The following is a 66,813-nucleotide window of genomic DNA, read 5'->3' on the forward strand; positions in this document are numbered from 1 at the left end:
TTACCGCTACATTGTCCCCTACATTGACCGTTGCATTTACGGCTACATTTTCCGCTACATTTTTCGCTGCATTTACCGCTACGTTTTTCACTGCATTTACCGCTAGATTTTCCGCTGCATTTACCGCTACATTTTCCGCTACGTTTTTCGCTGCATTTACCGCTACATTGTCCATTGCATTTGCAGCTTCGTCGTGTAACTAACTGCTTATTTCGTCACGCCTTTCAGCAGCGTTGTCATTGGCTTCGTCAGTTAAATCCACTGGTTCGGTACCTGGGCACAATCCGCGTGCCTCTGCTGATAACTGACTAAGCCTTGCTGCTAGTGACGCCTTTGCACCACTTACGTTTACGACAACGGCTGCGCACCACGCCTTTAATTGGAGGAGCGTATACTTTTCTGCACTCACGACGTGTCTCCCATTTTAAACCGCGCGAAAATTTTTATTACAGAAGAAAACTATGTACCTTGGAGTGGCTTCGACGACCACTTCTGATGAAAATGCTTAAACGAACTCTCTAATAAATTACACACGTCTAGTGTGGTTGGTAGTCAATCTGACTCTGATTCTTTTATTCAATGCCAAGATGGTGGTTACCCACGCTCTTAACAAAACAACCAAATCTTAAGGTCTAGACACATAACTTAAGGTGTAAACACAATTGCAAAATAGCTTAAGGGCTAGTTACACATCGTATTTGTTAGTCAACGTGTATACATGCTTATGCTTACACTTTTGTTTTCTCTGGTTTTCATACAATTTTCCGTAAATTTCTTTGCGAAATCAAATTTAAAGTAAATGACTTGGAGAAGGTTTTTCTTTCGATACAGCTTTATTGGTACGTAAATAACGTGTTTTTCGCAGTTTTTTTATTCATCTGCTTTATAATTCATGCAGTAGAGGGTTAATTTTTATTGGCTAAAGTCGAAAAATAAAAATCATTGTACACGTACGAATACAAATAAGTGAGTATAGTTAAAATTTTCGTACGACTCTTACAACATCTTGACTTTTGTGATTAAAATTTAAAAAATAACGATTATTTTTTGTCTCTGGTTAAAAAGGTCTTCAAACATGTTAAGCAAAAAATTTTACAAGAGATCTCAAATAAGAAAGAATCATACCTAAATTTGTATCAACTCTTTATAATGAGACTTCTTTATATGTATGTATGGACAGAAAAAAAACTCAATTTATTCCAAGCGATTTTGAACACTGACTAGGGGAGTATTTCAGGAAAGCAAAAACATTTTCTTCGCCACCCTGTAAAAACAGCCAGCGAAATCGGTTGTTTTCTATAAATATTTTATTTGACGTCCTATTACTATTGATTTCCAAAATCGAATAACGAACTATTTCTTTTATAAATCATTTCTTTCTGTGTGAGAGTGCAGGTATATGTGATTAGTGGAGAACCTAATCCTGGCAAGGAAACTCAGTTTTCTCCATAACCCAATTTTTTTCCACTAATTACTTGGCTATGTGGTGACGTTTTCGATCTCTCTTTCTAACTGGGCATATTCCTAGACGAAATAAAGTTGACTCTAAAGTTAGCTTTTTGGCATAACTTTCAATCGATTATCTGTCAAAAACTCGCAAACTTGAATATTTCGATGCAACATTCCCAATATATAACTTTTGATTTATATTTGCAACTGTATCCCTCTCTCATTAAGCTTCGAATGTGTGCTTTGTGCATATGTCGCTAAATAATTAATATTTATCTATTTTTCTTTGCCTGATTTAAGGCCAGTATGCAGCTCCCAAGAAAAGCAAAAACTCCATATAAAATGATTTACAAGAAATGGTTAAGAACTTTTTTTGTGTAAAATTTTCTTGAGGCAGTACGCAGTTCTTAAGAAATTTGCTATGCTTTCTACTACGCTTTTCTAAAGTTTTTTTGTGAAAAAAGAGCACAAGGAAATCCATGTTTGCAACAGAAATATATGCCCGTTCAATTATGTCTTAAGGAAATAGTGAGGCAACAGGCTAGTGAAGTATCAGATGTCAAAATTCCTTGGACACACACTCGAAATAATGGACATTTTTTTCTTGACCGTTTTCTTGAGAGCTGCATACTGGCCTTTAAATGTAAACTTCAATTAAAAAACAAGCTCTCGGTAATTATAAATAAAAGTCTCATATTCAACATTAACTTCCTTGACCCCACGTTTTTTCTTTTTGTTTTCTGTTGCGCTGCTCTACAATTATGCTCAACCAACAATTTCCGTACCAAGAGTGACAATAATTAAGGCAACACCGTTCGTACGAGTATTAATGCGAAAACACCTGTATAACCCCAACACGTCAATGTCAAAAAATTTGCCACTCACTGTGAATCAAATCTAATATGTATACGAGTAATCAGAATAACCGACATTATGACAACAGAACACCCACCCACCCTTGGCCCACCGTTCAACGACATTAAAGTGACATTAAATGTTTACAAAAACAATGGAAACACGTGCTTTGTAAACTAAACAAAAAAAATTGCAAATAGTAATAGGGAGCGACAAAATCACACAAGCACTTAAGAATACTAACCTGCCGTCAAACGTATGTACATATGTATGTATGTATATTTAAATAGGCGCATACATATTGTGGCCAGTGTTGCCGCGATTATTTTTAGTGGTAGCCAAATTTCTTTTAAAAAAGAGCTGAAAAGAGCTAAAAAAAGTCCTTGTGGCTAAAAATTTTAGCTAAATTTTTTTACTTACTTATACATATATACATAAGTATACAAGCAAACATTTTCAATAAGTAATGGTATAGAAAAACAATGTACTCTGGAGAAAGGCTAATATTTTATCTAACCAAAAACTTGTTTGTGTAAAAGGGGAAATATACGACACCAGCTTGCTGGCTCCATCAAATGATTGTACCATCAGGCTCGAAGCTTAAAACTGACCAGCATGCTGGTACAACATCTATTTCTTTACAAATAAGGTCCAGGAAAGATCGAAATGATTAGAGTCGAAATTTCATAATTTTTCTACCATTTTGTTAAACATTGTTTTTTATACCCGAGCGCACTTGTGCACAAGGGTATTATAACTTTGTTCACATAACGGTTGCTTGTAACAGGCAAAACGAATCGAGATAGATATAGGCAAATGTATACATAAATGATCAGAATGAAAAGAGAAATCGATTAAGCGGTGACTGTCTGTCCGTCCGACCGTCTGTCTGTGCACACGAGAACTCGAGTAAAAATTGAGATATCTTGACGAAACTTGGTACGGGCACTTCATTCGGGCGTAGGACGGATGGTATTGTAAATGGGCAAAATCGGACAATAATCACGCCTAACTCCCATATAACGGTAATTTTCAGAAATACGAAAACTGCGATATTTTAGTAAATACTGCAGATTATTCACTCAAAATTGATATTTACAATGATTTTTATACGAAAAATAAGAATATTAAAAATTTTTGGAAAATGGGCGTAGCCACGCCCTCTTATGGTTACATGTGTATAACTTGGTAACCGCTGCACCAATATCCTCTAAATTTGGCACAGTTCTTGGCCTTGGTACAGCATACTAAGTATTTTTAAAATCGAACAATAACCACGCCCACATCGCATATAACGGTAATTTAGAGAATTACGAAATCTTCTATAAATCAGTAAATATTAAAGTTAATTCATTCAAAATTGACGCTTGCTACAATTTTTTACCAAGAAATACGTTTCTGATAAAATTTTGGAAAATGGGCGTAGCACCGCCCCCTTATGATCACATATATGTATCTCGGTAACCGTTCTACCAATTTGTACCAAACTCGGTAAGATTATTGTGCTTGCCACATAAAAGCAAAACGTTGAAAATTATTGAAATTGGACTAAAATTACGGTCGCTTTTCATATAACGGTAAGTTTCAGAATTGCTTGAAACTTCAATACTTCGAAATTTAAGGACGCTAATCTATTCAAAATTGATACACCCCGGCTTACCATGTAGCGGTAGCTTTCGGAAAGGTGAAAGTATATTTAGAACTTGCGCCGGGTATTTAGTGTTCGGCTCCGCCCGAACTTAGATTTTCTTACCTATTTTTTATTCACAACTGTAATATCGTGAACTTTAGTCTTCCGCAAACATGGCTTTGACTCATATAGAGCAAGAAATCTCCGCCGAAATAATTTTTACTTAGAAAAATTAACTAAATTCACCATTCATAACACCAGCATGATGGTACAATTATAAAATTTTCAAATAGTTTTTGAAGTCGCACCAGCAGCTGGTACATTCACACCACAAGAACATACGCGGTCAATCGACTTGATGGGACATTTAACAAATTAAGGGCCGTAAACTTATCTATTTTAAACTATAATAGATAAGTTATCGGCTCTAACACTTTTTGGTATGTATGTATAAAAACGTAAGGAACATACAATACATATATGTATATATATCAGTATTTCTTAGTTTAAAAATTCTTCTCTTACATAAATGAAAAAAATTAGTTCAAATTAAGCATATACATACAACTTTTTCATGTCAAGTATGAATAAATTCTCCAAAGGCCTAAAAAAAAGGCTAGGGGCAATTTTAATTTTATGTGGCCAAAAAATGTATGTGGTATCTAAATCTAGCCACCAAAGGGCTAAAACGGCAACACTGATTATGGCATTGAAATCAAAGCGTTAACAGGCATACTCGGGCGTATGAGTAACCAGGCAAATGCAATGAATATTTAAATGGATATATGTTCTCGAATTGTAAACGAAGTGCCAAACTGCGTATTTCCGTTTCTATGAATTTATTAGGGAAATGTAAATACATATGTAAATCAGTGATGAAATTGATGGTACAATTGTACTTTTTTGGTACATTTTGAATTCCAAAAGTACATTGGTACTACGTCGACATTTTTGATACAATTTTGTCAAATACGGCGCTACGCCGAATTCTCCATACCATTGTGTATACAGTATATTTTGCCTTGCTGCCTTTGTGCTTAAGTGCACATTTAAGATACCTACCCCAAAATGCGCATTACCGTCATAATTTTTAATATTTATAAGGAAACTGCTCTGATAAATGCATTCAACATACCTGCACATTAGCGATACCTGCCTTAAAAATTTGCAACTAGTATCAACTATGAAGGAAATTATTACGTTTACCTGCACTGCCTCTACATTTACCCTAATTTTACAAGCTTTTATTTATTTTGCTCATCTCGCAGAACAACGAAAACGGCTATAATTTTATGTATAGAGATAATTAGATACCATCCGGAAAAAATTTCGCTTGCAGTAATTTCTACGTGGTAAGTGCTCCTCCATTATTTGGTTTCATAGGGATTCGGATACCTTCCTCATTGAGGTAGTAAAGAAAATTTTCTTAAGTGCTTTTTTCGGTTAAGCGCCCAAGTTTTTCGTGCAAAGAAAGATGGGCAGCTAAGCAAAATATACTGTACTCGGAAATTGGAATTTCTGTGAATGAAAATATTATCATCTTTTTCTACCTCATAGAAGTGAATACGTGGTGTTTCTTAAAAACGAAAGACTTGCTAAAATCAACAAACAGTTGCAAAATGTTTTTTGTGAAACTTCGTTTGCGTTAAACGTAACTGTTTTTTATACCCGAGCGCACTTGTGCACAAGGGTATTATAACTTTGTTCACATAACGGTTGTTTGTAACAGGCAAAACGAATCGAGATAGATATAGACAAATGTATACATAAATGATCAGAATGAAAAGAAAAATCGATTAAGCGGTGACTGTCTGTCCGTCCGTCCGTCCGTCCGTCCGTCCGTCCGTCCGTCTGTGCACACGATAACTAGAGTAAAAATTGAGATATCTTAACGAAACTTGGTACGTGAACTTCTTTTGGGCGTGGGACAGATGGTATTGAAAATGGGCGAAATCGGATAATAACCACGCCTACCTCCCATATAACGGTAATTTTAAGAAATACGAAAACTGCGATATTTTAGTAACTACTGAAGCTAATTCACTCAAAATTGATACTTAGAATGAGTTTCAGACGGAAAACATGAATATTATAAATTTTTGGAAAATGGGCGTAGCCACGCCTACTTATGGTTACATGTGTATATCTTGGTAACCGCTGCACCAATTTCTTCCAAACTTAGCACAGTTGTTGGCCTTAGTACAGCTTACTAAATGGCTGAAAATTTTAAAAATCGGACAATAACCACGCCTACCTCCCATATAACGGTAATTTTCAGAAAAACGAAAACTGCGATATTTGGCCGAAAATTTCTAAAATCGGACAATAACCACGCCCACATCCCATGTAACGGTAATTTCGAGAAATACAAAATCTTCGATAAATCTGTAAATATTGAAGCTAATTTATTCAAAATTGATGATTGCAACAATTCTTTACCAAGAAATACGTTTATGACAAAATTTTGGAAAATGGGCGTAGCACCGCCCACTTGTGATCACATATATGTATCTCGCTAACCGTTCTAGCAATTTGTACCAAGCTCGGTATGGTTATTGTGCTTGCCACATAAAAGCAAACCGTTGAAAATTGTTGAAATCGGACTAAAATTGAGGCCGCTTTTCATATAACGGTAAATTTCAGATATGCTTGAAACTGCAATATTTCGAAATTTAAGGACGCTAATTTACTTAAAATGTATACACCCCGGCTTATCATGTAGCGGTAGCTTTCGGAAAGGTGGAAAACATATATTTAATACTTGCGCCGGGTATTTAATGTTCGGCTCCGCCCGAACTTACTTGTTTTGTAAAGTTTTTGTGTTACATGCACTTAATAAACATGCTTGTACGCTTTTTTTTGATTACCTTGATATATTTATTTGTATTGGTAACTTAGAGTACGACTCCACAAAACATACGTATGCTCTTATATGGGAAGAGGAGGGGGGAGGACATGGGAAAGTTGGAAAGGGTGAGAGGGAAGGAACAGGACGATGACATATATGGCGTCTTGTAGGAAAAACGATCCGTGCTCACCACGAAGCTCCTTAAGCGAATGATATCTATTCTCATCGGGAGTGTGGAAGAAATGCGACCCGAGGTGCATGAACCTTAGCTTCGCAAAGGCAGGACTCCAAAGCATCAGGTATTGGGATAATTCCATACCACTATTCACCATGCAGCTGGTGCAGTAAGGGTCATCGATGATATTAAGCCTCCGATGCGGTCGATAAGGAAGTACAACCAGTCCTCACCGTTTTCTAACGAACCAACAAGGATCCAAGAGCTGCTTGGCTGTCGAAATAGATATTCGCCTACATAAAATTGGTTATACTAGAGAGCAAACAATCCGAAGCCTCCTGTATTGCGGCAACCTCTGCTTGGAAAACGCCGAAGTGATCCGGTTGTCTGAATTTAAGATTGATGGAGAGTTTTTTTCTGTTTACATTTTTGAATCTAAACGAAAAGTCAAGCAGCTGTTCGGATAGCTTGAAAATTGCTGCATACTATACTGGATATTTTCCTCTTGTGAGATAACAGATGATATTTCATGGAAATTTTGTTGCTGGACATGTGTTACTGGAGATGTTAAACGCACGTAACAATAGAGATATTTACCTAATTTAAAAACATATGTGTTCATATGTATCTATGGTCTTTTAAATGTTGGTACTTTTTCGGCTGATTTAGTACTTTTTTTTTGCCATTTGGTACAAAATTCAAAAACCTATTTATCATCCCTGATGTAAATGTGTACATTTTTAGGCCTGTTTATTGTTACACAAGTGTACATATATATGTATGTAACGCTTATATAAATACCTACAATACTTGTTTTAATTGAGTTATTGTCCTTCAATTAAAGCTTTCAAAGCAAGTTCAATTGCATATGTTGTGATTTCATTGTTCTAATCGCCAACAAGCGATGAACTAGTAATTGTTTTATTTTATATGTTTGTAAAAAATTTAATTTTTTAGTTAATTTAATACATATAAATATGTTTGGATGTACATATCTCTAATATTGTATGTACATTGCATATGTACATATGCCAGAAGCGGATCAGGAATTGAATTTTATAAACCGAATAAATAGACGTTTTTTCCAACGTTGTGGTTTTGCGACGGCTAGGGATAGGATTTGGTTTGCCTATGTACCAATAGAAATTGTCTTCAAAATAATCAAAAAATCTCTTTAATAACGGAATGGAACAGCCTTTTTAAGGCATCACCGAAATATTGCTTCAGCTTTAGTGCAGATTCGTGGAGATCATAACCTCCTACCTACTAGACCTACCGATGGTCTAAAGTTTCCACGTTTTTTTTTTTTGTAAACCTTTCCGATTTTAAAACTTTTAGTATTTTTAACAAGCAGCATTAAAAAAATTTATCAAAATCGAATCTGTTCGAACGGGTTTCGAAATAAAAATTATCGGCTCCTCCACCGATAACTGAAATGTCGAGAGCATGCAAATATATTTTTTATCTACATTTATGTACATGTACATACACATATGAATTAACTGAGAATTTCAGGGGATTGAAAATTTTTCAATTTGCCTTGATGTACATTAAAAAATTAATTATCTTTCGCTAGTTGACTGAATTTTCGTAAAAAATATGTGTGTGGATCCCACGCGCGACTAAAACGAAACGTTTTCTTCTTATTATTCGTATTAATCTTGATCTTAATCTTAATCCCAATCTTAATCCTAATCTTAATCGCAATCTTAATCTTAATCTTAGTCTTAATGTTAATCTTACTCCTAAGCTTAATCTTTATCTTTATCTCAACCTCAATCTCAATCTTAATCTTAATTTAAAGATTGCTGACAAAAAAATTCGGAATACATTTGTTTTTAATGGGTCGGTGCAATATGTTTAAGATCAGGGACCGGAAATAACTGCTAAATATCCAGAGTTTTATTTTGATATCACTGCGAAATTGTAATTGTTTATTTTTCCGATCAAGAATAATCGCTAAAGCTTAGAATCTAGCTCTCAAGAAAAATCACAAAAAATATTTTTCATTATTTCTGTTGTTTGAAAACGTACTTTGCTGTTGCTGTAAATTTTCTTGAAGAAATAAATATACAAACATTTTTTACTTGAGAGCTGCAAACTGATTTAAGAAATTTTGACAGAAGAAAATTTCGTTTCCGTTTCCTGTGTGTCATCTTATATGAATTTTTAGGATTTCTTGAGAGCTGAAAACAATCCTTATATTTGAATTTTTATGTGTTCGGTAAAAAAAATTAATTTTTTGCGATCATTTTTAACCATAGTAGACTGCGTTTTTATTATTTAAATCTTTTATGGTCTAAAAATTTAATCTGAATATTACGGTTTTATAATAGAAAAAAATCTTGAAATAACTTTTAAATTTGATAAGAGGAATATAAATCCACTTTTGACGGTTAAATGATCCTTGTTATTATAAATATAATAACCGTTACGGTCCCTGCCCTTCAGGAAAATAAAAAAATTGGGAACATCAGCGTTTTTATAAAGAACCGACCAGCGCGACCTCTAAAAAAACTTTTTTTCAAACAAAAGAAAACACGTTTAGTAAAGATGCGTAACAGCACCCATATACGTAATATTTATGTAAATTAAAAAAAAAATAGTAGCCGATAAAGCCGATTATAAAATATTTTTTAGAATATTCGCGACACAAATCTGTGTGTAATTGTACTATTTGCCACACAAATATTAATATGTAGACGATATTGTTTCAAATTTTTTTTGGAAATTCATAAACGCTACCTCAAATTATTGTTATTTGTGAAAAAAAAGAGAAACGTGTTTTTTTATTTTGAAGAAAAGTTTTTTGAGGTCGCGCTGGTCGGTTTTTTATAAAAACGCTGATGTTCCCAATTTTTTTATTTTCTTGACATGTTAAAATGCAGCCAAAAGTCCGGTGTTTACTGTAATTACTCTGGTATTATTGGGGAACATTCCCTTAATTACATACCTGTCCTGGACAGTTAGAATGGGCCCAGTTCCCGAAAATATGCTTTCGAAAAGATTCGATTTACGCATTGTCATGGGTTGAAAATTGTTACCAGGGGATTTCTGGGTCATTTTTTCAAAATTTAAAATGGCGGATCCAAAATGGCGATAAATTTAAAAAATTATTGGACTTGTCCGAAACCCGGCAATCGGGAGTTTTTGGGATCGCTGATTACGAATCTGAAGTTTTTTTTTTTTAATTCAAAATGGCGAATACAATATGGCGATCAAATTATACTTGATTATTGATACTGAACGTTTTAAGCTTTGGCAAGGGTTTAAATTTGTTTCCAGTGGGTTTCTCGGGTTGATGATTACGAAACTGATGTCAGATTTTCAAAATTCGAAATTGCGGTTAAGAGTTTCAAGCAAATCCAATCATTTTTTTTTTAAGTTGGTTGGTTGGTTGGTTGTAGATATTACTTTTGTTGTTACATTATAAATTTATTTAAGAACAAGTTGAGGTGAGACGAGAAGTTTCGTGCTGTGTTTTAATGCCTAGAATATTTAGAAGCTGTACACAATACAGCAATATATACTCAAGTATGTAAGTATGTATGTTTGAGTATACTTAGTTGTAACACATTGTTTTAAGCCATGCTTCTCATTGCACATTGAGGTTTTTGTGGCGCTTTATGGCATTGAGCTTAGGAAATTATGAACGAACAAGGACAGTATAAATTTAAGTACATTTAATTCTTTCGTATAAAACTAAGTTCTAATATTACTTCAGTATATACATAAGTAAATGTGTATACATAAGTCGTGGTTACATTTGATTTTATTGGTAGTTTAATCACAAACTTTTCACATTGAATTTTTGACAATGAATATTAATATTAGTTGAGAATTTGTAGTTTTTTTGTGGAGTTGTAGTTTTAAATAGAAAAATATCTTATATTCCCACCAGAACTTGAAGGGAGATCCCCTTTTTTCTGATTTCGGAGCTGTAAATGATATTTGTCGGTTTAGCTTCCTTTATAACTAGCTTAGTAGTCGAGCTAAATAAAAAATGAATAATAAGTTTATGCTTCTATATTACTGGCTTAGGAGCAAAGAGCTATGACTCCCATATAAAATATTACTCCATTAGACATGATTTTCGAGCAAAACGGAAGATCTCCATAAACGAAGAATTCAGGAGTATTTCTTTTTCAGCCCTGAAATTTACAAAAATTTTAAATTTTAGGAATTATTTATCAGAAAAGAAAAAGAAACAATTATTATCAATAATTATTGAAAAGGGATACATACATATTTCTCAAAATGTAGACGGGAGGGCAATAATTTAAAATGGACAGCGAATGTAAATTTGAAGAAGGATCTGTAGGTACATATGTAACTTCTGTAATATTTTTTTAAACTTATTGAAAATTATTTTTTAATCCAAAAATGTTTTTCAGATTGCATTCAACTTTTTTTAGAAGTGTAGACCGTCCTACCTTTCTCCGCCCAGAGCATGGACTTGATATCAAGGGTTCCAGGCTTTAAAGCTCAACGCATCAACTATTTGGGCAATTTTTCCACATTCATACATATATATGATATTACATACATACCCAAATAGCATTTCTGTAAGTATTTTTAAAAGTAACTTAAAGTAAACTTTGGTATTAAGTTTATTTTAAGTTTTCGCAAATGAACCTGAAATGTTGAGAGCGAATATTTATAAATCAATTAAATTTAAAAATTAAATGCAAATTTTTAGTACAAAACCAGGAAGAATAATTTTCCTTTTAATATTTTTTATTATAAATGTAAGTGTTGGGAAGTATCGAGTACTTATGAGGATCGAGTTCTTTAGTATCGATACTTTTAAGGATCGGGTATTTTTCAGAGTACTGAGTACTTCTTTTAAATATACACATGTTGGTAACATTTCAATACTTAGTGTAGAAATCTCACAAGCTGGCAGTACTTTATTCAAATTAATATATGAATCCTAAAGTACGTGAAATGAATGGCTAACTTTATTGGGTACAAGTATTGTACTTGAAAATTATTGAAACTACAAATTGAATACAATGATTTCTGAATACCGTTAAATGTAAATAAAGCTCAATTCCTTTTAAGTCTATTCGACACTTAATACTGAGTACTTTGAATCGATCCTGAGTACATGTATCAAAGCGATTATTGGAACAGAGTATTTTTGAGTACTGAGTACCTTCGAGTACTTTTGTGAGTACTGAGTTCTTTGGAGTATTCAGTATCGATACTTTCAAAAATCGGGTGCTGTCGCTCCTTTCGAGAATCGAGTTCTGAGTACTTTTGGTATCGATATTGCCCAACACTAATAAATGTATATTTATTCATGCGTTTATAAACAAGGTGCCGCACAGTGCTTCCCTTCCATATGAAATGTGGAAAAAAATAGAATTATAAACGGATTTAAATGAAAATTCGCTTCTTAGTAAAATTGAGGAACTTTCTCTGTAAATTCAGTTTGAAGTTGAAAATTTAGGTTCTTGTGGCATTTACATACGACTTGTTGGTTCATGGCAAGAGAGACCTGAGGATGTTCACCAATGATACTGAGATTGATCTATGCGACGATTGTGTGACCCATGATAGCTTATGAACCCATCATTTTGACCGATAGAACTACACAACTTGGAACAATGAAAGTTATCTCCATGATACAGAGGCTGGCCCGCGTATGTATAACGGAACCATGAGAACTAGTCCAACCGCATCCGTGGAAGTTTTTTTAGATCTTAACCTTTTCTTTTTCAGATAGAGATTTAGGCACAAAAGGCTCTTCTAAGTATGAGTGGTACCAATATCATTGCTTAGTCGTAGGAACTTGAATATTCTGACGAAGAAGTGCACTAAAATTGCAAGAACGAGGGATACCATGCATCCGAGTTTTACAAATATTTTAAAAACTGATCTGAGTTATAAGAAGATCGGGGCAGACATATCCGAGACATATCGGATAAACCAAAAAATGAATCCCCGGTACATTGATGGCTCATTGACTGAAGAGGGTACCAGGGTAGGTGTAGTTGAACCGAGGTTAAGATACTCGTAACCCATGCGAAAACATATGTATCTCCGTTTTCCAGGCTGAAACATACGCCATAAAATGAAGCGCGGACTTTAATATCAAGCGAAACTGCCACAATCAGAAGGTAACATTTTAAAACTTACATATCTGTGTTCATATGGAATAGTAGCTTATGTCGAAAGGCTGGCTTTAGTACAATGCGGCATTTGCAGCATACGATTGCGAATGGCTCACTGGCGCCGAGACGTTGAAGAAAGCAGACATATTCGCATAAAACCAAACACTTTTCAATAAACACTTAGCTAATAATTATTAATTTAAACCTTCACCTGTGTCTTTTCTTGCGTTCTTTCATTTAAACATTGATACCCTGCTAGAGCTGCGGGCCATATAAGCATCAACGTTTCCATGGTTCTTATGTCGCTTTATCCCCAACAATAATAATAATACCCAGCGCACCCAGCGTTTTTCACCTTTCCATAAACTAAAGCAAAGGTGTTTTTCCCAATTTCAAACAGTTTCGATAACATGCTGTATCAGACGTATTGGAATATTTAAGCCAAGTGTGGTGGAAATCGACAAAGCGGTTACCGATATACACTTAGGGACGTTACGATACCATCAAAGTATCGATACGTTTTATATGCAACAAAGCGAAAGTAATTTTCATGCGTTGTTATATGTGACATGCCTTTTGCGTCACCCTATCTCAGAAAACTTTTCAAGAACACCCTATTTCAAAATTCGATTCAAAAGGGCCCTATATCACGTATTTTCAATATATTTTCGATTGAGGTGGGACGTTTTTGAACCATATTCGGAAATATGGCGTTCTAGAAAATTTTTCTGAGTAGGGCGTTTTCTAACTGCCAACCGAGATACCTCGATTATCACAAAAACGACGATGTGCAAAATTTTAGAGTCCGACCGATTCCAATTTTTTTTCAGGTACCGATGCCGATGCCAATTTATCGGCTTATGGGGAAAGAATCGGCCGTTGCCGATGCCGATTCCACAAAAAATTACAAATAAATGTATTAATTCATAAAATCAGTTAATATAACGGAGTTAACAAAACAAATAATTGAATTAATTGGCTTGTTATGCCACATTATATACACATGTATGCAAGCCCGAAATGTCGGAACCATAACTTGTTATTATTTTTTTTTACAGTGTAAATGCTCCCTCGTTATAAGCTTTCATTGTAAATATTTTAAATATATTCCGATTCGTGCATATTGCTTCTGACTCTATAAATCAGGGAATTTTGTCGGTTCGGTTCAGCGGTTCGAACCGTTTTTGCACTTTTGGATTGGTTCGTCAAAGCGGTTTTTTTGGTCTTTGAACCGGGCTTTCGGTTCAGTTTAACGGTTCGAAAAAGAAACAAGTAATAAAGTCTAAGTTCGGGCGGAGCCGTATGGTATACCGGTAGTGTATCAATTTTGAGTAATTTAGCGTCCTTAAATTTCGAAATATTGAAGTTTCAAGCATTTCTGAAATTTACCGTTATATGAATTTAGTCTGATTTCAATAATTTTCAACGTTTTGCTTTAATTTGGTAAGCACAATAGCCATACCGAGTTTGGTATAAATTGGTAGACCGGTTACCGAGATACATATGTATATGTGATCATAAGTGGGCGGTGCCACGCCCGTTTTCCAAAATTGTATCATAAGCGTATTTCTTTCTAAAGGATTGTCGCGAGCATCAATTTTGAATAAATTAGCTTTAATATTTACTGATTTATCGCATTTTTCGTATTTCTCCAAATTACCGTTATATGGGAGATAAGCGGTGGTTATTGTCCGATTGCGCCCATTTTCAATACCATTCGTCCTACGCCAGAAAGAAGTGCACGTACAAAGTTTCGTTAAGATATCTCAATTTTTACTCGAGTTCTCGTGTACACAGACGGACGGACGGACGGACAGACAGTCACCGCTTAATCGATTTCTCTTTTCATTCTGATCACTTATGTATACATTTGTCTATATCTATCTCGATTCGTTTTACCTGTTACGAACAACCAGTGTTGCCAAGTTTTGAATTAAAAAAAAAACCCAAAAACCAAAGAAAAATCGCGTTTTTTCTCGAAAAAAGCACCAAATTTTTATATAAATATACATATACTTTGTATGCATGAAAAATTGTATTGTTGGGATGCCGATTTAAATTAATAAAAATCAATATTTTTGCTCGACGGCCGAATTTATTTTGTTTACTATAAATTCAAATATTTTCGTTCAAACGACGTTAGGATTGTTGTTCTTATTTTCTAATTTGCAGCTGTGTCCAGCGTTGCCGGTTCGCTTAGATGTAAGCAAAATTGATTAATTTTTCTTGGATGTTTAAATGTTAAATTTTGCTTAGTTTTGCTTAATTTTTTCTACAATTCTTACCAAACGAAAGCGAAAACCAGAAATGAAGTTTCATGAACTATGTGGTAGTTTAATTCTACACTAAAGAACTTTTCTTTACGACCGTTTAACACCTGAAACACAGCGAAATTTGATTTTCCTTTTTAATGTGTCTTACTTGAGCGTATTATCCATTGGCGCATAGTCGGAAAAATATTGTTGTGTCAAAAAAGCTGTCTACTCTTCAAACCCCACCCGATTTTGATTATTCTCTTTTTTCAATAGGTTCGTTAGATATTAGGGCTATTCGCGATTCGGTGCATAAGAGCTGACAAATTTAAGCAATTTCAGAAATATGCCATGGATTGTGAGCGACCTTTAATAAACTGTCATGGTAAAACTTTTTTAATCAACTGATAGAAATGTCAACCAGAGTTGCAATGCATATCATTTTTATGCTATGGATTTTCGGTATTGCAAATTTGTCAAGCCGTGTATTTTGTTTGTGTATTGCAAATAATTTGCAATACAAATTTGCAATGCAATGATGCTAGGCCATTTGCACCGGATTGCGAATAGCCCTATTAATTTTACTGTTAGGAGATGCTGCTGCTTTTTTGAATAGTCGTAGAAAAGTATAACAAATTGAGCCCAAAGGTCTAAAGAGCGATTCCTGGTCCCAGCAATGGGGAATTACCGAATGTTATTTTGACATGATTGAAAGAGCTGACACATATTTATATTGTTGATAAAAATATACTCTCTCGCTTATGATTGTCATTGTGACATGAGTTTGTTCTGATTTTTCAAAATTTCTTACAAAACTTACCGTTGCTATAAATTTTGCCAACTTTTTGTTAAGATTTATAGATTTGGTGTCTTCAAACTAAAAACAAAAGCACCAAAAAATGCACCAAGCACTAAACTCTAAAATGTCTTACAAATGATACAATTACATTTGTATTGTCACATGGTAAACAAACATGGTAGGTATTACCATGTTTAACAAAAAAAAAAGTGGGTACATTTATCTATTAAAACTTAGTTGAAACGAACCTTTAAACCTTTATGGAAAGTGGTTCGGTTTTCGGTTCGGATCAAACATTTGTGGAAATTTCGGTTCGGTTAATGGTTCAGTTAATTAATACCGGTTCCATACCGGTTCGGTTCACGTCCCTGCTATAAATTAATTAAAATGATCATAAGGCCCAAAACGCGTACTGTTACAATACATTTTGGCTCACAGTGCTTTTCAAATACCGCTGAAACTTACTAGAATACAGCTTTCGGATAGTTTTTCTTCTTGCATCTGAAAGCATAAGTATGTGGCAATATTTAATATATACCCAAAATATATTGTACCTGCTGTTGTTGAGGAGTTACAAATGTTTCAACAGCGGACTGTTACATAAACATTTTTGGAAGTACTTTTTAAAGCTTTATCGAAAAAGTCTGCTCTCTTATATAACTCAAGAACTACGTATTTATTGAACTGATAAAATTAATTTTGAGACCAATATTTGCAAAAAATAGTCGGACGTTACCTGTGCGATATACATACATACGTGTAGATTAGAATTGGGTTTTTAAATGGCTTGTAGCAAGGCATATCAAACAGGTAGTAGCATTAGAGCAAAAACCACATGTGCGTGTATTTTGTTGTTGTTTATGGTATTGAAGTGTCAAACTGTTCTTCTAAATCAAAGCGTGCCATGTAAGATATAAAAAATAAAAAATTGAAATTGGAAAAAATAAAAATTCTTGCAACTTTCTTTGTTAATAAATTTGTTTGCTTCTCGAAGCATTGATCCATCCTTTGAAAGGCCCAATAATCAGCGGTTGTGCTGCTGAGTTGGGCAAACGTTTCAAAGGTTTCACATGCAACTAGATTTTAACAATTTAGAATTTTTGTTAGAATAAATTAAAAATATTTGACATTTTCGAGACCAAATAATTAAAAAAACCAAATCAGCTGCTCTACTGATACTAACTGTTCGATGTGCCTTGGCTATGCAATAAGTAGCATGAATTCAGTAGACTTGCGATTTGACATGTAATGCTGTGCAGCTGTAGGTCGTTTCAGAAGTAATTTTCTGCTTAGAACTCGAGCTCGAGCTTACGATTGCTCCAAGATATTGAGGTTTTTCGCGGTTAAGTACACTAAAAACGGCTTTAATGGCCACTTTTGTTTGCTCTATGCCATTTAATACTATTCTTGCGCTTCGAAATGCTCATTCGAGTGGAACTTTACGATTTTTCCTTTAGAAATTATGGCCATTGGAAGATGACATAATGAGCTAGAAAGCATAAGCTTGGTTTGGCAGTGTAAGAATCGAGGACACGGCAGTTTAAGTGGCCGTAACTCTTTAGGGAAAAATCGTATAGCACCATTCAAGAGTGCATTTTAAAGAATATAATAGTACTAGAAAAATATAGGAAAAATTTGTAATAGATTTTTACTATTTAATCAGAAAATCTTCTTCTTCTTTTAGCTTCTTATTTTGCTTCTTTTGGCCTCGTTCCTTTTTGAAATAATATAACTCGCGTGTTTTTTTTTTTGTTTTTTCTACGTAATTTTTATTTTCTGAGCCTATTTGACTTAGAAAGAATATACATTTTAACTATGGGTTAATAGCGCGTTGAATAGCTAGCTAATGTTGCTTTCAAATGAGTCCTATCTCTAACTAAATAAAAACTAATTTTACCTGTGTATTCAATTACTAAAAAAAACGTACTTTAAAAATAGTTTTGCACCTAAAACACATGGATAATAAGAGTATAGGAAACTGGTTTATTGTGAAGATGGTCGAAAATGCTCTAAGAAAGCGAGATTTTTCCCAATTTTCGGCCTGGTGGATTCCGCGCCAAAAAACTTTTTGATATTTTGGACATTACCTTAATAAATGATCATTAAGAAATTTATTTACTGATTATTTTGTCAAATACTTCTTTATTAACTGCAAAGTAATACAAGGCAATCGAAGAGAAGCAAGTACAGTGCAAAAAATGGTGGCCTTACCTTAATTTCATGGTGTGCTTTGTTAATTTTCATTAATTTAAAGGTGGCCAAGGAATAAGTGAATTTTCACGTTTGAGGGATGGAGATTCGTGTTAATATTTATGTTGTCTGATACCTCAGTATATGTATGACCAAGATATAATAAAAAAATCTGCGAAACCTGAGAAAAAACAATTTTCCCCTCGGTCTCGTTTTCGGCGATTTGGGCCATATGCTTTTAATTGTATACACTTTATATATAGGGCCCGGATTTTCTAGTCCCGGGCGCGAGTTTTCTCTCGACGGCCCTGCATCTATGTACATATGTATGTGTAAAAATATATGTAAACATATCACATTTATGTATATTACATAAAACACTTTTTTATATGGTGCTAAGCAAGAAATATTTAGGAGCATAAAATTTCATCTCGTTTTGTATTAAAATGCATAAGAACTTATATGCACGGAATGCATAAGAATTTATATGCTAGGCTGGCAGTGTCCTCCATATAAAAGAAAATTGTCGAACATACTTTTGTATGGAAAAAAAAACGTGAAAAACCTTCAACCAAAAAAACAAATCATTTTTGTGAGCTGTCTGCAAATTCCAAATATGCGGCGAAAAAAGGCCGATGCCGATGCTCAGTTTTGTGCCAATACTAGCCGATGCCGATGCCGATGCCGATTAATCGCTGGGACTCTAATTAGGTTTGCTCCACACGAGCCCGCGGGTACCCGCGGGTGCTCAAAACAGCCCATAAAGCGTTCCTCACGCTAGAAAAATGGGTAATAGAGAGCAAATACCCTCCACTTTTGGATCGTAAATATCTTCTTATTCGTGCCCGAAACAGGCCGGACTTTTTTTCCCGGCACAAGTGTGCATGAAGTCAATTTGAAATAACAACTTGCTTGTCAAGAATACCACTATGGCCGTGCTGCAGCGCCCTCCAGCAGCCTGACTCTTTGAGACGCAGTAGTTTCGCGGATATGGAGTTCTATGAGTAGTTGATGCAGGATTACATTAAGCGCATCAGATGGACACGACTTAATTGCCCCTGTAGCACCTGCACAAGCTGCTCTTTGTATACTGCCTAATTTCCTGACGTTGTGTTGTGTATCTAGTGCTGGCCACCAAACTAACGCCGCATACGTTAGTATTGGTCGTATGGTAGCCGTGTACATCCAGAGGACAAGCTTTGGCTTCAATCCCCATTTTCTACTGAATTTTCTTTTACATGTATAATAAGCTGGGTAGGCTCTCTCAACCCCCCTCTCTATATTTGTCTTCTAGCTCAGCTTGGTATCTAATACGACACCCAAGTATTCAGCCTCGGAGGACAATATGAGAGACGTTCCATTAAGGGACGGAAGCCTGAATTGTGGTATTTTTGTTTTATTGGTGAACAGCATCAGTTCCGTCTTGTTAGGGTTGACACCCAGTCCACTTTTTGTAGCCCAGGTGTTTAGCCGGAGAAAAGCTCCCTCTAAGATTTCACTAATCGTGGAGGGGAAGAGACCTCATACCGCCACCTCTAAATCCTCTGCATATGCTACTACTTTCACTCCACCTTTGTTGAGATCTAGTAGAATATCGTTCAGTACCACCACCCATAGTAGCTGAACCAATGGTTGAAATTATGATTCTGTTTCTGAGCATTTGTTCGATTCACTCGCATATGTGGTCAGATATTCCCACCTTCACAAGAGATCGACTGTTATGTTATTGAAGGCCCCCTCTATGTCGAGGAATGCCGCCAAAGTGTACTGCTTGTAATGGAGTGATTTTTCTATGGTGCCCACGACTTCATGAAGGCAGTTTCAGTTGACCTGCCCTTAATGTATGCATTTTCCCAGAAAATGCCTAATATGTAGGTCTAAAAGTCTTTCCAGTACCTTTAGCAGGAAAGATATAAGACTTATTGATTGGAAGTCTTTTGCTTTTTCGTGATTTCTTCTTCCCGGTTTGGGAATAAAGACAACTTTGACTCTTTTCCAGCTATTCGGAATTATGTCGAGCTGATACTGGCTTTGTAGACCCTTTCCAGCCAGGATACCATAGGCTCCTGTGATTTCTGGAGCATTATCGGAATGATGCCATCTGGGCCAAGGGATAATTTATTTATAGCGAGCTTAATTTTTTCCCTGTCTACGATTGAGTCGAGTAACTCTTTTGAGAGTTGCTGACGATTTGTATGAGCCCATGTTGAAAGTGTGTATTTATGAGGGTCTCTAGTGATTCCTCCGCTGTGCTGGTCCATGCACCATCTAAGGTTGGGGTTGGTGTGTTCTTTGGATAAAACTTTGCTTAGTCTGGCGGAATCCCTACAGTTCTCTATGGATGCTTTAGCTTTCTTTACTAATTTTTTATACTGCCTTAATTCATATTTGTATGGCTGCCACAGTTTTGTTCTGTAGCACTCGTTTAAGATTTTTCTGAGATTTGACCTGTGAGATTATTTTATAATTACAGATTAACAAGGGACGAATTTTATATGGCTAATCTCTTGTTATAATTACAGATTAGGGTGTTAAGCTTGAAAATGAGGATAATCTACTTATATGTGAACCTAGTATAATAAAAGTTACCAAATCTTCAATACCAAAATCTTCACTTCTTCACTGCTATATTTCATAACAAATGTGTATGTATAAATTAAATTTTTTCATAAATTGTCAATTTTCGATTATTTATCAAAAACACCCAGTTCTAGCAAAGAAGTTTAAGTCAATTTTCTTGATAAATTATCAAGATTGAAACTACTTTTGACGATTATAACTATATTTTTATTAGAAAATACTTTTATATCAATTAATTACTGCATGTGCCGATATTCTCGTTTTCGTTATTGGTGTTTCCGACAGGGTAGGAGTATGATGTAATGTGGAACGATTTTTCGTCATCATTTGGCAAATTTGGTTTGGAGACAAACCGGTTTCGGCGTTGTGCCATCTTCAATGCAGTGATCGGCTTCATAAAAAATTTTTGTGGTAGAATCTGAAAAAAATGTGGTGGATTTCAAAAAAAATGTGGTAGATCTCAGGTTTTGAATCAAACTTTGTACAAAAATTAAAAAAAAAATCTGCAAGTTTTCACCTAAATTGCAAACATTTTAATTAGATTCTACAACAAAATTAATATTAGTATAATAAAGTGCAAGACTGAAGTTGCTCAAAATTTCGTTGAGTTTTAGCAATTTTTTTCCTTGACAGTTTCGAACAAATTTTGATAGAGGTCCGCAACTTTGCGGAGTGCTGCTAGCTTTTCTTTTTATCACATCACGATGTGGCGAACAAATGTGGCTCGTTCCAGAAACAGCTACTTGGGATTTGCCGATTTTGACAATTCTCAAGTAAAAGTAAACAACGCTAATCTTTCACCAAAATCGCCGTTTTTTATCATTTAAATTATATATTTTTCAATTTAACACAATAAAACCACGTTCTCTGTCGGAAAATTGAATATTGAGAAAATTTGCTCTTTTACATTTTATTTTATCCTCCCATTCTGCCTGTTGTTAGTGTTGAGTGTTGGACAATTTTTGCTTTTAAATTTAAGAAAATTATGTCGAGCAAAAATAAAACTACCCAAAAACGCGAATATGTGGTAGATTTCAGACCTTGTGGGATAGATGTTGTAGATGCTCAAAAAAGTGTCAGATCTACCACACGTCCGATCACTGATTCAGTGTCATTTTTGGTTCGGAATGTGCCGATATTTGAACCTGCGACTCACGGAATAGTAGCACCGACATACAAAACAAGTGGCGGGTGCTTTTAACCGAAATTTTGAGCTATTTTTTCGGTTTTCCATGATTTACTGTACGTGTCAAACGGACCTCATATTCGGATTCTACGGGTCGAAATACATGTCGGTAGGTGGGAATGGTAAAAAGCACGCGACATTTTTTTGTGCTGGAATAATCAAAACGATTTGTGGACCTTACCAAAAAGTGGGGTTGACTTCGCGAGAGTGCACCACGCTTTGAACAAAATGACTATATGGGGGGTGTAGAGGGGGTCGTACACATCACAAAACTGAAAACCGCACGGCGAGGAAGCTCATAGTTTACGAGTAATTTGTTGTTAAAGTTGAAAATTTCACCTAACAAAATGTACGATAACAAACCATTTCAAACAAATACAAGTGTGCAGAAAACACAAATTCCAACTAAATTAAGCTCTTCGAACGTTTATCCATTTCATATTTTATTAATTTCATTATTTAACGATGAGGAACACGTTTATATATTTAATTACTTTTCTTTAGAGAACCCAACCAGTATAAAAGTGCAAGTATGGACAATTACCGAAACGAAGATGGCCGCATGTGTGATTAAAGGCTGATTCACATACAACTTTCTTCGCTTTGCTTGATAGTTCTTTGCTTTGACATATAAGATCGATGTAGGCATATGCCAAGGATGATAGAATACAAGATTGCGCCGTCCTGGCCGTTTGACATTGATTAGTTAACTTGCTAAAAGAGGATGCTTGGAGCAGAAGCGAAGTCATTGTGATGAAATCCTGTCAATATAATAATAAAGATACATTTCGAGAACGATTTTACCGTGCCCTATGTACACAAAATGCAGCGATTCGACGCAACGCTGCACTTGCATCTACGCATCTCGCATCTTGACGGCTGTCGAAATTTAACACACGGCACTTCATTTTATTAGTTTTTACGCAGTCTTCAACTCAAAAATCACTCACAAATTGCAAATTAACACCATTTAAACTGATTTTTCACTTATAATTAAAATTCTCTATGTCGCTGATCTGTAAACAAAGTTTATTTACAAGTTACCACAACTGTCAAAATCGGCAAAACCAAAGTAGCGGTACCACTGACGGCGCCACCTTTGTTCTCTGGACCGTGGGCATATGCATGAGTATTGTGGCGAATACTGCGGCAACACAAAGCGAACAACGAGAAATAGGCAGAATGTTCGAGGAATGACGTAGAATGTTCCACAAAGAGAAACGTCAAGTTGGATGAACACTGCGAACAGCGAGAGAAAGAGAATGAGCGATAAACTTCAGAACGTTCTAGAGTTGCCATAAGTGCGAGCGCAGGTATATAAGGGCGCCGGCACAGTGAAGTGAGTTAGTTACGAGTTACAAGACAGCAAGCTACAAGTAAAGTGAGCAGAGAAGTGAGTTGCGATTAAGCAAGCTGTAAGTTTAATTGTGTTAACAAGTTTAGTTAAGCGTTGTTATTGCTTTAACAAGTATTGTAGAGTGTTTTTATTGTATTAGCGAGTATTGTAAATGGTTTGTTGTACAATAGCATTTATTTAACAATCCAGCGATACGAGGCCGAGTATATTTGGGAAATCCCTCAAGGCTTCGAGGATAATCGTAACAGTATGCTCACATAAAAAACGTTTGAAGCAAAGCAAAGCAAAACGGAGTAAAATCTTGGGCAACTCTCAACTTTTGCCCGCCTTAGCAATCAGCTGTCTACATTTATCTTTTCTTGTGCGCTTGCATTTGCATTTAATGACAAAAATAGGGTAAATAGGAATTTTTATTGCTATTATTTATGCATATTATTATATTGCTATCTATTTACAGATAAAAAATATGGAGGAAAAGGAGAACTCAAAAGCTGTCAAAGCGTTTATTGTAGCATACCTTCTGCGTTTCGCGCTTTGTTGTCAAAGTTTGAACTGTCAAGCAAAGCGAGGAAAGTTGTATGTGAATGGCCCTTAAGTGTTGCCAGAATACGTTTCAAAATGTGTTGCCGGTGGTTCTAGTGTAAGAATATTATAAAGGCGAATATAGGTTGCGCCCATCTCGGACCGCTATTCCTCTCTTAACGAATTTGACAGAATCGTTGTTTGCATGACGTCACACTGGTGCAACTTGTTTACGTTTTCCTTGCAACATTTTTTCTTCTTCTTCCATTCTTGCTCACGTTTTGGCATTTCTCTCTCGCAATTGCACCAGTGTGACGTCACACACAAGTTATTCTCAAAAATCCTCTCCGATCGGCGCAATCTTGTATTCTATCATTCTTGGAATATGATTAGTTCTATCTTATTATGAGTTCTATGAGAGAAGTTTTGCTCAAAAATACTTCTGCTCATTTTCTTCGCAACACAGAAAGAGAATTTTACTTTGTGAGGGTTATAATCCCTAAGCGCGGCCGCAGGCCGCCTGCGCAGAAAGAAATTCCGCTCAAAAATACTTCTGCTTATTTTCTTCCCCACACAAAAAGAGAATTCTACATTGTTAGGGTTATAATCCTTAAGTGCGGCCGCAGGCCGCCTACGCAGAGAGAAGCTCTGCTCAAAAATACTTCTGCTTATTTTCTTCGCAATACAAAAGGAGAATTCTACATTGTGAGGGTTATAATCCCTAAGCGCGGCCGAAGGCCGCCTGCGCAGAAAGAGTTCTGCGCCAAAAAATACTACGAAGTCAGAAGGTGTTGAATGCACTTGAGAAGGCAACACAAAAAGGAGAATTCTACATTGTGAGGGTTATAATCCCTAAGCGCGGCCGAAGGCCGCCTACGCAGAAAGAGTGTTGCGTCATAAATACTACGATGTCAGAAGGTGTTTTATACATTTGACAAGGCAACACAAAAAGGAGAATTCTGCGTAGTGAGGGTTATAATCCCTAAGCGCGGCCGAAGTCCGCCTACGCTAAAAGAGTTTTGTGTCAAAGCTACTGACATCGTAGAATTCTGCGTACATAATATTCATAATTGCTATTAAACACATAATACTCATAATTGCTATTAAACTCATAATACAATAGCACTTATCATATTCACCTCTATAATGTTCTTACGGTTTGAACATCTCATCAGCTTGGCGAAGAAGGGCAAAACTCGCTCAACAACAAGGCGTGCAAAAGATGGCAGAAGGAGGAGAAAATTTTAGTAGTTATGACAATTAAACAAATATCAAAAAGAGAAGCCATGGAAGTCTATAGCTTCAATACAAATAATCAGTTTTCAATCCTGGACAACTATGACGAAGCCGACCCACCGATTAAGCCCAACAACACGGGGACTATAGATAAAGATCGCGTAATAAATCGGAAGTTGACTACAACCAAATAGAGTTATTTTACAAAAAGAGCAACCAATGACACAGCCACAAACACTGGTAATCCCAAAAGCCTGAGACAAAAAAGTGAAACACAGCCGGTTTACGAAAATTCCAAATGGAACAAGGTCACTGAAATCGAAAAGTTGGTTACCTTATTAATTAAAAAATTTGAAATTGATAGAGAAGAACCACTCGTAAAGTTGCTAGAAAACATATGCAAGGTGAATATTGACGACAGACTCATTGTTAACACCAATGATGAGTGTAAAAGTCCTGCAGTACAACATCCAAATCCTCAAAACTAACAAAAACTGTGTAGATTTTTTTAACAACAAGAACAACATTGATATTGTCTGCCTTCAGGAGATTTTTTCCCATGACGACCAAATTAATGACCACAAACTCCTAAACTTCAATATGCTCAAAAAAACAAGAGCAGATGGGTACGGTGGCGTAGCCATAGGATTGAGGAGAGGAATTAGATTCAGCAAAATAAAATATAACACCAGACATGACATCATAATAGCTAAAACGACTAGTCTAGACATGACAGGCACCATATGCAATGTGTATTTTCCACCTAGCGTAACCACTAGAGTTTTCGAAAAAGAAATAAATAGATTAGCAATTTTTTTAAGCAACCACGTCAATGTCATCCTAGTAGGAGATTTCAATGCTAGGCACATGAACTGGGGAGATAGCATTATAACCTCGAAGGGAAATGCACTCAGCAGGGAACTGTCCAATACCAGCCTAATCTGTCTTAACAACGGCACAAAAACGCATTACTGTACTAACAGTAACAGCAACGCTGGATCGGTTCTAGACTTGACCTTCTCAAGCATAGCACCCAGCAATATTGACTGGCAGTGCCAACAGGTTAATATTGGTGGAATCAGGCACTATCCTGTTGTTATTGAAATCAAGCAAATTCAAAAATTACCCAACTTTTTTGTTCCAATTTATAGAAAAACTAGCCACAGTGGAGTTTAGTAATTTGGAGAATCTACAAAAGGACATTCAAGCAGCTAGAAACATAGTAAAAATCGACCTAAACAAATCAGGACACAAACCAAAAGCGTGGTGGAATGAGGAGCTATACAAATTGTACAGGTTACAACTAGCGAAAAGGAAAAAAGCGAATACAACAAATGCAGTGGTGGATTTTGAAATAGCCTTGAGAGCAAAAGAAGAATGGAAACAAGCTGTGAAGGAGGCTAAAAACAAGAATTATAAAGAGAGGATTGAAGAGCTAACCAAAGAAGCATGGCGTTTCATCAGCAATGTTAAAGGCAACAAACACAAAAACGGTGATTGGGCTACAGAAGATAATTTAGAATATCTGGAAATGCTAAAGTCGCAAGTAAGAGCATGAGTTACCATAATAACGAAGTCATTGAGTCGTGGAGGCGAATTAGAATTGTTCCTATTCCCAAAGCTGGATGACTTAAAAAACCTTAGGCCAATATCATTGATCTCAGTTGTTGCGAAGAGCCTTAGTATGCTCATCAAAGATGCCCTTGTAGAAGAAGTAGAGCTGCGAAATATAATTCCACAAAAAAGCTTTGCGTATGAAAACAAAGATCGTCATCAATGTGCTTAAATGAAACCCTGCATTTTGTAGCTGACAAAGAGTGTAACAACGAAAAAGTCTTTATTTGCTTCCTAGATATAACTGACGCATACAACGGGGTCGACCTTGAAATCTTACACCGCACGCTGTTGGAACATAACATAAACCCGAAAATTGCTAATTGGACGAAAAACTTCTCCTCGAGAATACTGACTCTAGGGACACATGCGGTGGAAGTCAATAATGGACTGTATAAACGATAGTAAAACGCAAGTGTTTCAATTTGCAGATGACATAGCGATAATTTCGCACTGCAAGTCAGAAAAAGCTGCAATCCTCAATTTGAAAACCAAAATTATTAACATCCATGGGATCTGCAACTCCATAAACCTGAATTTTAACTTGGACTAAATGAAATTCATGTACCTTTCTGCAGGGAACAAAAGAAACTTTGACCTAACAATCAGTGGTAACCAAATTGAGCAGGTAGTCACAACAAAATGGCTGTGCAGAATCTTTTTCTTAACTCGAACTCGACAATCAAAGTTGGAAAGGTCAAAGACGAAATAACAACAGGTAAAAATTTACTTGCAAAACTGACTACAATAAAAGCAGGGTTAACACCCAGAATAGGGCTCAACCTTTTCAAAGTATTCGTAAGGTCCAAGATGGAATACAGCAACACCAGCTATGCCAATGCCTGAACTGCTACAACAAAAAACTACAAACAATAGCGAATGAATCCCTGCGTAGATGCTTGGGAGTTCCCCCTAGCACACCAACCCTAGCTCGATATGCCATAGAATGCGTAGGGACACGATATCGAACCGAAAGTTCATTTAAAGTATCGCTGGAAAAATATCGGGTACCCATTAATATCGGAATAAAAAGACTCGATATCGCAAATATCGATACCAAAATCCAAAAAAAAGAAATATCTGAAAAAGTGATTAGAAACCTCCGAGCGTATTTCTGCCATGAAAAACAGCTTCTCATAAAAACGTGGCACAACATAAAGGCGCACGCAATAAATCGGAGGAGAAGCTCGGCCAAACGCTAACATATTTTGTAAGCGCCAATCTATTATTTTTACACGTAGAGATTGAGGTGTTGACTTAAAACACCGAGACCGCGTGTTCAAATCCCGCCACATGCAATCGATAGTAAAAAATTTCTGTTCATTAAAGCCCAATTTATATCGGGAAGAGTTGATAAGTCTTGAAAGCAATTTTTTCGCATTCTCTTTTGTGTTTTCTATTTGCTTCCAGACGCGTCAAATTTTATTGAATTCAAGTTCGTGGATCTTTGAATTGGAGGTATCTGCACTCTTCCCCTTTCTTCTCACCTCCTTCGCCCTGGAACGAGCAGACTTGAAAGCAAGACTTGACTTGCCTGAAACCTGACTAATTTGAGTTTATGACATTCGATACGATACTAGGATTCTGGTACTCGATTCCAAAAAATATCGTTTTAAAACTATCGAGTAAAAAATATAGGTATCGAATGCCAAAAGTATCGATGTGGTATCGTATCGTATCAAAATTCGTGTCTCTAAGCATGCGAGCTGCCACCGCTAGCAAGAGCAGCTTGGTTAACTTCAAAAGAGCTGACCAAACAATGGTTTCTCAATCCAGACTTAAGAACACAACTAAAAAATAGTAGACCGGTCAAATCAAGCTACAGCCACACTTTTGAGAAATTTAAGGATATTTTCAATCAAATTAACACAAACACTACTTTCATCGGACACCCAAATCTCAAATTAATAGACTCAAATCTTAACAAGTCCAAAAACAATAGTTGTGTTTTTTTACTCATTTCCAGTAAAATCCAGTAAAAGTTTTTACGAATTTTCATGTTTTGGCGTTTTCGTACGCAAAAACTTGCAAAGTAGGGGAAATTGAGAGAGCGAAAAATGACAGTTGAAGTTGCAAGTTTTTACTGGATATATTTTTACTTGTAAGAATTTGCCAGTACGAAAAAGAGCTGATCGCATGTTGCTGGATGGAATTTAAACAAATAAGGAGACTGATTGTGGGTTTTTATTGTTGAAATTCACAAAATAAACCTATTTAAATATAAAATATATTGTTTTATTAGGAATTTGCTGCGAATAAACAACCAATTTATCAGCTGTTCATGAAACTTGCAAATTATTACTGGAAAAGCGTTCACGTACTTTTTTGCAAATTTTTTTTATGAGAGCGAATTCTTAGAAATAAAGTTACTGGAGAGTTTCTGGCAAGTTACTGGATAATTTGTAAAAAAAAACACAACTAATGTGGCACATGAACAACTACAAGCTATCTTTAGAGAACAACAAGCATACTATCTTGATCAAGGTTTTCACATATTAGCGACTGATGCCTCCGTGAGTGAAAATACGACACAGTAAATAACGTCTCCTACTTATACAACATACTGTTACAGGCGGTTAAACTTGCTAAAAAATATAAGTGGAACAAACCATGCATTTTTACAGACAGCTTGGCTGCTGTAAAACTGCTAAAACGACCGTTAACCCAGAACCATATAGTGGCTGAAATCCGCAATCAAATTGCCAATTCACAAGTAGAAACTGCAGTCATCATGTGGGTACCCAGCCACGCAGGCGTAGCATGTAATGAAAAAGCTGACAATGCAGCAAAAACTGCAGTGAATCACGGCCAGACGCTTTCGATTGACCTAACGCCACAAGAGGCACTTATACAAATCAATACTCTACTATGGACAGAGACTAAGGACAAGATAAAGGAAAAATGTGTAGACTGGGACCATAATATCATCAATAGTTTTGCGATGAAGGAAAGACGACCTTGGTTTAAGGACAAGAGACTCAACAGACTAATTACCGGACATACATATAACAGCATTTATTTACAACAATTTGTACCAAATGTTAGTGAGTACTGCAATACTTGCGAAAAAAATTACAAAACAAAAAAAAATTTTACAAAAAAAAAAGATAAAAGACAAATCACAACAGCTTAATCAAAAAATGCATACATAAGTTACTTATGTCACCTCTTTCATAAATATCAAGAAAAGCATATATAAAAGAGAAAAAAAAAGAATATAAACCAGAAAAAAAAAAAACAAAAAAATAGAATCTCTAAACAACTTAACCGCTCAATTAAAAGACAAGGAAATTAAAAACTAAAAATTTTGTTAACCTTACACAAGACTGATCACGGCGAAAAGGACGTAAACAATCCTTCGCTTTTATGTTCATTCCAAAGACTGATGCCAATTTCTATTACTTTTCGGAGTACAGATAAAAAAAAAAAAAATTATGTATATATTTCTTAAGTACCGGGACAATAAACACTTTTTATATGTCAATAACGTTAAAAAAGAAAAAAAAAACGGTAAACTCATCGGACCGGTCAATATGTTATATTAATATATAATCGGATTCTTTTTTCAAAAGACAAGCCACGGGCTCAGACATATGAGTAATCTATGCTACATCTCGATGTACAAATGTATAAAAATAAAAGGAAAAAAAATAAACATGTATGTTCAATGCAAATCTGTTTGCATTAGAGAAATTGTATGTTCAATGTAATCGTTTTGTATTTGTATCTGTTTTGTGTATCTTCTTTTTGTCAAAGCACACCAACACCTCCACCCATACTCGGCATAGCCAGGAGCTCTGCGATAGCGGGAGACTTCAAGAATCAACGGATTTCCTCAATACTCTTGTATAACCTGGCATATACATTACAGTATTACTGCCAACAGTCTTGGACTATAGGTACGGTGACCATCCGTTCTGTTTTTTGCAGGACCGTACTGTTTTTAAAGGTCTGTCCTGCGTAGTTTTTCAAAACAGAAAACCTCCAAAATGTACTGATTTTTTCCAAGTGTCCTGCCTTTGTCCTGCATTTTCTTCGATATTTTAAAATTAACTTTTCCTAATCGAAATAAAAGCAGTGTCGATAACTAATTGATAACTACATAAGGGTAAGCTGGTTTGAAAGGTTCAACTAGTCAGTGCGTTCTAAATATTGTACGGTTATGGACAATGGATGACGAGAAATTGAAGACCAGCATCAAATATATCGATAACAGTGTTCTACAAATGTTGTGGTAATCGCTTAAGAAAAAAATATTTTCCAAGCCAATTTTCCTTTGAAACAAGCGTTTTCGTAATTTTTTGGAAAAACGTGTTTTTGGTACATTTCGAACCTATTCGTCAATATCTCATGAAAAAATTATCCAGTCTTACAAAAATATATTTGCCGATTTCGCTGCAAATTATTAGTCTTACAAGCGACCAAAATCGAAAAATTTAAATTTCATTAATTTTCTTTTTACAGTAAATGAAAATCTGATGAGAAATGTAGATAATACGGAACACAATCTGCACAAAAAATATATATTTTTGCAAAGAGCCCATCAATACCTTTCTAACTGTTGATCGTTTCATGAGATTTGAGGAATAACTGAAAAAGTACTAAAAATACGTTTTTCGAACGAATCTCGAAAACACTTCTTTGAAACCATGGGTATTTTTTTCGTGTTCACGACCCAAAGTTTGCCTAAAAAATTTGCTTTACAGAGGTTCGTATTTCGTGTAAAGTAATAAGTAATATGCCTTATTATAATTTTGTAAACATTCATTACTAAAAGATTAATACCAATGAAGCAAATGTGATTTATGTTTAAAGTTTAAAATTGGATTAATAATTAAGAAATATACACTCTTCGTTATTTGAATAGCGCATCCTTTTAATACTTAGTAGGTACAGTTTTCCTTTTGTTTGTTTAATATTCATTAACTTTTTATAAAAATATAGCATATTCTACGTCTACATCCCATTTAAAAAAATTTTGAAAATTAAAAAAAGATAAACAGGGGCGACAATTTTTTTTGTTGACGGTGCTGCGCATTTTCTTCTATATAGAAATTTTGTCAAGCATACTTTGTATGATAGAAAATCAAGTTAAGGGTGCGCTACTCAAATGACAAGGAATGTATATATGTAGTATATTTTTGTTATTTTTATACTACGCAATTATATGTAGATACATTTTTTTAAAAACTGTCCTGCATTTTCAAAATATATTTATGGTCACCGTAACTATAGGGTCCATAAGCCTAAAAAAAAAAGAAAGTTGTTTCAGAAGTGCAGTCCGTGGTGCTGCCACTGTAATTCAAATATTTCCAGTATTCGAATATGAGATGACTCTAATTTTATCGAAGTAAAAGCTGAAGCACAACACCGGCGAGATAATTAAAACACACTGATTTACATGAGAACGCGTACAACCAAAGCAAACGACGAAGTTTGCTCCAATCCCACGACAGCCGGTTCTACGTACCGGAATGACTCGGGTTTTACCAGACCAAGGGCTGTTGTTTCGGCGATCTAACCCCGTCTAGATCGGCGATACCCGCCAATCATTATTCGTCCATGGAGCCGTCCTTGCAGCCGGATTGCTCCGCATCCTTCTTCTCCGGGCGGGCGTAGAGCCCCACCCCGGACCAGAAATTTACTTCTGCTGTGTTTGCCAGAATCGACTCCACCTGAACTCCACTTCGGTTAGGTGCAACTCCTGCAACGGATGGAGTCACCTAAGAACCTGCTCTGGCCTTAGATCTCACCGGGAGTGGACCACAAACTTTGTGGCTCCCTGTTGCTCAAGCCAAATGACACTATCAGCCTCCACGGCTACCCACTCGCGTAATGCACGGGTGCGACCTAGCACCCGAAGAGCCTGCACGGCCCCCAGAAGCTCCCCTGAGCAACAGCAAACCTCCCAACACACCCCACCCACACAACCTACCGGCCGGTCCCACTCGCGAGCGCGAGCCAACCAGCTGCTACTGCTTGCCCACACCATCTGCTCCGTGTGCCAGAACAGAATATACCGGAATGTGACATCAGTCAAATGCAACACATGCCTTGGCTGGTGCCACTTCCGGCTATGTTCTGGTCTACGCACCACTCGCGAGTGGACTACCAACTACAGCGCCCCTTGCTGTAGTGCACCGCCGGCGCAGACAACAACGCCCACATCGCAGCCACCTACCATCAGGCTGCAACAGCAACTGCGTCAGGCGCAACAGGCCCAAGGTAGGCCCCACACTTCCCTCACTCCCCGTATCGCGACCAGCCTCCCAAGGCATACGAACGTACTCCAACTCAACTGCAACGGACTCCAGAGCAAGATTGAGGAGATAGCAGTCTTCATGGGTCGGCACGGCATATTGATAGCTGCGGTCCAAGAAACGAAGTTGCACAGCAACTCAACTTTGTTGGGTTGCGCCGCCTACAATGTGCTCCGTAAAGATCGCGAGCGAGATAATGGTGGAGGATTAGCGTTCATTCTACACCACACAGTGCAGTATTGGCTAATCGAAGAAGACATCGACCCAAGGAACACTACCCTAGAAAGTCAGGGCATAGCTGTCCGGTCAGGCGATGTCGACCTCGAAATATTTATCGTGTACATACCCCCTGTCACCTGCTGCCCGGCTGGATATCTCCCTGACATAGGTGCGCTACTCAGAGGCGAAAACCGATTGGTAGTAGGTGACTTCAATGCGCACCACGATCTTTGGCATTCAAGCCTGGCCAATAATCGGAGGGGAAACATTTTGGCTGAGCAGATAGACGATTCGACATTCTGCACCATGAACGACGACGCCCCCACCAGGATTGTGGGCAGCTGCAGCAGTTCGCCAGACCTAACAATTGCTAGCGCTGGTCTGATAAATAGCATATCATGGAGACCTATGCTAACGTTAGCATCAGACCATCTGCCCATAATCATCTCGATCAATAAGCCCACCGACTTTGCTCCCGCGGATCACCGAACCTACACCAACTTCAACAAAGCTGATTGGAACGGCTTCGCGGAAGTTACCGAGAGCAGCTTCGCCGCCCTCCCCACACCCACAGACGTACATGCTGGCGAACGCCAGTTCCGCAGGGTAGTCCGCCCAAATTTCCCGGCTGAAGCGGCTGTACTAGCCAATGAGCGTGACCACCTACGCCAGGTCGATCCCGGGGACCCTCGCTTGAGGGATCTTAATTTGGAGATTCGGCAACTGGTAAATCAACACAAGCGGAAAAAGTGGGAAGAGCACTTGAAGGCCTGTAACTTCACCTCTGGTGTGAGTAAGCTGTGGTCAACCGTGAGGTCCTTGTCCAACCCGACGAAGCGTGATGACAGAGGGAAATCTCATTCGAAGTTCACGCTTCGTCGGACCCGAAGAAAAGCGCGAACTATTTCAGTCGGCAATTCACACTTCATCCTTCGGTAGACAAGGCCAAACCTCGAGTGACCAGGAGGCTGCACAAACTGCCCAAAAACAGTGCACCACTTGCTTTCACCAGCGGTGAAGTGAAGGGGGTCATCGGGAAGGCGAAAGCCTCCAAAGCCATTGGACCCGACGGAATCTGTATGCTGATGTTGAAACATTTGGGGCCTGTGGGAGTAGCATACCTCACGGAGGTCCTCAATCTGTCTATGACCACTCTCATCATTCCTGATGTGTGGAAATCAAGGAGAGTGGTCCCACTGCTGAAACCGGGGAAGCCCGCCAACAGAGGAGACTCTTATCGCCCGATAACGCTTCTTTCCCCGGTCGCGAAGACACTTGAGGCCCTGCTGCTCCCATACTTCACCTGCCACCTAACCCCAGCGAAACATCAACCGTCTGCCATTCCACGCAGCTAGAAGACATTGAGGCCTCCTCTCTCCCACAGGGACTGAAGCGATGGTCGGCGAATTATATGAGTGGTCGACAATCATCAGTAATCTTCAGAGATCAAACCTCGAAACCAAGAAGAATAAAACAAGGGGTTCCACAAGGTGGTGTTCTCTCCCCCTTACTTTTTAACTTCTACATCTCGAAACTCCCCCAGCCTCCTGAAGGAGTTTCCCTGATCTCGTACGCTAATGATTGTTCGATTTTGGCGTCTGGGAATGGAATTGATGACCTCTGCTCAAAAGTAAACGGCTATCTCTCCAGCCTTTCTCGCTTCTTCACTGCAAGGAGCCTAACCATCTCCCCAACGAAATCAACGGCGACCCTCTTCACCACCTGGACGAAGGAGGTCAGGCTAGAATTAGGCATTCACGTCGACGGCACACCTATACCGACGGTGAACAACCCAAAAATTTTAGGGGTTACCTTTGATAGCCTGCTCTCCTTCTCCGCGCACACAACCGCAGTTGTCAACAAAGTACAGAGCCGCAACAAGGTCCTCAAGTCGCTCGCCGGCAGCACTTGGGGCAAAGACGAAGAAACGTTGCTGGCAACATACAAGGCATTGGCCGGCCGGTTCTAAATTATGCAGCGCCAGTTTGGTCGCCGGGGACTAGTTGGACGCAGTGGACGAAGCTACAGACTTGTCAGAACGCCGCACTCCGGACAGCGACTGGGTGCCTTCTGATGACGCCTGAGCACCACCTACACAGCGAGGCCCAAGTGCTCCCCGTAAGGGAACACAACAAAATGCTCTGTAAGCAGTTTCTGGTGGGGTGTCACAGAAGCGAACACCCCAACAGACCACTGCTGGAGGAGGAGCCTCCGCCCAGGCACGTCAGGGGGCACCTATTCGTGTACAAGGACGCAGTCCAGACCCACACAGACCAACCACTGACCCAATGACGTACAGACAAGCGATTAACGACATTCATAGGGAGTCAGTCTCCACCTACCTCGACTCCCGGCCTAAGAATGTCGTTATCGGAGCCCAATCACCACCTGTGGAAGAGACGGAGCTTCAACTACCTAGAGAGACCCGCGTTACCCTGACTCAGTTACGGTCTGGATATTGTACCCGCCTAAACAGCTACCTGTCCAGACTCGACCCAAACATCCCAAATGAGTGCCCGGCATGTGGAGACTCCCCCCACGACACCAACCACCTCTTCACATGCCAGCTCAATCCGACTCAACTAACACCCCTCTCCCTTTGGTCCGACCCCATCGAAACAGCTCGTTTCCTGGGCCTACCGTTAGTTGAGCTTGACGATAATGATTAAAAGTTGACCCGAAACAGGCGGGGCTTAGTAGTGCCGCTACAACAACAACAACAATAACAACAACAACAACAACGAAGTTTGCTCGACGACTGTTCGCGACGATAGATTTATTTCTATCGCCGCGGTCAACGGCAACGACAAAAAAAGGCCATGATGACCATACTTTAAAAGTTATCGTAATTTTTGTTTAAAAGTAAAATAATATACCTTATATTTTTCTATCAGAGATTAATCTAGTAAAACGTAAGTTTACTAGTAGTTATATTTAAAGACTATTTCTATATTTTAAACTTCTTCTTGCCGGTATTTTCCCTCTTCGTTGTAAAAGCTTCCGTCTTGAAACATGATCACCTTATCAGCTGACAGCAATCGAACCGCTCTATTTGTGTTTCAGTAAGCGAATTAGCTGGGCGAAAGTTGGTCGTCGGCATCGCTCTGCTGGGCGAAATTTGCCGTTCGCCGGGTATTGTGTTTCAAGCATAAATTGTAGAAGTGTCAGTAGTGCTGCCACTGAACTCGAAGGATTTTTATAATTACGCACAGGCAAAACATAATTCATTTCTTTCTAGTAATGCAAATACATGAACCAAAAATACAAGATCACGTAAGAACGCGACGTTGTATTTGTAGCTGGTTTTGAGAAAAAAGTTTGCAAAAGCGGGTTCGTCAGCTGAGCGTTTGTTTACATCACAAGCACCACTATTTTACACTTTTATTCAAGTAAAGAAGAGTTAATTCAACATGACAACACATTTTGTTGCATCATTTTACCTAAATTTTGCGTTTAAAGTGGCTGACAATAATTTTGGCTAATTTTGGTTTTCGTTGTTTTCTTTGCTTTGTTTACTTTTCGCTCGTTTTCCAGTGAAACAAGATGGCGTAGAACCCGCTAAAACAAATCGACTTTTTTCACTCTCTTGTTCTTACGTAATCTTGTGTCTTTCGTTCATGATGCAAATAGATGTTTGGTTGCAAAAGTTACCAAGTTACCAAATCCTTTAAAAGTCACCAATTTTGTTAGAAAGTTCCGAATTGTGGCAACCATGTAGCATACAAAGACAGCTGATTAGTTCATCATTCTAACAAATTAGGGAAAAAGGTTGGTCACTTGAAAATTGCACATTTCACAAGCGGAAACTGTAAAAATATCAACATGGAAATATCTGATTTATATTACAGTAAGGATGAATACGTAGAAACTGTAAGCATCATCCAAAATATAAAAGCTGGATAAGTTCTTTAAAGTCTCCGATTTTAGGCTTCGGGAAACAAGGTCAGCAGACAAACTGTTCTCTGCGGCTCGCAAAATATCGTGCTAAATGGAAAGGTTGTAGTACAAACCGGTGCCATAATAAGAGGTGATTTAGCAAACGTTCGTACGGGTCGCTACTGTGTTATAAGCAAAAATGCCGTCATCCGACCACCATACAAACAGTTCAGCAAAGGTATAGCTTTCTTTCCTATGCACATTGGAGACCACGTCTTCATTGGTGATGGTGCAGTGGTATCAGCGAGCTCTATTGGATCATTTGTGTATATTGGAAAGAATGCAATAATTGTAAGTAAAAACAACCACATATTACAGATTTTAAATTTTATTATTTCTTTCTACTTGACTTTTCACATAGGGTCGTCGTTGTGTGCTGAAAGACTGCAGCATCATTGAAGACGGTGCGGTACTACCACCAGAGACAACAGTTGCAAGTTATATGCGGTACACAGCTGAAGGTACAATCGAAGGCGGGCAAGGTAACCCCAATTTTGTTCCAGCAGCAATGCAAGATCAGATGGTCGACTATACAAAATCGTACTACGAACACTTTTTACGCAATCCACAAGCTGGTTAAGTTTTAATTAATTAAAAGAGTATCAAGTAATATTTTTACTAAACATTTATTTAGAATGTAAAATTAATTTTTATTCGAATCGCGAACTCTGCTTAAATGAAAACTAAGTAATGTTTTTTTAATAACACAAAGGTAGCTTTAATTTATAATAAAAATAAAAAAGTACTTTAAATTAGAGCTTTTGCTTTAATAGAGCAGCATCATTTAATCAATTATACCGGTTTCAACTTCATACGCCGGGTGGCCCATTTCAAATACAGGAAATGTTAGTCCAGTACGACGCGCAATTACCTCAGCCGTCTCTTCGGAATTATTTAACGCCGACGTATCGATATTTTCGTTCATTAAAAGTACTGTCGCCGTATTGCGACAGTTGGACACGGTTGCTGTCACGTGTAGTGGAGTTTGATCGCCTTCAGATCTGGCGTTCACATCAGCCCCATGTTGTAGAAGTAACCCAGCACATTCTGCATTACTCCATTTACATGCTGAATGTAAAGGCGTCCAACCCAAATTTGTACGTGCATTTGGATTGGCCTTGTACTGCAACAATAATTTGGCAATATCTACGAAATTATTGTAACATGCCCGATGCAAAGGCGTATAACCATCGTCGTCTATTGCAGAAACAGTTTCGGCGTCCAGTTTTAGAATGTCTCGAACTTCATTTATTTTATTTTCATTTACAGCCCATAGAATCATTCGCTCGATGCTTGCTAAGGATATAGTTTAATAGCAATTGAAATAATTATGCTCACATATATATTTGTCTATGCTTCATCAGGGCTTACCTTGTGGATTTTTGTCTTCTTCAATTAGTTCATCAGCATCATCGTCCCATCCGCTCACAAACATTCCGCGCGGAACTTTCGCATAGCGCAGCTTTTCTAATTGTGATTTTTCGTCATCAGAATCATAATCACCCATATTTTTTAAAATGTATATAAGATAAAGGTTAATTAAATAGCTCGCAGGCGTTTAAAAAAATTAGTACTCTTTCGCCCTTTATTTTTATTTTTGTTTACGTTTAGTGAAACGAAAGAAAATCATTGCCCACAAACGTCAAAATTCACAGATGTGGTACAGAGTTACCATGAAACTTTTAAAAAAATTGGTGGATGTTCCATTGTCCAGACAATGCTGTCAAGACAATAAAGAAATACCTATTAGTTGTCAAAAACGCTGTTGTTGTAGCGGCTACAACAACTCCGCCCAGGACGGTTGGTATCACAGTCGTTGTCGTCAAGTTCCACTAACGGCAGCCCCAGGAAGCGTGCAGCTTCTGTAGGGTTGGTCCACAGGGACAGGGCCGTTAGGGTTGTCGGGTTTTCTGGGCATACGAAGAGATGTTTCGAGTCATGTGGGATTTCTCCGCATAGCGGACACTCATTTGGCACATCCTCATTCAATCTACTCACTACTCAGGTAGGAGTTTAACCTGCTGCAGTAGCCAGAGCGAAGTTGGGCTATTGTCGTACGTGTCTCCCGAGGCAGATGAAGCTCCGTCTCGTCTATGTCCATCGGCGGTATGCCTAGAACGGCATTCACAGGTCTAGAGTCTACATAACTCGAGACTGACTCCCCGTCAAAAACGCTGATAATTGTCTCCGTCGCGTCGGCGTCCTGACAATAGTTATGGCAATTCCTTTTGAGCAAAATGTCGGGCGTGAACGTTGTATTATAATACGATTTTCACGCTATTGTATAATATAGCCGAATGTCAGGGAAATTAAAAAAGAAGGCTGCTTTATTACTTCACCTAATAGGGAATTTACATGATTCAACTTTCACAGGCGATTAGTTGAACCAAAAGTTGAACGAAAGTAGGCAGCTGACCAACTTCATTGAAAGCGATTAGTTGAAAGGCCGTTTACACCAGGCGATTGTTGCTTTCAACTAAAAATCGCCTGAAAAATCGCCTCATGTAAATTCCCTATAAATGCACACATATGTGCGTATACTAAGGGCCGGTTGTTCAATGTCTGGTTATCACTACTTGCCGGTTAAACATCATTATCGACGATTTCGACATCAAGCATATAACATGTGATCGATAAAGCAGTCGTTGTACCTAACCAGAGCTTCTACCTCCAATTTGTGCTAATCAGACATTGAACAACCGGCCCTAAGTTTAGGAATTACTCAATATTACTTTCAAGAGCTTGTGTAAGCAAATGCAATTTTTGGCAGCCAATGTCAGTTACGCGGTTTTGCAGAATGACGATACGCGGTTTTGTACTTTAAGGGCCGGTTACTCAATGTCTGGTTAACACTAATCTCTGGTAAAACATCGTTATCGACGTCTTCGACTCCATGCATACAACAGGGAGTCGGTAACGTCGATAACTATGTTTAACGGGAGACTAGCGTTAACCAGACATTGAGTAACCGGCCCTAAACCAGGGACGTGAACCGGTTTTGAACCGAACCGGTTTTGAACCGGAAAACCGCTTTTTTCTATTAATTAACTGAACCATTAACCGAACCGAAATTTTCCACAAATGTTTTAAGGGTGGGTAACTCTGTAAATTTTCGTGTGCTGACTCAGTAACTCCAACTCACTTTAATGAGTCAGCACAGTGAGCTGGCACAAGTGTGCTATCGCACAATTGGTATGTACATCGAAATTATTGATGATGTTAGTAATCGAAATCGATTTAGAAAAGATTATCCTTAGCTTCTGTTCGTAGCTGGCCGGAAAAATTTTACAAAGCTGATTTCAACTGGTGAGTTCATTTGCAAAATAATTCCCTACTTAGTGTTGCCTGAGAGTTGTCACATAAGAATCTGTTAAATGGGCTATGCATGTAAGCGGTTACCCAACGCATAGCACTTCACATGTAGAATTCTGTTTGGTTTTGATTTTTACGTAAAAATGGTATAGCAGTGCAAGTATGCATAACTTGGCTATTCGCCTTGCTTCTTTTTAAATTTGGTAGTCGTATATTCAATTGATGGTTAGTCTAGTGATGCCATCTATTATGGTACTCTTTGGAAGATCGTATTAGGTTCATTCCTTTTTTTTTGGACTAAAATCTGAAAAGTTTAAAAATGCCAGAGCGTAAGCAAAATGCGCTCGCTAAAAGAGAGTAGCAGGAAAAGTAAAGGAACGCAAAAAACCAAATTTTTAGTCCAAAGAATGGCAACAACAAAACTAACGTCAAATAAGAACAGAAATGTATGTACAAAACACATTCACACAAGCACAAGCACAATAAACACTTGCTATATCAATTATTTTTTGCCTCCTTCCAATTTCAATTCATTTCTTTTACTTTTTAGATTATTCTCACTTTTAGCGAATTCTTTAATTTCCGTTAATTTAAATTCAGTTGAGTTTGACACTTTTCAGGATTTTGCCAGAAAAAATTCTTCTGACTAAATCTGACTACTTCGGACTGATGAGAGTCGCTCTCACTGACTGTTGCTCTCTCATTTTTGCTGTCATTTCCGAGTTAAGGAACGCTTTTTGGACTAAATCTGACTACTTCGGACTTTTTCTGACTATTTCTGGGAGATAAGGAACGCGCATATTGTGTGAATGTGTGAGCTCATCAATTGAGTTACCACATCGACACAGTTCTAAACAATGCAAGCCGCACCGAGCTATGCAAGTGTCAGCACATCAACTGAGTTACCATATCGACTCTGTAGCACACTGAGCTATACATTGTCAGCACATAAACTGAGTTACTGAGTTACAAATTTTTTCAGAGGTGAGTCTGAGCTTGCGGCACAGTTCTAAGAGTCAGCACAGTAACTCAGCACAGTGCTGAGTTACCCACCTCTAAAATGTTTGGTCAGAACCGAAAACCGAACCACTTTCTACAAAGGTTTAAAGGTTCGTTTCAACCAATTTTCAATAGATAAATGTACCCACTTTTTTCTTTTTGGTAAACATGGTAATACCTACCATGTTTGTTTACCATGTGACAATATCAAATGTAAGGCAACCCATCTCGTTTGACAGACCCTTGACCCTTAACCTTGCGCGTTGTTGCACTTGACACTTGACACTAAGGGCCGGTTGCTCAAAGCCTGGTTGACACTAATCACCGGTTAAACATCGTTATCGACGTTACCGACACCATGTTATTTGCATGGAGCCGAAAACGTCGATAACGATGTTAATCGGTGATTAGTGTCAATCAGGCTTTGAGCAACCGGCCCTTAAACTTGCGCGTTATTTTTTTGTTTTTCGAACTGTTGAACCGAACCGAACCGAACCGAAACCCCGGTTCAAAGACCAAAAACCGCTTTGATGAACCAATCCAAAAGTGCAAAAACGGTTCGAACCACTAAACCGAACCGACCAAATTTTCATCTGGTTCACGTCCCTGCCTTAAATGGCGATATGCGAAAGCGGGCTCGTCAGCTGAGCGTTTGTTTACATCACAAGCACCACTATTTTACACTTTTATTCAAGTAAAGAAGAGTTAATTCAACATGACAACACATTTTAAAGAATTTGTTGCATCATTTTACCTAAATTGTGCGTTTAAAGTGGCTGACAATAATTTTGGCTTATTTTGGTTTTCGTTGTTTTCTTTGCTTTGTTTACTTTTCGCTCGTTTTCCAGTGAAACAAGATGATGTAGAACCCGCTAAAAAAAAATCGACTTTTTTCACTCTCTTGTTCTTACGTGATCTTGTGTCTTTCGTTCAAGGCAAGTATTTCTGCTGCCAATGACGCCCTGCAACCGTCCCGATTCCGTAGTGGCATATTCCCGTTGACCAGCAAATAGATTACTTTCACAATAAATACTAACCCGACAAATAAAAGGTTTCTTGCGTTGAAGTAGCCATTAATAAACAATGGCGGAAAAAGAAATAGATTCAGATGGAGAGGCAAACAGTGATCAAAGTTTACAAGCACTTTTTACAAAGGGATGGCAGGCATTCGAAGAATTAGAAGGATCTTCTTTACCCTTTAATTCCAGGGATTATCAAGTAAGTATTACCACAATATGTCGGAAAAATATACCGGCTTTAATGAGTTAAACCTTTTATGCACTAGCACAAAGTTAAGGATACTATGTCAATGTTGGAAACTTCTACAACTTTTGTAAATAAAATTGCCCTATTCAGTCCTAATGAACTCATAGATGAAGTGTCAACAGATTCATTGCAGTATTTACTGCTTCCTTTCTTTCTGGGTAAAGTGGCATTGAAATTGCACCAGGAAGACCGCGGGGAAGTGCTGCACATTGCCGAAGTGTATTTCAAGTAAGCTGCAATTACAAAAATAGTTTTATATTTTGCAAATATGTTTGTAATTTCAGAGACTTCTTGCAACGCTGCGAAGAATATGAGTTATGTGAAAATCGAAAAAATATTTCAGATAAATCGGAAGGTAGCAATACAGATGAATTAGCACAACTAATGCGGGCAGCACATGTACGCAATGACAAAATTGCACAATTTCGCAAAAAAAAGGAATTGGAAGAATTTGTAAAGAAAATGAAATTAGCCGTGCGCAGTAAAACCGTTGACGATGAAGTGCGCAGGGATTTTTTCCTAAAACTGATATATAAAAGCATAATTGACGCAAATGAAGAATTGGATAGTATTAAGTTGGAAAAGCAAATGGTAGAATTGCGTAAAATTCGTGGAAATGCAAGTAATGGTGCTTTATCGCCACACGATGGCACTGCTTCCAGTGCAGAATCTGCGGCTACAAGCTCTCAGAATGCAGGACACTCTCATCAGCACCAACATCACCATCACGATACTCTACAACCAAAGAGGAAGCCAATGCAACCGTTTATTATTACACGTAATGCTGCACAAAAGGCAGTGTTCGGTGCAGGTTATCCTAGTTTGCCAGTGTTGACCGTCGACGAGTTTTACGATCAACGTGTGCGCGATGGCGTTTTCCCTAACGAAGAAAAAGTTGCGAAAATGAATCGTGAACAAGCAATCGCTGCTGCACAAGATCCCAATGAGAAAGAAGATCAGGAGCAGGCTATTGAGGAAGCGCAAATCGAGAATGATGATCCAGAGTATTTAGACCGCATGCGTCGTATGGACGAGTACAAGGATGTTGTTCGCCGTGGAGATGGGAACCGTTACAATCGCAGTTGAACTGTAACTTTACATTGTTTTTTTTTTTATATATACTCTAAAACATTTACAAATTATGTAATTGGTTTTGCTGCACATAGATTTTAATAAATAAATCATTACTTTATTAAAGAGAAATTCTGAGAGCTTTACCTTTCTTTGAATATATAATAAGTGGTATGAAAGGGATAAGGACGCTTTTGCTGTAGATTGGATTTAAAATTACAGGAAGTAACTCGCGAGTACATATCTTGTTGTTTCTGCGTTAATCCCATGAAACATGTATCATGGTTAAGCCGCTGGAAATCAAAGCTCTTGCCTGATGAACAGATAAAAATAAAAGTAACAAGTAAAGAAGTATAAGTTCGGGCAAAACCGAACTTTATATACCCGGCACAGGTATCAAATGTCGTCGTTTGAACTTTCTCTGAACTACATTTGCATGATAGGTAGGGGTGTTTACCCGATTTCAAACGTTTTCGATAATATGCGGAGTTATACTAATGATATAATTGAACCAAGTTAGGTACAAATCGATAGAGGAGTTACCGAGATACACCTTTGTAGTCATAAGGTGGGCGGTGCCACGCCCTATTCCTAAAAGTCTATAGCAGTCTTATTTATTGCCACGCCCATTATCCAAAAATTTATAATTTTCTAATTTTCTGCTAAGTGGTTTTTGCAATCCTCGCTTTTAAGTGAATTAGCTCCTGTAGTTACGGATTTATCGCAGTTTCCTTGTTTCTGTAAATTACCGTTATATGGCAGGTGGGCGTGGTTATTGCCCGATTTCAAATATTTTCAACAGATTTCTTGGCTAAGTTTTTTAGGGATTGGTGGAGCGGCTACTGTGATGCAGCATTTCATCATAAGGGGGTGGGGTCACGCCCATTTTCCAAAATTTCATATTACTTTATACCAAAATTTTAATTCACACTAATTTTCAACAATTTGCATCTAATATTTACTGAAATATCGTATTTTTCCATTTTTCCAAAAATACTGTTATATGGGAAGTGGGCGTGATTACAGCATGGACCCAGGAGGTAGGGCTAGAACTGGACGTCTTCGTCGATGGCGCCAAAATACCGACGACTAATCACCCTAAAATCCTAGGAGTGACGTTCGATAGCCTTTTCTCCTTCTCCGCGCATGCCACAGCGATATATAACAAACTCCAGCCCAGAAGCAGTCCTCAAATCGCTAGCCGGCAGCACCTGGGGAACCGACAAACAAACTCTGCTCGCGACTTACAAGGCAATTGGCCGGTCAGTGGCAAACTACGCGGCACCTGTGTGGACGGCGGGGACAAGCGACACCCGGTGGAGGAATCCTCAAACCTGCCAGAACGCAGCTCTACGTACGGCTACAGGCTGTCATCTCATGTCGTCCGAGGATCACTTCCATGAAGAAAGCCAAATGCTTGCAGTAAAAGAACACAACACCATGCTGTCGAAGCAATTCCTCGTGGGTTGTCACCGAGAGAACCACCCCAACAACGCCTTGCTTCGAAACGAACCGCCCCCACGACACGTGAGTTGGCACCTGCACGACTGGAAGGCAGACATTGAGCCGTACGTAGACCATCCGTTCGACGCAGCAAGATACAGAGCGGCGCTCAACACCCTACACAGCGATGCGGTCAGAACGAGCCTCAGCACCCGCAATGACAACATCGTCTGTGGTGGTCGACCGCCGCCCATAAATTTATAGGAATCTGAACTGCCGAGAGAGACCTGGTACCCTAGCACAACTCCGTTCGGGGTGGTGTCACCGACTCAACAGTTACCTCTCCCGACCAAATTCACAAGTGGCACACCTGCCACGCATGTGGGCAACCCAGCACCTATTCACATGCACCTCCAACCCTACGCCCCTAACACCAGAAGCGCTCCGGACCGCGCCTATCGACGCTGCCTGCCTTCTCGGCCTCAGGCTTACTGAGTCGGAGGATGAAGACGACGTTACATGAAAGAATCACAGAACAACATCCCGATTGCGCCCATTTTCAATACCAACCTACGGTGTTCACAGACAGACAGCCGGACGGAAAGACAGACATGGCTTAATCAATTTCTCTTTTCATTCTGAGCATTTATGTATACATTTGTCCATATCTATCTCGATTCGTTTTGACTGTTACAAACAAACGTTATACGAACATAGTATATAAGGATATATTAATATCCTTGTGCACAAGTGCGCGCGGGTATAAAAATGTCATGCACTAAGTTGGTATATGATCTACTTGGTGGGTGCAATAAGGCCATACGCAATAAAGCCGTATGGCAATAAAGCCATATTTTTAGGCAATAAAGCTTTATGGCTTTATTTCCAATCAGAAAGAGAAATAAAGCCATACAAAAAATTTTCCAAATGAGAAATAAAGCCATATTCTGAAATGACACTCTCAAGGCGAATTAATAAGGCGGCGTTACCGGCGAATCTGAATTTTTCGCCTTAGATTACTTCCAAATGATGTGTTTGTTGTAATTCATTATTCAATTCGCCTTGGAAACCCTCTTGAAATTGATACTGAATTATTTGAATTGATACAAATTATTACTAATAAAATGAAATAAATAATTACTAAATATTTCCCGATTTATTGGATACTGGAAAATAAATATATGTACTTAGGTAAGTTTTAATTTTGCGAGTGCATAACCTGGCGGGTGCACATTTGCTGGCTCCCCGCACCGCGCCACGCCCGCGACCCCCGCGCAGCGTGTGAACGGCGGAGCGCAGCGCGGCTGGACGCGAAGGAGAGTAATTGCATGTTTAAGGTGACGTTGTAGTTCAAGGCGGTTTAGTAGTTTTGTTGCGAACTTTTTCCATTGTTTAAATAAAAGAAATATAAAAATTTGAAAGCGAAATAAAGACACATGGCTTAATTACCAATTGTAATTGGAAATAAAGCCATATCGAATTTATGGCCTAATTACCAAAAAAATATGGCTTTATTTCCAATATGGCTTTATTGCGTGTGGCCTTATTGCACCCCACCGATCTACTTTCCTAATAAATTGAGAGGGCAAGATTTTGAATAACCGTATATTTATTAATACAGTAATATTTGAATTAAAAATATTACATTCGATGGTTACTTCTCGAATGTAAAATAAGCAACAAGTATAAATGATTTTAAAATGCTGGCATATACTTAAATACTTATACCTGAATGTTTGGGGAACTTATCTCTCGTGAACTTGGTGCTTTCTGCCAGAAAATAACTTAAATACTGATCTATTGGATACATTAGGATAAAATAAACGGATCTCTGGCGAACTTGGTGCTTTCTGCCAGAAAATAACTTAAAGACTGATCTATTGGATACATTCACATATTTTTTATAAATCTAGGTGTAAACTTTATCTGTAAATATCCTATTTGTACCATCATCTGATAAGATATATTTTGTTAAATATATGCTTCGTCGATGCACGTTAACAAAGATTTAAAGTAGCACGCAACGCGCTCAACCACAAAATTTTACTTCTACTATGACACATAAGTATTTTTGTTCGTTAAGTTCAAAAATTTATCTTAAATCTAACGAATTACACATAACATTTTTGTAAACCGTTTGTAAAAAAAAAAACAATATAATTTACGACTTAAATGCATACTCGAATCCTCCTTTAAACTAATTTGTTGTAGAATTTAGCAAAAAACATCAGTTAGGAGTGCTCATGCATGTCAAATAGATAATTTCATATTAATGTTAAAAATAAAAGTACCATTATCCATATAGTAGTGATCCAAAACTTCATGGGATGTAATTAAAACAACTTAAAAGGGCACAAAATAAGCAAAACCAAGACTTTAACGCGCATATATCATCGAAAGCTTTCGTTAGACATACATACACTTCAACAATACTGGCCAATGAATATGAATTGCGTAAAAATACATAATTTATCTCCTGGCGCGCTTTTTTGGTGGCTGCAAGAAGTTCTCTTCTTCCTCAATATCCATTGCGTCCAACTGCATCAAAGCTTTAGCTTTACGTAGCATTTCGTTATCTTTCAACCAGCTACTTCTCAAGACATCATCAATAGTTGGGCGTCTTTTTGGGTCGACAATCAACATTTCTCTAATAAGCGTAGTCGCTCGTTGAGATACCTTTCTCCAAGATGGATGATTAAAACGAAATTTGCCGTGTTTTATTTGCTCACTGGCTGGAGTACCAAAATCGTCCGAGAATGGTAAAGTGCCACTTAAGCTGAGTAGGAATTATTTAATTAGTTTTTAAATATATAGCATATTAACACAAGTAATACCAAGTAAAAAGCACTACGCCCAAACTCCAGATGTCAACTTTCTTTGTGTAAGCTCCTCGTCCACCTGTCTGCAGTACTTCAGGCGCTACATACAGCGGGGTGCCACATAACGTTTTCATTACAGAATCGTTTTGTACAAATTTACTAAGGCCAAAATCGGAAACTTTTAATAAAGTTTCTTCGTCGGAAGAACCCAGTAGTACATTATCCGGCTTTAGATCACGATGGCTAATACCTACAAATTATATCCAAATACTTAATGCCAATATTCTTAAAAAAATGTAGGAATACAATACCTTTATCATGCAAATATTTGACGGCATGACACATTTGGAAGAAGAACAATTTTGATATCTGTTCGGTAAGATTTTTGTTGCTCACAATTCGATTGAGCAGGTCACCACCTTTCATGAACTCCAACACCATATAGACAGAGTCAGGCTTATCAATAATGTCATGCATTTTTATGACACATGGCTGCAAGTAAAAAAACAAAGTTTATTGTGTAACCAAAAATATAGTTCTACACAACTACACATTGTCGTTTAAAGTACAAAACCGCGTATCGTCATTCTTCAAAACCGCATAACTGACAATAGCTGCCAAAAATTGGATTTGCTCACACAAGCTCTTGGCTCAATCCATATCCATTCATCCTGTAATATACCATCCACATATGCGATTGTTTTATAAAAAAGAGAACCATTTTGAAATATGAGTGTTTTTACCCTCATGAAAATAATTTACATAATTCACATACGCGGTTTTGCATTATCTTGATACGCAGTTTTGCATTTTATTGATACGCGGCTTTGTATTTTAAACGACGATATATTGCCCTCATACATATATTACAGACGTGGTACGGTACAATCTCGTAGAATATCTGTTGCTTAATAAAAATTCAATTTTTATTTATTTATTTATAGCACGTTATGAGCAAATATGCCATACAGGATTATACCGCGTGGTACCGAACCGCGCCTGTTTGAGTACGCCTTCATTTAACTTACATGAGACAGACTCTTCATTATATTCGCCTCGTTAAGAACCTTTTCCGGATCATTCGAATTTGATGGCTTATTTCGAGTGATAGCACTACATTCGCTAAGTAGATTTTTTTTAACTATTTTCATAGCGAATTGGTCGCAAGTACGTATATCAAAAACCAGACGTACTAATCCACATGCACCAGAACCTAATTTTCTACTTACATAGTAAGCAGTTGTAATTTCTTTCGGTAAGCCCAATGCCTCGTTTGGACAGAGATCTTTGAACACAAATGCTTTGAATACAAATGTTGATCTATTTTTAATACATAAAACATAAATATCAAATTAAACTTCGCACCCACCTTTGTTCATTGGATGACATAGGGAAATCACATCGTCGTTTTGTAAAATTCGTGATTTGTTAATACCTACTCGTTCACCATTCACAAAGGTACCATTGCGAGAGTTGTCCTTAAAAGATAAGTTTCAAATAAGAAGTACTTCAACTCCGTTCATGTTAACATACTTGTATATACACTGGATTGGAAATATCGCAATTAGCACGTTTTAATGTAAAATGTACTTTTGATATTCGGTACAGTATTCTTTCAGGCAAATAATCTAGTGTTAGCATCAAATTACTTCCATCGCCGCGACCAGCAGTAAACTCGTCGGAATTCAGATCTAAAAAATATTTATAATTTTTATAAAATTGCCATAGGTCTTAGGATAGATCGTCACTGGGTTATATAAAAAAAAAAAGGTTCGTCAGCGATAAATCTAGCCAATGACCACAGCCCCTCCGTGAAACATGCGAATGTATACTGCTGCAAGATGTTTGTCTTTATATACATAGATAATTGGATAGGCATTTAAAAAAATTAGAATAGTAAGCTCACTGTCTTTTAACTTACCAATCGAATTCATTTTTATATTCTTTCCATATAGGCGCCCCCAAATTATATTCTCGATCGGCTGGCTTTGTGTCTGGCCCCAAATGCTGGAAGCTTGACTTTGCGTCGCAATGTTATCGTGCCGCGCCATTGCAGGTGTGCGACAATACTATACCAATTTATAATTAAGTGATAACGAACACCTCAAATAATTAAAAATATGTACCATATATAATTAACGCCACTCAAAATATATAACAAAAGTTCAGTTATGTTTCTTTTGATCTTTCGCGGCTATTTTGTCCAATTCAGTGAAACATTTGTGCCATTTTTGTTTCATTCCCCTATCTCTAATTGTTACCAGACTTATGGAAATCCGCTATCAGAGACAGTGATCGGACGCCTACCACATCTACCATTCAATTTCATCAGCCAAGCGATAGGACGTAGTAGCGGATTTGTGCAAGCGGTGAAGTGCTTATTTTCTTAGAAATAATTTTTTGTGCGATACATATGTATATCTTTGAACTTATTTGATTTGAATATACATATTAACTTTGTGACTATACTTAAATTAAAATTAGTAAATCTAAATATACTTTAGGAGTGTACTCGTACGTCCAACTATCTAAAGTTTTAGAAAACTTTTACTGGTTCTGCGTTCTCGTACCCAAAAAACTTGCAAAGTAGAGGAAATTGAGAGAGCAAAATGTGAAAAAGAGCTGCAAATAGTTGCGTTCGATAACAAAATTAGCCAACACCAGCCAACAATCAAAATCAAGAGACTAAGCCAAAATTCTCTCCCAAAGAGATGAAAAAGCAAAAAAGTAAACAAACAGGAAATTAGCCATTACTTGCAAAAACCGGAAGAAGAAGACACACCAGTTGACTTTGTTTATGTTTTATTTGTAAACAAACTGAAATTCATGTTGCCTCCATAGAAGAAAAAAGGAAAGTGAACGTTCAATGTTCGCCAGGAACATTTCTAGAAGTAAAAACTAGTTGGCGCTATCATAAAGTCACATAGCAGGCAGCCAAAAAGCATATAAATACCAAAACTCGGAAAATGCAATTTTGTTTGTTTACAAAAATTGCAACCATATGTTTTGTGATCATATGTTTTCGTGTTGGATAATTTTTGCTGACTAAAATTTTGCCAGTACAAAATGAACGCTTCTCTCGCATCAAAATGAACGCTTGCTCTCTCAATTTTTGTGTGTTGGATAATTTTTTGTCGTTATCGAACGCCATCCAGTAAAAATTTGGAAAAACTATTACAAGTTTTTGACTTGTCGAACGCACCTAATTTCTGCTGGAAAAATTTTTCCCAGCTAAAACTTGCAAGTAAGAAAATCAGCTGATCACAAACACATGTTTGTAAATAAACAAAAGAAAATATGGCCTTTTTGAGTTATTTATTGCAAATTTTATTATTAATGCTAGCATACAACGAAAAAGTGAGTAAATTTAATAAGCACAACGTTTGTTGAGTTTATTTTTCGTTAATTTGCTATTAATCTCCAGTTTGTTTACTTTAGTGTGTGCTGACTATGGTTGCCGTATGACATTTTTCGTTTGTACCATAATTTTCTTTCAAATATACCAAAATAGATTTAAATGCAGCATGTTAAATGTTGTTTTGCTGAAGTTTTCGGTTCTGGTAGGTTGGTTGTTGAAATGAAAAATTTATAATTTTAAAGCTACATCTGTAGCTATATCTATTACATTTTTTTGGATCAATGATGGGTGTTTGGAGGAGGTACTCTTGTTTTTGAATGCGTCACCATGTGATATCACAAATAATTATGAGAAAATAACTTATTCATTCCGATATAATTAATTTGTATTTTAAAAAGGTTTTTCTTATCGAAAACTATTCAATTGTATAAAATGCCAAATCGGGGGAAAATGTACCAAACAGAAAATAAATTGCCAAATTAATCACCAGTGGCAACTGTGCAAGTGATCAGCTGTTTCGAAGGTTGCAAGTTTTTGCAAATTTTGCGTTCTCGTACTTCTGTTGATATTTCGTCTCTTTGAGAGCGAATGCTGCTAACTTCTCAGAACTTTTGCTACTGGAGAATTTTGTCCTCTCAATACGAGTACACACCTTTTGTCTATTTTGCGTATAAGTAGGGTGGCCAGATATTTTAGTGACATAATCAGTACAGTTGGGATCAAAAATCAGTACAAAGCCATAAAAATCAGCTCATTTTTAAGCGTCTTTTTCGTTTATTAACAACTAGCTTATACCCGCGGGTTTCACCCCGCGTTTTTTACAAATATGAAAAAAAAATTTAATGATGTTAGATTTTATTTCTGTGCCCATTTCGTTATAGCTCGTTATTTTTTAAGCGAGTTAAGGTATTTAGGCCGTTTAAAACTATGAAATTATAAAATCTCGTCTGCTCGCTGGGCATACGAAAGACATCAATCCCTCTAAGTTTACCTTAAAATGGTTCCAGGTATACGACGCGTGAACGTGTAACCTTCTTGGAGGTGCCACGGCGGGTTCTAATATTTCCAACTCAAATTTAGTAACCTGGCCTTGATAAAATACCACTTCTCATTACCGTAGCGAATGCCTCAAGAGAGCTTTAGATTATAAGGCTGAACCCGGCTCTCCTTTTCCATTTAATGAAATTTATTCTGTCAGTACGGCACTTATAAAATAAATCTCCATAACAAATTTAAAATACTTCGAGAGGTTTTCTATCCTTCCAGAAATATGTATTAAGAAGTTTTTAATATGTATGGTAGGCGACATGCCTCCTTTTTTAATAACTCACATTTTTTCCATGAGCAATTGATACATTTTGCATACACAACTCCATACCAAGTTCCAGTATTCTTCCACAAACACTTCCAGGGATATGTGGCAAGAAAAAGTAAATTTGTACTGGAAGTGCCACGCACCTTTTTCTTATAACCCTAATCTTCTTCCATGAATTTAGAATGGATTTTACATACCCCAGTACCAAGTCCCAGTACTCTACTTTGAACACCTTTAGAGATAAGCAGTATAAAACAGTAAATAGAAAAATCAATTTGCATGGGAGTTGCCACACCACCTTTTCCAATAACTCTCATTTTTGTCCATGAGTATGGTATTAGTTTCACATACAGTGACAGGCAAAACTGTAACATGGTGTAACACTTTTTACTTCAGCCATCGCTATCTTTCCAAGTTCTAAAAACTTTCATACTTTTGTTGTATATTCTTGTTGGTACATCCCTACTCCCTCTCTCATAACGATTTGAAGCCAATACAACAACAATAAAAAAACCAGCTGACAAAAATGTAAATTAAGGCAGATGTTACAGTTTTGCACTCATACATTTTTTAGAACTTTTTAACAATTTTCACGAAAAAAAAGAACTACTAACACAATGTTCAGTACTCTTTTGCTTGTTTCAGTTCCTGGAAACGATTTGGCATACCTTATTTGTATCTCTGTAAAAATTCTGGAGGTATATCCTTAGCTTGCTTTCACAGCTCATGTACTCGATTTTACGGACTTGGATACTAAGTAAGCTGTGCTTTTAGTTGTTTTCGCAAATTCTCAATGAGATTCATGTCCGCGGATTGAAGAGGTCATTTGAAATTAGCAAATTTTTCCTTTTGTATCCAGTCTTTGCGAATATGTGCAATGTGTTTAGGGTGATTTTTCAGCAGAAACTCTCATTTTTTCGACTAGATCTTGCAAATTTTATTGAAATATGAACAGATACTGTTCCTTACACATAATGTGCACTAACGGACAAACAAAATTTTTTAAATACAACCCCAAACTATTATTGACCGACCACCGTGATTCACAGTTTGCCTTACATGCTGCGCATGGGCTTAATTTGGGTCTTTTACCCAATACCATGCCCGGCCATCTGATTGAAAGCGATTAATTTAGTCTTTTCGGACCAAATAACCTTCAATTGAAACTTAAAAATATGTTTTTTATTGCATTCTGAACGGTCTAACATGTCCCAATAGGAAACGGTTCAGTTTCCGTGCGATACAGCAAAATGCTGCCGCATTCGCACATGTATTTTTAACAAATTTGCTTTTTTCTTCTTTATGATGCCTTAGCGCTCAATTTGGGAATTCTTCGCCTCGCTGTCCATTGATTTGCGTTAAAGTGTAATACCTTAAGCGCTTCTGTAATAGTGGCTGCATCGCTACTTGCTACTAAGTTCACAAGATATTGTACCGTAATATTTTTTGACAGACTTCCTTTGTCCATGGGAACACTTTAGGCTATATTTTTTCTCAGTCTTAACATTTTCAAGTAGCAAATTCCAAAATTGTTTGCCACTTTTCGTGCGGTCCCGCCTTTCCGCAGTAAATCTATTATTTATATTTATGGTTCCTGATTAACTATATTATTTACTGGTGATCACTTCTTCAATAAATTACACCAACAAGAAATATAGTGATGGCTGAATTAAAAAGTGTCACACCATGTTACAGTTTTGCTCGTAACTGTACGTACATACATATGTATTTCCATACCAAGCTTGAGTGCTTTACCCCAAACATTTGAAGAGATATGCAATATGAAACTTTCAGTCAGTATGGGAGGTGCTACGCCTCTTTTCCAAAAACGTCCATTTTTCTCCGTCAATATGAACATGATTTCACACAGTGTTGGTAAACTGTTAATCTGATTAACGATTAAAAATTAACGATTAAAATGTTAATCGCGTTTGACGATTAAAATTAATTAGTCGTAATCAACTGTACGATTAATGATAACATTTTTAATCGTTAATCGCTGGCTGCGATTACGTTTAATTAATTTAAAACATTAATCGTTAATCCAATTAAAAATAAAACCTGATTAATTTGTCTAGTTTGTCCGAGTTTGAAACCTAACACCAGTTATAGTAATTATTTTGTGTTTTACGCTTATAAAAAGCACATAATATAAAAAATTATAAATATTGTTATTAGTAATACATAAACTGGGAACTTTTACAAACCTAGTTTGTAAAACGTTTGTTGGTATATATCTTAATGAAAATGCACACCAAATTGCTTAGATTGATGAGGAAGCCCGACATAGCCATACCGGATTAACTTGCTTTGTGTGCACAGGGAAATTCCAGCATAACTTAATTAATCACCAAACCTACTTGATCAAATTAAGAGTTAATGATTAAAAATTAATTTTTTAATCGCGATTACGATTAACTGTTTAGTCAGATTAAAATTAATCATGATTAGCTGTAATCAGATTGAATTTAATCGAATTAACTAACTGATTAAAACATCAATCGAATAATCATTAATTATCATTGATTTCACATACAGTATCGGTCATATCTATAGCACGCCATTTCAAAGTGATATTTTGTGCAACTTATGTTTATTTATTTATTTTTAAGAATTTTCAATTAAAATACAGTTCTTTCTCTAACAAACCCCATATAAACCCAAGTTTAACAATTTGTAGAAAACTTCAAAAAAGTTAAGTTTCAAACTTTTTTCTCGGAAGTGTTAGAATTTTTTTGAGTACACAGCTTTTTAGCCCCTGCAATTTTAGTCTGATAATGTGCAAATTTCAAGTAGCTACGAATTACCGTTAATTTTTTAGAATTATTTTTGTCGCATTGGCTTCCATATAATGAATAAACTCAATTTATTTGTATATGGATGAAAACCGCAACACCTTTGGCGAAAAAAATTCTAAAAAATCAACGGTAACTTTCAGTCACTTGAAACTTGCACATTATCAGACTAAAATTGAGTTCTCGGAGTTACTTTCAGTCTAAGACCATCCTTCCGAAATCCGTAGTAAGTGTACTAAATTTTGTTCTGATCGGAAAACCGGTTAAAGAAGTAGCCTATTTTTCAATCCAGGTCATAAACCATCTTTGAACAAAATTTCATTTTCGAACAGGTGGCAATTCTTAAAAAAGTAGCCTATTTTCCAGTCTAGGTCATAAGCTATCTGTGTGCAAACTTGCATGCAAATCAGTTCAGTCATTTACGCGTATTAATTTAATTAAACTTTCCTAATATGTGATAACTCTTAAAATAGTAGCCTATTTTCCAACATAGGTCATAAGCTATCTCTGTGCGAAATGTCATGCAAATCTGTTCAGTCGTTTCCGCGTATTAATTTAATTAAAACTTTTTTAACAGGTGGCAACTCTTAAAAAATTAGCCTATTTTCCACTGTAGGTCATAAGCTATCTGCTTGCAAAATTTCATGCAAATCCGTTCAGACTTTTCCGCGTATTAATTTAATTAAACTTCTTTAGCAGGTGGTAACTCTTAAAAAAAGTTGTCTATTTTTCAACCTAGCTCATAAGCTATCTGTGTGAAAACCTCCATGCAAATCTGTTCACCCATTTCCGCGTATTAATTAAATTAAACATTTCTAACAGGTGGCAACTCTTAAAAAAGTAGCCTACTTTCTAACCTAGGTCATAAGCTATCCGTGGGCAAAATTTCATGCAAATCCGTTCAGTCGTTTCCGCGTATTAATTTAATTAAACTTTTTTAACAGGTGGCAACTCTTCCAAAAAATTCGCCTATTTTCCACTGTAGGTCATAACCTATCTGCTTGCAAAATTTCATGCAAATCCATTCAGTCGTTTCCGCGTATTAATTTAATGAAACTTTTTTAACAGGTGGCAACTCTTAAGAAAATTAGCCTATTTTCCAATCTAGGTCATAAGCTATCTGTGTACAAATTTTTATGCAAATCCATTCAGTCGTTCCCGCATATTAAATAAATTAAACTTTTTTAACAGGCATATTTTAAGCTACATATTTAGAACATATTTATTTGGTGGGCTTATTAAATACAACATTCACAATACTAGAGTTCACTTTTTGATGGGTTTGAGCGAAAGTGCGAAAATCGGCAGTTTTTTACAACAAACATATGGCACCGTTATGGCAACAAAACAAACGCTAATTTTTGCCTTTCGCATTTTCGCATCAAAGAGTGAACTGCCTTAATAAAATCTTTGGACTTTTGACAAAACAACTTCTCTCGAGATATGACAATTTTCCAAGATTTCTATCATATACATGAATTTTCAATGCGCATATTTCTGTCTTACCGCCATATTAATATGACTTTGAATATAAAAGTTATGGCAGTCTTATAATAGTCTAAGATCCGACAAGGGTACGACCTTCACCCACCTGTTGGTTGGTTGATAAAAATCCTGGCCAGGATAGTTTTAATTAAATACTCAAAAATTATTATTTTTCTTTTAATTTTGTTTAATGAACAAATTATAAACCAATCAGAAGTATTAAGCCTATAGAATGTGAAAACGTTGGATTGTCTATTTTTTTCTGGCCTACTTACCGGGTTGGCAGGTATGAACTAGGGATCCCGGGATCCAGGTGGTTTTGACGTCCCGAAAATCTCGGGATTTGCTTGCATTAATCCCGGGATCCCGAAAATTTTGAAATATCGAATTGATAGTAAGAATTTGTTTATAAGTTTTGATGTATGATTTTTGTAAAATGCCGTTTTGACTGCAGTTAACAAAAAGCTTGAGCTGTACTTTTAAATTGCAGTCTGAGCCTTTTTTGAAGAAGATTTCAAAGAATTTACTCATAGCGTCGCTAATGTAAACGAAACAGAGAGTTTTAAGGAAAAGTTAGATAATTTTTTAGATCAATCTGCTCAAAACTTCCTCAAATCGAAAAACTTATAATTTGACCGACGTGGTGGTAAAAGAAGTTCAAATATTTTGTAATGGAGGAGATATGGGTAATTATCTTCAAATGGATTATGTCTACCTTTAGACAGTTCAGCCTAAAAGTGTTGATGCCGAAATATGTTTTTCATCAGTAGGTTTTGTATGTAAAAACTGCAGGTCAAGCTTAGAAGAATCCGCTTTGAATGCTTTGCTGCTCTTACGAAAATATTTTAAGTGCAATAATAGCAACACCGGCAAAAAAAGGAGTGTGTGTTTTTAACCAGACACAACTACCAACATGTATTTCGACCCGCTGAATCCGACTCTGAGATCCGTTTGACTCGTACACCCTCAAAATTTCTAGTACATTGCGAAAAAAATTGCATGGCATTCGCCATTTCTTTATAGAGTAGTTTTTTTTATTAATCGTCACTTTCGAAAGTACCTGGTATTTACATTATAATTTGTGATGTATACGTTCCTCAATCACATGGTTTTTTAAATACAATTAAAAAAATGTTTTACTTTACAATTTGTCTGATTTAATAAATATCGCTAGCGTAGAGTGCAGAGTAGGTAAGTCCCAATTTAAAAATTGTACAGGAGAGGAAAAAACTTCGTATAGCCATTTTCTTCAAGTATTTCGCAAAACTTTGAATACAACATTTTGCGTGTTTAAAGCAAAGCAAAACTCCATACGAATCGGAGGGATTCGATATTTATTAAAAGATTTCGAACTTTTTTGGCCTTAGCAAAATTTCCTTTCATTGAATATAAACGAGAAAACATAAAACAAGGGCCTTTACCCTTTTCGAAACGATGCAATTTTAATTTATCTAGCCTCCTATATCAAAATATGATTTTTCATTAAAAGTGAAGTTAGCAACTTTTCACTCTAAGCTAGCGATATATAAGTTTTACAATCAGTTTATCGTAAATTTTAAATAGTTTTATTTAATGGTATGTTTAAATGCTTTCAGATATTGAATGCTTACTCATATTCATAAAATTTATGACTCAATTTGAATCCCGGGATAAATCCTGGAATCCCGGGATTACCTAAAAAATATCCCGAAATCCCGGGATCCCAATGTTCCTGATATTTTGGCATCCCTAGTATGAACTGGTCGGCCGCTGTGGTGTAGTGGTAAGCAGTGCGCGCTTTCACTCATCAGCACCTGGGTTCAAGCCCTGGTCAAAGCAACATCGCAAAAAATATAGAAAAAGGTTTGTTCTTAACAGCGGTTGTCCCTCGGCAGGCAATGGCAAACCTCCGAGTGTATTTCTGCCATGAAAAACGGCTTCTCATAAAAATACAATCGCTGTTCGGAGTCGGCGCAAAACTGTAGGTCCCTCCGCTTTGTGTGACAACATCAAGGCGCACGCCACAAGTTGGAGGAGAAGCTCGGCCAAACACTAACATATGTGTAAGCGCCAATCTATTATTATTATTAGTATAACTGGTAATACTAGTAATTTTCACTCATCTGTTTTTAAAACTTACATTGCACAAGAAGCACAGAAGCAGTAGTAGTCGTCTTCAGTTTGAAATACTATGGCTGTTCCATGTCCTGAAGTATTTGGAACATGGCTATTATGTTATATTGAATTCGGGCAGTTTTTTGCGAAATATTAGGAAACCAAACAATTTCAAGGTGACAGCTTTTGAAAAATGGTTTAAATTTAATTAGCGCTGCATTTACACGTTCAATAAATTGCTTCGTATCTGCTCACATGTATGAGTTGTCAAAAACCATTCTTTTGAACATGTTAACCTCATGTAAATGTCAATTATACCAATTCACAACAAAAACATTTATTAAATGTAAAAATCAGTACAAAATCAGTACAAACTTAGAAAATCAGTAGATTTCGCGTACTGATTTCGGGTTCTTAAAAATCAGTACAATAAAGAAAAATCACATGTAGTGATTAAATCAGCGCATCTGGCCACCCTACGTATGTATAAGTGGTGTGCTACATATCAGTTGCGATCCCGTACGAGTCCGGACTAGTCAGAATCAGTCAGATTTTACTGGAAATCGATCCCGTACTCGGTTCTCTGACTATTGAGAGGACAAAAAAGAGAGTAAATTCGGTTCTCTCTCTGTCAGAAGTTACCAGTTTTAGTCCGAGAATTTTTTGCTGGTAAATTCTTGTAAAAGTGTCAAACGATCAGCTGTAGTGTGTTTGGCAACCAAATTGTAAACAAAAGAAAAGTGCTAATTCATGTTGAATAGTATTTAATTACTTGTTTAAGTGGATTCTAATGAATTTGAAAGTACTTTTGGTTATTTACATGTGTGAGCTGAGTGTGTTTACATACAAAATAAGCAAAAATTTACAACCAAAATTTGGAGGTTATGTTGAAGTTGACAGAAGTTACCATTTTTTACAAGAAAGCGATCCCGTACTTTTCAATGTTACTCTCTCGCTCTGAGCGAATTTTTATTTTTTGACAGTTTTACTAGTCCGAGTCCGAGGAATACGGGATTGCACCTATCAATTAGTGTGTTATTCCTAATTATTTGCATACTGTGGTGGTAGCGGCTGAGTGGAAGGAGAAGGTGAATCCCGTGTGGTTGGAGATCACCACCTGAATTTCTTGGGTGAGTTCCTGTTTATTGTTAATACCTTGTGCTAGTGATTGGCTGTTTGTGAGGAAGGATAAAAGGAGTGTTGGAGGTTGGGGGAAAAAACAAAAGGATGAGGCAGGAAAGGATCTTTGTTTTTCCAATCCTGAGGAGGATGATGAGATGGATTGTGTGCCAATTCCACCTCCTATGCATGGTACGTTAGTTAAAAAGGGCACTTTACAACTAACTATGTTGGAGGAACTGTACCAGTTGAGGATACTTTTGTGGGATTTAGTAGCTCGGGCGAGGTAACTGTACCTAATAATTCGCATTATAGCGGCTTTGAGGAGGTATACCCAAGCCAACAACACGGCGGCGGGTGTATAGCGTCGGTTACAACAGATTTTAAAAATGGCGACAATGTATATATGGATATGCGTGAGAGAGAGGGAGATGATAAGTTGCTATATAACGTAGAGCAAATACGATGTGAAAAGCAAAATCGAACACAAAATATACAAAAGCAAGACGGAAAAAGTGGGGAAATGCAAAATGATAGTCAAAATGAACGACAAAATGAAATGCAAACGGCTATACATACAGATAATAATGGGCATGTGATAAATGCGGGAGCAGAGACATTTGTGGGTTACAGTGGTGTGAATGAAAATAGGGTACAAAAAACATTTAACGCGGTTGCGATGCACACTGAGAGACACAGAGGGGATTTTTGTGCCCTAATGGACACGGCTAAAAGTAGTCACTTTAAAAAAAGGTGAAATGGTCTATTTCTTTTGGATAAAATAAGGAAATTTAATATTGAGGGTTTAAAGAACATTAAGTCAATCGGGCGTTCTCTGTATAAAGTTTTTTTTTATGATTTTGGGTCTGCAAATAAATCTCTAAATAATAAAAATTTAAGATGGGCATCCGCGCGTTTATACCGCATAGTTTTGTTACGACTTATGGTGTTTTGAGACAAATTCCTTTGGACTTCACGGATGAAGAAATAATGTCGAATATTGAATCTAATGTTCGAGTATTGTCTGTAAACAGAATTACTAGAAGGGACCCTAATCAAAATGATAAGTATATTGCAACTTTTTTGGTGAAGATAGGCTTTGTCCTGCATGGAGCAGAGAGACTGAAATAATAGAAATTATGACCATTAAAAAACTTTCCAAAAGAGAGGTAATGGATAGTTACAAGGACATAATTAATAACAATAATCAGTTATCTTTGTTGGAAAATTATGAGGGTGAGTTTCCACCAATTTTGTAGCAACGTTGTAGCTAGACAAGAAAGTATACAAAATGTTGAAATTACCAAGACGAAAAGGCAAAATAAGGACAAAGAAATAATACAACCTGTTTATAATAGTGACAAATAGCAAAGGGTATCAGAGATTGAAAGATTGGTGTCTGAATTAGTTAAAAACTTCGATATCAATGCTGAAGATCCCATTGTTAAGTTGCTGGAAAATTTATGTAAAATCAATGTAAATGATAGACTTATCTTATCTCGTACGTTAACAAATGAACAGGATAAAAATACTCCAGTTGAACTGTTAGAGTCTTAAGACTAACAAAAACTATATAGACTTTTTTACTCACAAACATGAAATTGATATTGTAGTTTTACAAGAGATTTTTTCACATGGTGATCACAAATGTGATCAGAAGTTAATAGGGTTTAATATTATAAAAAAAATTAGGAATGATGGTTATGGCGGTGTAGCTGTAGCAAGTAGGAAAAATGGAAAGAGTCAGGTTTAACACAAGATTTGATATTTTAATAACTAAAACACTAAATTTGGTGGAAAATTTAACAATCTGCTCGGTGTATTTTCCTCCAAACGTAAGCTCTGCTGATTTTGAGCTTGAAATTGTTAGACTTCTGGGTGTACTTGCCCGCTTTAGTAATGGTATGTTACTGGGCGACTTTAATGCCAAAACTAGACTATGGGGGGACAGAATTGAAAACTATAAAGGAAAAATATTGAAAAATGAAATAAATAAAACTTCTCTCAGATGTTTAAATGATGGGTCAAGTACGTTTGAAATTCATACCAATGGAGGAAATGTAGAATCAACTTTGGATTTGTCCTTCACAAATTCTGGGTTTGATACTTTCTGGGAATGTAATCATGGTTTTGTGGGTGGGTAAGCTAGGTCTCCTAATTTGTTTGTTTCAAAATATAAATTAGGTAAATGTTTAGCTGGACTTAAATAGCAAACCGGCATGTAAATATCTGCATACATACATATACATACATACATATCTAACCAATTATGCATGTACGCTGAATTCGCCGACAAGCTTTTTAAAAAACGAAGTAAATTAGTACAAATTGTTAGTAATTTTCATTAGAGTTTGAATAACTCCTTTCACTAAATGGCTTTTAGTAACGTTAACGAGACCTTAACTTATTTTATTTTATTCATTTTAGTGCAGTTTTGACAAAATTTTCTTGCTAAAAAATCTTTTGTTACAGTACTTCATTTTATTCCTCTGATTGTACAGGTTAAATAAAAGCTTGTTTTTAAAAAATATTTTTTTTACCTATTTCGCTCTTATCAGTCACAGTGAAATGCTTGAACATGCTTTTAAAGGATGAGATAGTCAGTTGGGTGGAAAAAAAGAATATTTTACCGTTCAAATGCTATGCATATAGAAAGGGCAGATCTGCAGTTATGTGTCTAAATGAATTTCTATTTTTCACTAACAAAATTAAAATGGAAAGGAAAATAGCTTTGTCTGCATCTTAGATTTGGAGGATGCATATAAAAGACTGTGGAGTGGATCTTTAATTTTTTTCAAATAGAGTGCTAAAATTAGGAGACAAGCAGGTGCAGGTCCACAATGGTTTACCGCAAGGCAGCTGTTTGTCCCCGGTTTTATTTAATGTATATACAGCAGGCCTCCACATAGTTGAGGATGATAGTGTTAAGATATTCCAATTCGGTGATGATTTTGCCATAATTAGCTTTGTAGTCGCAATGAAGAGGTAGCCTTGAATAACCTCAAAAGCTCTATCACTCGGTTTATTAATATATGCAGTTCCCTCAATCTTAAGATAAATATTAACAAAACAAAGTTCATGCTTTTAAACAATAATAGGAAAAAGGAGTTTATTCTAAATGTTAATGGACAGCAGGTTGAGCAAGTTGAGCAAAATGAAGTGGTTAGGCAGAATAGTTAGTGCTAACGCTAACATTAATGATCATGTAGATTTAATAAAAAGAGAAGTTCTTCCAGCCAATAATGCCTTGAAGAAGCTAACGAGTATTAAGGCGGGTTTAGAACCAAAAATTGCATTAAACTTTTATAAATCATTAATTAGGTCGAAGGCTGAGTATGCTTGCTCGACTTTTGCAAATGCACCGGGAGGAGTGAACAAGAAATTACAAACATCCTTAAACGATGCTTTTCGAAGGAGTCTTGGGGTTCCTCCAAGCACACCAGTTCATGTTAGATATGCTTTATCCGGTGAATTACCCCCTCTTAAAAGGGCGTTATGGTTAACAACAAAAGAGCTAATCAGACAATGGATGAACAATGAAAACGTTAGGAATGAGTTACAAAACAATGGTGGAAATAAATCGAGTTATAGTTTTGCATATCATAAATTCGTTGATATTTTTGCTAAAATAAATTTTAGATGTAGATTTGACACCAAGTGAGGCTTTAACTAGGATTTCAAATTATATCTGGGCTGATTGGAAAAGGGAATTTGAAGAACTGAGTACTATGAAAGGAAAATTGTTTGTTGAAAATGGGGGTGGAGTAGAGGTTAAGCCATGGTTCAAAAAAAACATGTATGTTTGGGGGTTTATGATATTATGAGTTATTGAATAGGCTACTTACAGGGCATACTTTTGGTAAGACGTATATGTATTAGTAAATTTAAAAGAGAAGTAAGCGATATCTGTGCAATATGTCAGGTTAAAGATACTGCCAATCACATAATTTTTGATTGTATAAGGTATAACAATTCCAGGAGCAATTTTGCCTTTTTTACAAAATTCCCAGACTTACAAAGCTTATTGCGGGGAAAAAAATACAATCTATTTCAGGAACTTATCTCCTTCCTTCGCAGTGCTGGAATAGCAGATTATTTATAGTTAAAAGAAATAAAGAATGTACATATGTATGATTTTGTTTTTGTTTGCTTAAAAAAGAAAGAGGAAAAAAGAAAAAAAAGAGGAAAAAAAAATACAAAAAATAGTTGGGAAAAAATAATAATTTTTAAATTGAATACTTAAAGGAAAGAAAAAAACAATAATATGTATATATATATATCTATTAAAAATAGAAATACCATGGATGCCAGGGAAAAAAAATATATATATTATATTAATTTAAAAAAAAGTAGAAGGGAAGTAAGGAAACATATAATAATAAAAATTTAATAAGACTAGAATATGTACCTACACTGAAAATATTTTTAACTTTAGGTTATAGTATACATTTTTCATATACATATAAGAGATGAGAAAATGAGAATGAGAAAAAAAATATGAATTTTATAAGCCACCACTTTTAGTTTCTGTACCCATGCTGTTATGTTTTCAATACTTGAATATATGTATGTATGTATCTATGGTTTTGGTATTTGTCATTTAGTCATATTTGTTACACTTCCGCTCGTACACACGTCGTCGAGGGAACTTCATGCTGTTTTGGATTGCGGACTACACATCTGCTATTAAAGAATTTTCATCATATACATAAATTACAAGTATAACCTGGCGGCTGAAGGATCCACATATCAGGAGCTTGCCACTTACTAGATGTCATTGCGACATTTGCCTAAATCCAAAAAAAAACACATCTACCACACAAGGTCTGAAATCTACCACATATTCGCGTTTTTGAGTACCTAGTTTTATTTTTGCTCGACATACAGCCCTATTCGCGTGTTGTCACAGTCGTCAGTTGTCACTGTTCAATTGTCATTATCGTGTCATCAACTGTTGTCATAGGCATGATAAAAATGTAGTAAGGTAGAACCGCTGAGAGTCACTCTTAAAATTCTTGACGTTTCCAAACAATTTAATTTTTAAATTTTCTCACAAACTCACACACACATTTTCATTTCATTTGTGTAGTAACAGACGTGGGAAATATGAATGCACCACACAAGAGCAGCTTCAATTTTGTGAAGACCACCCCGAACTGCAAACGTGTAAAAACTGTCCCAAAAAAAACTGTTGTCTCGGAGTTCCCTCAGAGGTCTTCTTCTCTGTATAATTCCTTCTTGCTCCACAATAAAAGCCGCGTACATAATAATTATTTCCTCCATGAATAATATTCTGCAATGGATACTATTATGATATGAATACGCAAATAATAACTTTAACACAGCTACTTAGGCAAGTAAAATAGTTTCACAGTTTTCATTATGTAAAATTTAGCGACTTTTTTCTGCAAATTTAAAAATTTAAAATATTAACATATATGTTTTAGCGTTGTCACGTCGTCAATAGGTTATCACAGAAATAATAGCAATTGTCACCGTTGGAGTTTTCAAATTGCCCTCTGCATACATAAACGTGACAATTTATTATAAACATGACAATAGTAATAGCGGCGAGTTTTGTCATTGCACGCGAATAGGGCTGATAATTTTCTTAATTTAAGAGCAAAAATTGTCCAACACTAAACTCTATATGGTAACAAGATTGATATATTACAAGATTCCGCATTCCCGGCGGAAATATCTCAAGTAAAAGTAAACAACGCCGAATGGGAGGGTAAAATAAACTGTAAAATAGTAAATTTTCTCAATAATAAACTTTTCGACAGGAAACAAGGTTTTATTATGTCACATTGCAAAATATATGATTTATAAAAAGAATTAATAGTGAAAATGTTAAAAACGGCAATTTTGTGAAAGTGTTAGTTGAGCATTGTCAAAATCGGCAAACCCCAAGTAGTGGTTTCCGTAACGTGCCACATTTGTTCGCTACATCCTTATATGATAAAAATAAAAGCTGGCAGCACTCCGCAAGGTCGCAAAATATGTTCAAAAAACATCTTGATATGGAAATAACTGCTTTAAAGCTGTGACAGACGGCAAAGCTTATGCATATAATCTGGCACACATATGCGCATAATATTTTTGACCTAACAGACGGCAGTTATGCGGATAAACGAGCCGCATGGTCGTGAGTTCGAGTCCCACGGCCAGTTGAATTTTCATTTATTTCGTTTTTATTCTGTTTTTTATAAGTTCTACATTTTTTTTACGTTGCTTTCAGTTGGTTTTTGTTGACTTTTTATTAAAATTTAACTCTAAAAATTTAAATTAACTAATAGTAAAATAAAAGATGTGATTTAAAATAAAGCAAATTAAAATAAAATAAAGTAAAGTTAAATATATAGATCAAATAAAATCAAAAAATATAAAATCTATACTAATTATATAAAGAGAAGTCCCTTTTTTTTGTAACAGGTAATCTCGCGAACGGCTGGTCCGATTTTCATGAAATTTTGTATACAAATAGCTTTCGGTAACCACCATGTTTTA

The 66,813-nt window shown here is 36.7% G+C and overlaps 4 protein-coding genes across 6 annotated transcripts; 2 read left to right on the plus strand and 2 right to left on the minus strand.

Moving 5' to 3' along the window:
* The first annotated feature begins 36,984 nt into the window (after positions 1-36,984).
* LOC118735359 (dynactin subunit 5) lies at positions 36,985-37,984 on the plus strand. Its single transcript, XM_036465067.1, has 3 exons — positions 36,985-37,161; positions 37,219-37,518; positions 37,589-37,984. Exons 1-3 carry the CDS (start codon positions 37,114-37,116, stop codon positions 37,805-37,807), a joined length of 567 nt encoding a protein of 188 aa, XP_036320960.1. The 5' UTR covers positions 36,985-37,113; the 3' UTR covers positions 37,808-37,984.
* LOC118735358 (ankyrin repeat domain-containing protein 49) lies at positions 37,921-38,871 on the minus strand. Its single transcript, XM_036465066.1, has 2 exons — positions 38,599-38,871; positions 37,921-38,523 (listed from the first exon to the last, which is right to left on the minus strand). Exons 1-2 carry the CDS (start codon positions 38,732-38,734, stop codon positions 38,012-38,014), a joined length of 648 nt encoding a protein of 215 aa, XP_036320959.1. The 5' UTR covers positions 38,735-38,871; the 3' UTR covers positions 37,921-38,011.
* A 3,626-nt stretch (positions 38,872-42,497) lies between these two features.
* Positions 42,498-44,007, plus strand: LOC118735360 (immunoglobulin-binding protein 1). The gene is made up of 3 exons (XM_036465068.1): positions 42,498-42,756; positions 42,824-43,032; positions 43,089-44,007. Exons 1-3 carry the CDS (start codon positions 42,622-42,624, stop codon positions 43,888-43,890), a joined length of 1,146 nt encoding a protein of 381 aa, XP_036320961.1. The 5' UTR covers positions 42,498-42,621; the 3' UTR covers positions 43,891-44,007.
* A 2,611-nt stretch (positions 44,008-46,618) lies between these two features.
* Positions 46,619-50,505, minus strand: LOC118735361 (ovarian-specific serine/threonine-protein kinase Lok). 3 transcript variants are annotated; one of them, XM_036465070.1, is made up of 9 exons: positions 50,264-50,505; positions 50,059-50,206; positions 49,671-49,828; positions 49,507-49,615; positions 49,166-49,437; positions 48,449-48,629; positions 48,153-48,387; positions 47,739-48,094; positions 46,619-47,660 (listed from the first exon to the last, which is right to left on the minus strand). In XM_036465070.1, the coding sequence occupies exons 1-8, from the start codon at positions 50,264-50,266 to the stop codon at positions 47,788-47,790; spliced, it is 1,413 nt and encodes a 470-aa protein (XP_036320963.1). In that variant the 5' UTR covers positions 50,267-50,505; the 3' UTR covers positions 46,619-47,660; positions 47,739-47,787. The 3 variants fall into 3 exon arrangements, with proteins under 3 accessions (XP_036320963.1, XP_036320962.1, XP_036320964.1); XM_036465069.1 differs by having other exon boundaries at positions 46,620-48,094; XM_036465071.1 differs by having other exon boundaries at positions 46,620-48,094; positions 50,059-50,505.
* Positions 50,506-66,813: the final 16,308 nt, after the last annotated feature.

Source organism: Rhagoletis pomonella, unplaced genomic scaffold (assembly GCF_013731165.1).
Source record: "Rhagoletis pomonella isolate Grant_MI unplaced genomic scaffold, Rhpom_1.0 Rhpom_scaffold_00003, whole genome shotgun sequence".
Lineage (NCBI taxonomy): Eukaryota > Metazoa > Arthropoda > Insecta > Diptera > Tephritidae > Rhagoletis > Rhagoletis pomonella.

Coding starts and splice junctions, on each gene's coding strand:
- LOC118735359 (XM_036465067.1), top strand. CDS start 37,114: ATGGAAATATCTGATTTATATTACAGTAAGGATGAATACGTAGAAACT. Junction 37,162..37,218: donor AGGATGAATACGTAGAAACT/GTAAGCATCATC, acceptor CTCCGATTTTAG/GCTTCGGGAAACAAGGTCAG. Junction 37,519..37,588: donor TTGGAAAGAATGCAATAATT/GTAAGTAAAAAC, acceptor CTTTTCACATAG/GGTCGTCGTTGTGTGCTGAA.
- LOC118735358 (XM_036465066.1), bottom strand. CDS start 38,734: ATGGGTGATTATGATTCTGATGACGAAAAATCACAATTAGAAAAGCTG. Junction 38,524..38,598: donor AGAAGACAAAAATCCACAAG/GTAAGCCCTGAT, acceptor CTATATCCTTAG/CAAGCATCGAGCGAATGATT.
- LOC118735360 (XM_036465068.1), top strand. CDS start 42,622: ATGGCGGAAAAAGAAATAGATTCAGATGGAGAGGCAAACAGTGATCAA. Junction 42,757..42,823: donor TTAATTCCAGGGATTATCAA/GTAAGTATTACC, acceptor TTTATGCACTAG/CACAAAGTTAAGGATACTAT. Junction 43,033..43,088: donor ATTGCCGAAGTGTATTTCAA/GTAAGCTGCAAT, acceptor TTGTAATTTCAG/AGACTTCTTGCAACGCTGCG.
- LOC118735361 (XM_036465070.1), bottom strand. Junction 49,829..50,058: donor TATAAAAATGAATTCGATTG/GTAAGTTAAAAG, acceptor AATATTTTTTAG/ATCTGAATTCCGACGAGTTT. Junction 48,388..48,448: donor CAAATATTTGCATGATAAAG/GTATTGTATTCC, acceptor TATAATTTGTAG/GTATTAGCCATCGTGATCTA.